The sequence below is a fragment of the Pecten maximus genome, chromosome 2 (genome assembly GCF_902652985.1).
Source record: "Pecten maximus chromosome 2, xPecMax1.1, whole genome shotgun sequence".
NCBI classification, from domain to species: Eukaryota; Metazoa; Mollusca; class Bivalvia; order Pectinida; family Pectinidae; genus Pecten; species Pecten maximus.
The window spans coordinates 53,798,635-53,850,541 of record NC_047016.1 but is presented as its reverse complement, the minus strand read 5'-3'; the positions used below and the strand labels follow the sequence as shown (position 1 = coordinate 53,850,541).

At 35.2% G+C, this 51,907-nt stretch overlaps 2 protein-coding genes and 1 long non-coding RNA gene across 4 annotated transcripts; 2 read left to right on the top strand and 1 right to left on the bottom strand.

Annotated features, from left to right (window-relative positions):
- Window positions 1-18,771: 18,771 nt before the first annotated feature.
- LOC117322505 (pro-neuropeptide Y-like) lies at window positions 18,772-23,828 on the bottom strand. 2 transcript variants are annotated; one of them, XM_033877464.1, is made up of 4 exons: window positions 23,591-23,828; window positions 21,609-21,791; window positions 20,846-20,916; window positions 18,772-18,956 (listed from the first exon to the last, which is right to left on the bottom strand). In XM_033877464.1, exons 2-4 carry the CDS (start codon window positions 21,785-21,787, stop codon window positions 18,916-18,918), a joined length of 291 nt encoding a protein of 96 aa, XP_033733355.1. In that variant the 5' UTR covers window positions 21,788-21,791; window positions 23,591-23,828; the 3' UTR covers window positions 18,772-18,915. The 2 variants fall into 2 exon arrangements, with proteins under 2 accessions (XP_033733355.1, XP_033733356.1); XM_033877465.1 differs by having other exon boundaries at window positions 18,772-18,961; window positions 23,591-23,722.
- Window positions 23,829-28,069: 4,241 nt separating this feature from the next.
- Window positions 28,070-32,396, top strand: LOC117322504 (neuronal acetylcholine receptor subunit beta-3-like). The gene is made up of 2 exons (XM_033877463.1): window positions 28,070-28,168; window positions 29,603-32,396. Exon 2 carries the CDS (start codon window positions 29,636-29,638, stop codon window positions 30,884-30,886), a length of 1,251 nt encoding a protein of 416 aa, XP_033733354.1. The 5' UTR covers window positions 28,070-28,168; window positions 29,603-29,635; the 3' UTR covers window positions 30,887-32,396.
- A 7,136-nt stretch (window positions 32,397-39,532) lies between these two features.
- On the top strand, window positions 39,533-41,576 carry LOC117341649. The gene is made up of 3 exons (XR_004535686.1): window positions 39,533-39,693; window positions 40,508-40,590; window positions 41,544-41,576. It is a non-coding gene; the product is annotated as an uncharacterized LOC117341649 (long non-coding RNA).
- Window positions 41,577-51,907: the final 10,331 nt, after the last annotated feature.

The window sequence follows — 51,907 nt, the reverse complement described above, 5'->3', positions numbered from 1 at the left end:
ATGCTGTCCCTCCCAAAAGTTAAAAGAGGCTTGTTCGACCCATGGGAATAAAGGGGCATGGCCCAAAAATGGGAACTTGGCTGAAATTTTGCACTAAGATTCTGCTCCTCCTTTAAGCCAAAATGGATAAAAACCAAATTTAATCTGAAACATAACTATCTGTGCATAGATAAGTTATAATAATGATGCTTGATTGAGGTGTTTGTCCCTGCTGCAAGTGTTGATCAGCTGATCGTTAAGGCCCATAGGCTGTTTGTGTATCAAAAGTCATTTTGAGAGATTTTGAATCGTCATCAATCTAACTATGATAAAATGGCTATTGAGAGTTCGAAGTATTAAGAATTTGTTATGAATTTTCATATATTTTGTATAGTGGTGTAATGCATCGATGTATTGGATCGCAGAGTGGTGCATTGATGCATTGTCTGTCCTTCATTTGTATAGCGATACTTGAAAATGTGTAGTTATCTCCCTTGGCAAACATTAGCTAATTACGTTTTGTAGTAAACAACATGGCCGACAAGGCCGTTCTAGCGGCTTATAAAGCTGCCTGTTGGAGTTCTTTCAAATCCAAATTATCTAAATTCAAGAACCCTTTGTGGGACTCTAATATTCCGGAAATACCACAAAAAAAAAAACATGATTACTGTATGATGGAATATCAGATATATCCTGATACGTATCGTATCGCTACCAACCATGCGATACACAGCTCTAATTTTGTATTTAATTATTCATCAGATTTAAGTTTGTCGATGTTTCTTTTATAATTTAAAATATCATGTTTGTGTATCAGATGCATCAATTTGGCATTGAGAATTTATATCCCAATAACTTAGTAGTGTAGTGTAAGCATTTTACAATGGTTGCTGACAGCGAGATTCACAATCATTGATTGCAATTGTCTTTCCTTGTTAATACTGATTTTGCTCTCTTTTGGGCCATGGTTGAAAAATCATAATTCTAATGGTGATGATCCTAGTACGTCAGCTACCTAAATATCTCTGGCTACACGGCGCCTGTCATAAGTTTCTCACCATGTTATCCTCTAACATTGTTGAAGTAGGATCCTAGGTGTTCTATCACTACCTGGAGAAATGTTTGTGGTTCTGAGGAAGCTATAGTGACGGACTGCATGTTGTCTTGGATGTTACATTGTGAGCTCTGGACACCATGCTTTGGGCAGGGCCGCGGTGGCCGAGTGGTTAAGGTGTTCCAACACTTTATCACTAGCCCTCCACCTCTGGGTTGCGAGTTCGAAACCTACGTGGGGCAGTTGCCAGGTACTGACCGTAGACCGGTGGTTTTTCTCCGGGTACTCCAGCTTTCCTCCACCTCCAAAACCTGGCACGTCCTTAAATGCCCCTGGCTGTTAATAGGAGTTAAAGAAAATAAACCAAACCATGCTTTGGGCGTCTCGTCTTTTGGCCTCCCGTGTCCTGTAATGAGTTAGCCTCCCGTGTCCTGTAATGAGGTAGCCTCCCGTGTCCTGTAATGAGGTAGTCACCCGTGTCCTGTAATGAGGTAGTCACCCGTGTCCTGTAATGAGGTAGTCACCCGTGTCCTGTAATGAGGTAGCCTCCCGTGTCCTGTAATGAGGTAGCCTCCCGTGTCCTGTAATGAGGTAGCCTCCCTTGTCCTGTAATGAGTTAGCCTCCCGTGTCCTGTAATGAGGTAGCCTCCCGTGTCCTGTAATGAGGTAGCCTCCCTTGTCCTGTAATGAGGTAGCCTCCCGTGTCCTGTAATGAGGTAGCCTCCCGTGTCCTGTAATGAGGTAGCCTCCCGTGTCCTGTAATGAGGTAGCCTCCCGTGTCCTGTAATGAGGTAGCCTCCCTTGTCCTGTAATGAGGTAGCCTCCCGTGTCCTGTAATGAGGTAGCCTCCCGTGTCCTGTAATGAGGTAGCCTTCCGTGTCCTTTAATGAGGTAGTCACCAGGGCCCAGTTGTTCAAAAGGTGATTAGGCTAGGCAGTTTAACAATAAATTTTATGTCAATTTTTGGGAAAAACTTTACTTTAAAATATCTTTTGAAACTCCATAGCACTCGCAGTCTCTTACTACCTGTCTATTTTAAGGAATCTTGTTATTCAGCAGGTTTATTGCGAAAAAATCTTTTATGCAGAAAGAACCGTTAATAGGTAAAATGTCGACAGGTTATACTGATAAAAACAAATCCCAGTTTCTAACTCAAAATCCACAAAACAATGGCAAAACACAAACAACAAGAAATATCTTTAAAAAAGATAAACGGCATAGTTTTAATGCTGGTGGTTATAATGTAAAACTGCTGGTGAAATAGTTTAACCAACTAATGCATTTCAGCACGGATAACAAAATTCGATCAGTTTGAATCATTTTTGGTGATAAAAAGACTGCATTTGTATCAGGGAATATAATTTTATCAATGTGTCATTTGAAAAGATACATCCACTTATTCAGCTTGCATTCTTAACTTTTTTCGTTTTTAAATGCATATCTGCATTTTGCATTTAGCGCTACATTGACCAATCACATACATCATCTTGACCAGTAACGCCACCTGTCGCGTCATATTCGGGGCCAAAAGTATCAATATAGATTTGCATGGAGGCCATTCTTCTGTGAGAATAAGATCCAGAACAAATACAAAATAAAAAAGGAAATAGACAAGATATGAAAGTATGATTATATACATAAATGAGATTTAGATATCAATAACTGTTAAAGTGATTACGAAATATATTTACTAAGTGATTATTGTACTATAGATTAATACAAGGTTACCGGGTCAGATTGATCTGGAGGTCGACACGACTTGACACCCTTCAATACTACCAGCCCGGGAAATACTATAGCTAGTATACATGTGTGTAGGGTGATAGACAAGCCTAAATACACTAAGTCTGTTGATTTTCATAGTTACGATTTTTACACACTTGATTTGTTGTAAACATTCTGTACAAGTAAAGGAAATGTAAAATTTTCAGAATATTTATAACAGGTTTCGAAAATATGAAATCAGTTCCAACCATACAAATTATGCACAAATTTTCAACACCACATTTAATGATTCTGACAAAAACTATATAAAGGTCAGCGTTATCGATGAAATATTAAATGAAGTGTATGGTAGAATCCTTGATACTTATAACATACACACATGTACTGTGTACGGTAGTCCATTGTGCCTTGTGGTTCCGACATGTATAAGAATGATGATGATTCAGACTGATTCAGACATCATATAAAATGTTATAAAGCCCCATACTCCCAAGGAAATATGTATAAATGTTTACAGTTTGACCTCTTTATAGTTTTTAGACATAATATAAATATATATGTACCTAACAAATTATCACGAATGAAAAACAGGAGGAAAATGTGTATTTATGAAAGTATACGGGGAATTTCCAAAAATAATAACTGGGTCCGACGGATTAAGTTTCTATGCAAATTAGTCCCACAATGCAACGGGCCATCGCCGAAAGCGTGGGCCTGCCAAAACGTAGACAGATTCTGCCAAAAGAAACGTAAAGGGACTGGAATATAGGCAAAAACTCAGAATTTTTTTAGTAAAAGAGAAGAAAAAGGAATAGACTTTAATTCCGATTTTGCCGGACGTCCTTTAGATTGCTGTTTAGCTGTTTCCGTATTCCTCCAGCATTGTCAACTTCACCGATCTGAATGTTATCGATGTTTTGTTGTATTCATATTGCTATTCAGGTATTTTAAAAGTTGTACGTTTGTTTATATTGATAAGTTATTTCGAGAATATTTTGCTAATGTGTTCAATTGAAAGCATTATTAGGCAAGTTTACGATATGTAAACAACGGCACGTTGTTGTAGCCTCGTTCTCGGCTCCGTGAGAAAATTCGCGATAGAAATAAATGCGACGAGTTATTTTTATACACTGATGTTGCAAGGATTCCAACGGTCAAGCGTCAAGTCCAATTTTTATTTTCATTGTTAGGATAGCGTGAATGAGCATCTTGGATTGCAATTAATACATACGCGCAACTAGACTTTCAGGTTATTTGTATGCGGGTTTAAGGTCCTGAGTCACACTCATGGTACTTGGATATCGAGTATCATCTTATATACGAAAAGCAATTAGTGCTGGGACGAGTCAAAGGTCAAAACTGACGCCAATGTTGGTATACAGTTCTATATTACACTAGCGCGCGCGTAATACGGCGTTTGTCTGCTGCAAAACTCTTGCATTTTAATCAGCTATATAACATACCAAAACAGGTTATTGCTCCAGTATACATGTACATTAATTTCTTCAGATGAATGACCCCGATGTAAAAACAAAGCCAACATGCTTAAATGTAAATGTTTATTATGGTTGTATTTGACGATTGGATTCACTACTGAGAATACAAGGTTTTCTTGTACATGTACTTTTATATACAAGCTAGACTAACCGTTGAGGGATTTTTTTTTCACCGGGTACGCGAGTGCATATAATAACATTATACCCACGATTTCATTCTACGGGTGTGGAATACAATGCAATCTGGTTTGGATTGATAATAACGGTTGAAACTGATACCTATATATGCTAGAAGACTTCGTTTTATACCTAAGAGAGAAAAGCCTGCATTTAAAAAACAAAAATCAAAGAAAGTTAATCAAGATTTAAAATTATTTGCAATAACGATACTTTTTATCAATAGTATTGAGATAGGCTAGCGTGAACCAAAGGTGTTGATATTACGTCATGATCGATCTTTGACTATTGAGCATGCTAAAGACCTATGGCTGATACAAAGGTCTATGACGTAATGTTTATTAACACCATTGGCAAATAAGATTCAGGATATTGGTGTTATCAGTTCCCAGGACGTCCTCCCAAAAGAGTTTTGTCTTTTTTCTTCTGGTGTGCCATACAGAGTCTGTAGCCCAAACAAGCGATTTTAGTTCCCAGTGCCAAGGAGGCAAACACCAGGAGACAAACCAGAAATACTGACAATGAAAATCTGAGGTGAAGGTCATACGAACGGTACAGCATTCCACACACGGTCACAATGTAGACGATGTACGGGGAGAATGTCCATTGTGTGTAAGGGTAAAACAAGACATTGTCCAAAAAGAAACAGGTGAACATTGCGGAGCCCAGTAGGGACAGCGCTATAAAACAAGACAACATGTGATCAACGTTCCATCTGAACGTCATGCACATGCAAAGGTTTAAAATTGTCGAAATGACCAGCAAGGCCCCATAGAATGCAAGACCTTCATGGATCAAGATCCGTATCAACCAGATGTCTTTTTGAAGCTCAAGTCTCCTCATCAGAATGTCCAGAGTATGGAGATGTATGTATGCCAGACACAAAGACACCGCCAATGTGACGAGTAGTATGATAGACAAAATCAGACATCCTTCTATAATGTATTGGTCAAACGCAATCAACCAACCGCCGTGAACGAACAGATTTACCGCCATCAATGATAACATGGTCGACGGATATACCGGAAGCTGATAGACGTAGGAGCACGTGGTTTTCCGGAAGATGCAGATGATGACGTACATTATCCACATCAGGTGCCAGATATACACCACCAGGTGGAACCACAGTTGAAGGATTACATCAATCGGGATTATCTCCAAACTAAAGGAACTGAACGTATCCAAGGTTCTTCTTTTCAGTATACCTAAAAACAGAAATCGTTAATGTCATATAAACTACATCTCATTCAGTATACCTACAGACATCGTTAATGTCATATAAACTACATCTCATTCAGTATACCTACAGACAGACATCGTTAATATGTCATATAAACTACATCTCATTCAGTATACCTACAGACAGACATCGTTAATATGTCATATAAACTACATCTCATTCAGTATACCTACAGACAGACATCGTTAATGTCATATAAACTACATCTCATTCAGTATACCTACAGACATGGTTAATATGTCATATAAACTACATCTCATTCAGTAAACCTACAGACAGACATCGTTAATATGTCATATAAACCACATCTCATTCAGTATACCTACAGACATCGTTAATATGTCATATAAACTACATCTCATTCAGTATACCTACAGACAGACATGGTTATATGTCATATAAACTACATCTCATTCAGTATACCTACAGACATCGTTAATATGTCATATAAACTACATCTCATTCTGTATACCTACAGACATCGTTAATATGTCATATTAACTACATCTCATTCAGTATACCTACAGACAAACATCGTTAATATGTCATAAACTACATCTCATTCAGTAAACCTACACACAGATATCGTTAATATGTCATATGAACTACATCTCATTCAGTATACCTACAGACATCGTTAATATGTCATATAAACTATATCTCATTCAGTATACCTACAGACATCGTTAATATGTCATATTAACTACATCTCATTCAGTATACCTACAGACACACATCGTTAATATGTCATATAAACTACATCTCATTCAGTATACCTACAGACAGACATCGTTAATATGTCATATAAATTACATCTCATTCAGTATACCTACAGACATCGTTAATATGTCATATTAACTACATCTCATTCAGTATACCTACAGACAGACATCGTTAATATGTCATATAAACTACATCTCATTCAGTATACCTACAGACATCGTTAATATGTCATATTAACTACATCTCATTCAGTATACCTACAGACAGACATCGTTAACATGTCATATTAACTACATCTCATTCAGTATACCTACAGACATCGTTAACATGTCATAAACTACATCTCATTCAGTATACCTACAGACATCGTTAATATGTTATATTAACTACATCTCATTCAGTATACCTACAGACAGACATCGTTAACATGTCATATTAACTACATCTCATTCAGTATACCTACAGACAGACATCGTTAATATGTCATATAAACTACATCTCATTCAGTATACCTACAGACAGACATCGTTAATATGTCATATAAACTACATCTCATTCAGTATACCTACAGACAGACATCGTTAATGTCATATAAACTACATCTCATTCAGTATACCTACAGACATGGTTAATATGTCATATAAACTACATCTCATTCAGTAAACCTACAGACAGACATCGTTAATATGTCATATAAACCACATCTCATTCAGTATACCTACAGACATCGTTAATATGTCATATAAACTACATCTCATTCAGTATACCTACAGACAGACATGGTTATATGTCATATAAACTACATCTCATTCAGTATACCTACAGACATCGTTAATATGTCATATAAACTACATCTCATTCAGTATACCTACAGACATCGTTAATATGTCATATTAACTACATCTCATTCAGTATACCTACAGACAGACATCGTTAATATGTCATAAACTACATCTCATTCAGTAAACCTACACACAGAAGTCGTTAATATGTCATATACACTACATCTCATTCAGTATACCTACAGACATCGTTAATATGTCATATAAACTACATCTCATTCAGTATACCTACAGACATCGTTAATATGTCATATAAACTACATCTCATTCAGTATACCTACAGACAGACATCGTTAATATGTCATATAAACTACATCTCATTCAGTATACCTACAGACAGACATCGTTAATATGTCATATAAATTACATCTCATTCAGTATACCTACAGACATCGTTAATATGTCATATTAACTACATCTCATTCAGTATACCTACAGACAGACATCGTTAATATGTCATATAAACTACATCTCATTCAGTATACCTACAGACATCGTTAATATGTCATATAACTACATCTCATTCAGTATACCTACAGACAGACATCGTTAATATGTCATATTAACTACATCTCATTCAGTATACCTACAGACATCGTTAATATGTCATATAAACTACATCTCATTCAGTATACCTACAGACATCGTTAATATGTTATATTAACTACATCTCATTCAGTATACCTACAGACAGACATCGTTAACATGTCATATTAACTACATCTCATTCAGTATACCTACAGACAGACATCGTTAATATGTCATATCAACTACATCTCATTCAGTATACCTACAGACAGACATGGTTTATACGTCATATAAACTACATCTCATTCAGTATACCTACAGACATCGTTAATATGTCATATAAACTACATCTCATTCAGTATACCTACAGACAGACATGGTTAATACGTCATATAAAATACATCTCATTCAGTATACCTACAGACAGACACCGTTAATATGTCATAAACTACATCTCATTCAGTATACCTACAGACATCGTTAATATGTAATATAAACTACATCTCATTCATTATACCTACAGACAGACATGGTTAATACGTCATATAAACTACATCTCATTCAGTATACCTACAGACAGACATCGTTAATATGTCATCAACTACATCTCATTCAGTATACCTACAGACATCGTTAATATGTCATCAACTACATCTCATTCAGTATACCTACAGACATCGTTAATATGTCATATTAACTACATCTCATTCAGTATACCTACAGACACACATCGTTAATATGTCATATAAACTACATCTCATTCAGTATACCTACAGACAGACATCGTTAATACACTGTATGTCATATAAACTACATCTCATTCAGTATACCTACAGACAGACATCGTTAATATGTCATATAAATTACATCTCATTCAGTATACCTACAGACATCGTTAATATGTCATATAAACTACATCTCATTCAGTATACCTACAAACATCGTTAATATGTCATATTAACTCCATCTCATTCAGTATACCTACAGACATCGTTAATATGTCATATAAACTACATCTCATTCAGTATACCTACAGACATCGTTAATATGTCATATTAACTACATCTCATTCAGTATACCTACAGACAGACATCGTTAACATGTCATATTAACTACATCTCATTCAGTATACCTACAGACATCGTTAACATGTCATAAACTACATCTCATTCAGTATACCTACAGACATCGTTAATATGTTATATTAACTACATCTCATTCAGTATACCTACAGACAGACATCGTTAACATGTCATATTAACTACATCTCATTCAGTATACCTACAGACAGACATCGTTAATATGTCATATAAACTACATCTCATTCAGTATACCTACAGACAGACATGGTTAATACGTCATATAAACTACATCTCATTCAGTATACCTACAGACATCGTTAATATGTCATATAAACTACATCTCATTCAGTATACCTACAGACAGACATGGTTAATACGTCATATAAAATACATCTCATTCAGTATACCTACAGACAGACACCGTTAATATGTCATAAACTACATCTCATTCAGTATACCTACAGACATCGTTAATATGTCATATAAACTACATCTCATTCATTATACCTACAGACAGACATGGTTAATACGTCATATAAACTACATCTCATTCAGTATACCTACAGACAGACATCGTTAATATGTCATCAACTACATCTCATTCAGTATACCTACAGACATCGTTAATATGTCATATAAACTACATCTCATTCATTATACCTACAGACAGACATGGTTAATACGTCATATAAACTACATCTCATTCAGTATACCTACAGACAGACATCGTTAATATGTCATCAACTACATCTCATTCAGTATACCTACAGACAGACATCGTTAATATGTCATCAACTACATCTCATTCAGTATACCTACAGACAGACATGGTTAATATGTCATATAAACTACATCTCATTCAGTATACCTACAGACAGACATGGTTAATATGTCATATAAACTACATCTCATTCAGTATACCTACAGACATCGTTAATATGTCATACTAACTACATCTCATTCAGTATACCTACAGACATGGTTAATATGTCATAAACTATATCTCATTCAGTATACCTACAGACAGACATGGTTAATATGTCATACTAACTACATCTCATTCAGTATACCTACAGACATCGTTAATATGTCATACTAACTACATCTCATTCAGTATACCTACAGACATCGTTAATATGTCATACTAACTACATCTCATTCAGTATACCTACAGACATCGTTAATATGTCATAAACTATATCTCATTCAGTATACCTACAGACAGACATGGTTAATATGTCATACTAACTACATCTCATTCAGTATACCTACAGACATCGTTAATATGTCATATAAACTACATCTCATTCAGTATACCTACAGACAGACATGGTTAATATGTCATATAAACTACATCTCATTCAGTATACCTACAGACATCGTTAATATGTCATATAAACTACATCTCATTCAGTATACCTACAGACAGACATTGTTAATATGTCATCAACTACATCTCATTCAGTATACCTACTGACATCGTTAATATGTCATATTAACTACATCTCATTCAGTATACCTACAGACATCGTTAATATGTCATATAAACTACAACTCATTCAGTATACCTACATACAGACATCGTTAACATGTCATATTAACTATATCTCATTCAGTATACCTACAGACATCGTTAATATGTCATATACACTACATCTCATTCAGTATACCTACAGACAGACATCGTTAATATGTCATTAACTATATCTCATTCAGTATACCTACAGACATCGTTAATATGTCATATAAAGTACATCTCATTCAGTATACCTACAGACACACATCGTTAATATGTCATATAAACTATATCTCATTCAGTATACCTACAGACAGACATCGTTAATATGTCATATAAACTACATCTCATTCAGTATACCTACAGACATCGTTAATATGTCATATAAACTACATCTCATTCATTATACCTACAGACAGACATGGTTAATATGTCATATAAAGTACAACTCATTCATTATACCTACAGACAGACATCGTTAATATGTCATATAAACTACATCTCATTCAGTATACCTACAGACAGACATTGTTAATATGTCATCAACTACATCTCATTCAGTATACCTACAGACATCGTTAATATGTCATATAAACTACATCTCATTCAGTATACCTACAGACATCGTTAATATGTCATATAAACTACATCTCATTCAGTATACCTACAGACAGACACCGTTAATATGTCATATTAACTACATCTCATTCAGTATACCTACAGACAGACACCGTTAATATGTCATATAAACTACATCTCATTCAGTATACCTACAGACATCGTTAATATGTCATATACACTACATCTCATTCAGTATACCTACAGACATCGTTAATATGTCATATAAACTACCTCTCATTCAGTAAACCTACAGACAGACATCGTTAATATGTCATATAAACTACATCTCATTCAGTAAACCTACAGACAGACATCGTTAATATGTCATATAATCTACATCTCATTCAGTATACCTACAGACATCGTTAATATGTCATATACACTACATCTCATTCAGTATACCTACAGACAGACATCGTTAATATGTCATATACACTACATCTCATTCAGTATACCTACAGACAGACATCGTTAATATGTCATATTAACTACATCTCATTCAGTATACCTACAGACATCGTTAATATGTCATATAAACTACATCTCACTCAGTATACCTACAGACATCGTTAATATGTCATATAAACTACATCTCATTCAGTATGCCTACAGACATCGTTAATATGTCATATAAACTACATCTCATTCATTATACCTACAGACATCGTTAATATGTCATAAACTACATCTCATTCAGTATACCTACAGACAGACATCGTTAATATGTCATATTAACTACATCTCATTCAGTATACCTACAGACACACATCGTTAATATGTCATATAAACTACATCTCATTCAGTAAACCTACAGACAGACATCGTTAATATGTCATATAAACTACATCTCATTCAGTATACCTACAGACAGACATCGTTAATACGTCATATAAACAACATCTCATTCAGTATACCTACAGACATCGTTAATATGTCATATAAACTACATCTCATTCAGTATACCTACAGACATCGTTAATATGTCATATACACTACATCTCATTCAGTATACCTACAGACAGACATCGTTAATATGTCATATTAACTACATCTCATTCAGTATACCTACAGACATCGTTAATATGTCATATAAACTACATCTCATTCAGTATACCTACAGACAGACATGGTTAATACGTCATATAAACTACATCTCATTCAGTATACCTACAGACACACATCGTTAATATGTCATATAAACTACATCTCATTCAGTATACCTACAGACAGACATCGTTAATATGTCATAAACTACATCTCATTCAGTATACCTACAGACATCGTCAATATGTCATAAACTACATCTCATTCAGTATACCTACAGCCATCGTTAATATGTCATAAACTACATCTCATTCAGTATACCTACAGACAGACATGGTTAATATGTCATATAAACTACATCTCATTCAGTATACCTACAGACATCGTTAATATGTCATATAAACTACATCTCATTCAGTATACCTACAGACAGACATCGTTAATATGTCATATTAACTACATCTCATTCAGTATACCTACAGACATCGTTAATATGTCATAAACTACATCTCATTCAGTATACCTACAGACATCGTTAATATGTCATATAAACTACATCTCATTCAGTATACCTACAGACATCGTTAATATGTCATATTAACTACATCTCATTCAGTATACCTACAGACATCGTTAATATGTCATATAAACTACATCTCATTCAGTATACCTACAGACATCGTTAATATGTCATATAAACTACATCTCATTCAGTATACCTACAGACATCGTTAATATGTCATACTAACTACATCTCATTCAGTATACCTACAGACATCGTTAATATGTCATATACACTACATCTCATTCAGTATACCTACAGACATCGTTAATATGTCATAAACTACATCTCATTCAGTATACCTACAGACAGACATGGTTAATATGTCATATAAACTACATCTCATTCAGTATACCTACAGACAGACATTGTTAATATGTCATATAAACTACATCTCATTCAGTATACCTACAGACAGACATGGTTAATACGTCATATAAACTACATCTCATTCAGTATACCTACCGACATCGTTAATATGTCATATAAACTACATCTCATTCAGTATACCTACAGACATCGTTAATATGTCATACTAACTACATCTCATTCAGTATACCTACAGACATCGTTAATATGTCATAAACTACATCTCATTCAGTATACCTACAGACATCGTTAATATGTCATATAAACTACATCTCATTCAGTATACCTACAGACAGACATGGTTAATATGTCATATAAACTACATCTCATTCAGTATACCTACAGACAGACATTGTTAATATGTCATATAAACTACATCTCATTCAGTATACCTACAGACAAACATCGTTAATATGTCATATAAGTACATCTCATTCAGTATACCTACAGACAGACATCGTTAATATGTCATATAAATTACATCTCATTCAGTATACCTACAGACAGACATGGTTAATATGTCATATAAACTACATCTCATTCAGTATGCCTAAAAACAGACATCGTTAACATGTCATAAACTACATCTCATTCAGTATACCTACAGACAGACATCGTTAATATGTCATATAAACTACATCTCATTCAGTATACCTACAGACAAACATCGTTAATATGTCATATGTTCCAACTCGAAACCTTTTATAAGATCTGAGGACGGTAGCATTATTTCAAATTAACGTAAAAACAGGTTGCTGGAGAAAATGCACTTGTATATGGAGAAAATAATGGATGCATTTCGCTGACAACCTTAAATGTTTGTTATGAGACAAACCAGGGGTTTTAGTTTTTCCCTGGTATAATAGGAATGGGTTTTTGATTAACCTTTTAAACCTAGACAGGCTTAATAATCTTGAGGTAGGTTTGCTTTTTTCAATCTATAGTTTATCCTATATTTTCACATAAGTATTTGGCTTGTCAAATAGCGACAAAGACGACAAGTAAATTGCGAATAGATAGACGGAACCCTTTCAACAAGTTATGATCACATTATTTCACTCACAAGTTGCTATATGCTGATGATACGTATCAATGGATTGACGTTATAACTATATATGAGAGGTGTTTATTGTAGGTTTGTGTCGGTCTATCATATATATATTCTGTTGATAGAAGTTTAACCTGTATGATAACAAATAGGCAATAAACATAATGGTGTAGTTAATGAAATTCCATGGACTTGTGTAAAGTTGATGACATCATAGCAGATACTAATATATATATACCCGATATGCCAAATAACAAATTTAAATTTGTATTATGCAGTTTAATTCATTCTTCTAGGAATTGTTAGAGATGCTAGGAGTCATAAGTGTGGATATTTAATACTTTACCAAAACAGACGTGAGGAAAATCAAAATGGACATAACAAATATAAAGATATGGACGGGATGGTGCACAAACTCTGTAATTTAATGAACTATATTTATTTTGATATTGGATTATCCTAAAAAAAAAACTAAAAAAAACCAACAAAACCATTAAATACGGGTGAACAATCTGACCCAGTTCCATTAATTAGGCATGCAAGGTAACGACAGACCTCGATGACTTAAAATGCCCACCAGTACAAAACACACAAACTCACCACTTATATCAAACTCAATGCAAAAAACAAACACCTACCTGTTTCGGTCCCGAACTGGCTGACGAGAATAGCAAATGCGATCGGAAAGAAGAGGAAGAAAATGAGAAACATTTTCAACCAGGTATGTCGTCTAAACGCCATCTTGTGTAGGTACTGACTCGGCGGACAATGCCCCTGTGTGTGACCGAACTATGTATGTGTTGTAATCCCCATCTATTGGAGGTATTGTTAACGTCTCTGGCATTTAAACAGTTTATAGAAACATGCATCTTTAATCCACTCTATATAAATTTGCAGTTGTTCAGAATTGTTGTGCCAGAATGTAGTTACTAGCATAGAATATATTAAGTCTGCATAAGTTTTGTTTATATCATGAATTTCACTATTACGAGATTTATAAATACCTGGTACGGTATGCTAAGAGGGATGTTCCTCGTATACAATACAGTCGACAGGGGCTTTACGGGAGGGCAAGCCTTAAAGAGAAAGTTTTAGTCGCTCACCAACACATAGCATACAGGTATATAATATATACTCTTTTAAAAGACATATTATACAGATTAAATATATAATATGTTTTTAACATCGCACATTCTATTTCGAAACCTCGTATATCAATTCAATTTACAGAAAAGTGAAAAATGCAATAAGAAGTAATTGAATTTGTGAGTGGCATTAAAGGTCATCTATATAGCAGAATAATGTTGAATTTCATTCACGAATTAATATCTAAATATTAGCACAAAAATAGTCATGTAACATGCCAAAATGTTTGTTTGGACATGTAGTTTCCTACAATCACCAGTAATTAGATGCTATCAGTTTCTTCTATAGAGTTACTTTGTGGTAAGATGTAGCATGGAATAGTTCTAAGTCACGCAAATAACCAGACATGAAAAGAAAAAAATAACCAAACTGTTATGCCCACAAGTGTTTATAGCACAGGGTAGGAACATTTATTTTACAGGATTTTACTTTATGTATGTATAAGCGCTTATTTTTTTTTGACCTTGAAATGCAAATGGCGACTGTGAATAATATTACACAAATATGTCATATTGGGAGGCATTTAAATCAATAAAAATGCTCCCGTATCATACTTTTAAGACATCTGATCATCGTAAGAAGTGCCTTTTAAAGTCAAACTGTTCAACTGGTGAGTTTGTGTCCTGTTTTCAGAAATAGACATATTTTACACCAAACTCAACGATTGAACTATTTTTTTTCTAAAATCAGTCTTCTTGTCATTTCTAGAGTTCTTTATATTAATTGTCTTATAAGAGCATTTTTGATGTATGAAATGTCTCCTTATATGCCGTATTTGGACCAACCGTCATTTGCATTTCAACAGTGTTTATACATATAATAAAGTCAAATCCGGTCAAACCAATGATTCTTATGTTGTGGTTTAGAAACCTGTAAGCAAAACGACATGGCCAGTTGTGCAATATATGTGAATCAAATGAGCTAATTATGTCCCCTGAAACATGCATTTTTCTCATGTTCTGTTGAAATTTACAAATAACTTGAATAAATTAAGTGTCAAGAGCAAGGTCCACAGTTTGACATAAATCATATCAAATGTTTATCAAGTTACTTCTGTTAAATTGCATTCTAGTAGGGATTTATAGCCTTGTAAATATCCCTGTTTTGTCTGGATTTTCCTGTTTAGAAGCCCCGTAAGAACTGGCGTGGTTTGGTTTTGTATTGGTTAACGTCCTATTAGCCCGAGTTTCCTCTGGCCCTGTCACCATGTCTGGTGTAGGGCCCCTACACCAGACATGGTGACAGGGCCAGAGGGAACTCCCTACACCAGACATGGTGACAGGGCCAGAGGAAACTCCCTACACCAGACATGGTGACAGGGCCAGAGGAAACTCGGGCTAACGTCCTACCAACAACAATGGTCATAGAGGACGGTCTCCAGATGAATGCTTGTTGTATGGAGACCGTCTTCATGTGACCTTGGTTAGGTCTCAAGGACGTAAAACTTCAGTTGAAAAGGGCTGACAACATGCTTTCTATGACGTAGAAAATCTCCCATGATGCACGTCCTTTTCCACGATGACTGCCATGATGGACCTGTACGTTGATCTTTGTGGCTAATATATTTATTTCTGTTTGTGGAATGCATTCCTGTTTTGTTACAATCCTCATTCTCTAAAGCTGTTGCTATCATGATCATTGCTTCTTGCTTCTATAGCATTCTGTAATCAGGTGTAATCAGCGAGACAGAACAGCGAAAAACACATTCATGTGGGCTACAATAGATATTTTGATTTTTAAAACAAGTGAAATGAGAAACTCTAGGCTCTGTGACGTAATTATTAGATTGCTTCTACTGTATGTGTACAGCCTGTATTTTTTTTTATATCCGTTTATACTTGTTTAACTGACTCTAGGCCTAATGCAATATTCACGGAGAGGTGTTAAAGGCATATCAGCGTTTCAATTCCTAACAAAGTAATGTTTTTTCTTCTTTTTTTCTTCTGTCCCCTTTTACTTTGTTACATGTAGTTACAAGTTTATCGTCTAAATGACTCCTCTTGCTGGGTTTCATCTCACGGTGTATCGCCGCGGTGGCCGAGTGGTTAAGGTGTCCGGACACTTTAACACTAGCCCTCCACCTATGGGTTGCGAGTTCGAAACCTACATGGGGCAGTTGCCAGGTGTTGACCGTAGGCCGGTGGTTTTCTCCGGGTAGTCCGGCTTTCCTCCACTTCCAAAACCGGGCACGTCCTTAAATGACCCTGGCTGTTAATAGGACGTTAAACAAAAACAAACCATAATCGCCTTAATGACTCCGCCTTTTGCTAGGTTTCATCTCACCGACTATATTGTCACTATTTTGTCAGCTTTAGCAAGTTACAAGTGTATCGCCTCCATGACTATTGCTAGGTTTACAGATGTATCGTCTCCATGACTCCGCCAAATGCTAGGTTTCGTCTTACCGACTAAAGTCTGTGCTCTATCAGCGTAAATAAATGTTCCCCTGAAGACCCCTATCCTAAAAGGTTCTAGTGAAGACCACTATCCTAAAAAGTTCCCCTGAAGACCCCTATCCTAACAATAGGTATACTTTCTATTTACCGAGCGACGTTTAACGTGTTTTATTGACATTCCTGACAGCCCGTTTTTAGTGTCATGGCGACCCTGTAATCCAGTCAGGCCAATGTATATCTGGAGACTGATGATATAAGTTAGATAACATTAATACATATGCCCATGTCATACTATATTCTAAATTATGTCTGTACTCTAACGCGCCGATCTAAACCCAGATTTGTTTTAATCTTCAATCACAAACACTGACAAAATAGCGGGGTACATTCAGCTTTCTCGTCAAGGTCAATTTTTAGTGTTGTAGGTCAATTTTAAGTGTTTGAAATATCGATGATGTTTCTCTACATACTGATCGGCAGCATCGTAGATTATTTGCATACCTTGATATGTTTCGGCATTGTATCCTCATGTTAATGATATCCTATTATCTTTCTGTGCCGCTATGTGAGGTGTATGTTTTTTATATTCAAGTTAACACGGAGACGTCGACCAATTATTGTCATCTATATTAATGTGGTACATATGCATCGCTCCTATTTTAAAACGTCGTTCCAAAGGATGTTGTCATTCAGCTCAGAACTGAACATACGAAAAAATATTGTTTTGCCCATGGACAACTATTGTTAAAGAGACCCAGCAACAGAAGCGATTTTCCTCGTGTGAAATGCACTGTAAGCTCAGTAAGTTACAGTTCGACTTGTAGTTTCATATTTGTCCTGTGATGACAATAAAGTGTACCATTGTCAATCAAAGTGATGAACGTTCGGCGTTGAAACAGCTGTGAAAAATATCTAACGGACAAAAATAAAAGTAAGCAACAAAAACGTACACAATGAGAAAAAAAATCCAAAGATGATTTAGATTTCTTCACATTTAGATAAAATCCAAAAATTAAAATGAAATTTTTTTGATATCTTTTGTGAAAAACATATATCTTGTCGAAAACGTGATAAGAACATTTTGAGCCTATGATTTGAATGTTGAAACGACTAACCATTTCGTAAATCCTGATTAGTAAAAGTAGATCGAGGTGAATCCTGACAAGACACATTTTAGCCTTTAATACGGACCGCACACTTCAAATAAATGACGACATGGCATATTCAGTTTCCTTTAAATTTTATTTATTTTCTTCGTACAACAACCGACGATTGTAACAAAACAATTACAAAGTGTCCCATGAATGATGAGAATGTAAACTTCACAGAAACGAGTTGTCTCCTCTTGATGTAGGGATTTCCGTGCGTCATATGTAGAGGTCGCGTTCGTCTTCAAATACAGGGTAGTCTATTCTAACAAAAACAGAAAATGAAAAGTATAAACACTGTATTTCTACTCCGGTATTATTCATCTTAGAATATAGATTAACATTTTAACTAATGATACAATGTACAGATACTATTTAATTTGTCGTAAGACACAACAGGAAAAGGCAATAACTTACGCATGGTACTTCTAGAGACATGTTGCTAGTCTAAATATCACAAATTCAAGACCGAGACGATTTGTCAAGGCTTTGCTTGTATTATCAGAAACAAATACAAAAGCAGTCATGAAAGGCATCCAGAACTTAACTGATCTTCATAAGTCTGGATTCATTGGAGTTTTGTTACTGCTCCTTATTGAAGTTTCTATTTAATAATCTTCTTTTATAAGATGAATTCTAAATTGAATGAAATTCTGCTTCTGCTCTAGGGAGTACCAGCATAATTCTTTGTGTTAAGCGTTTGATTTATCTATTTTACATTTAACTATGTTGTAGATCTAAACATCTTCTCTGACGACGAGGAGACTTAATCTTAACAAGAATGTCAGATCAAATTTTCTCACATTGTATTGCAGGACATTTTTAGATTAGTAACTGAATCCATTCTACATCAGCAAAACATATTCATTTTAATACATTAAACATTTCTTTTAAGTTCATTCGTATTTTTGCTCTTACTGCGTGAAGACCTTGCAGAAAAATTCCCAAATTCAACAATGCTATATTGAAAATGATCAAGCGTCTTCCCAATCCAAACTCATGAAAGATTGATGTATTTATAGACAAGGCAGTAGACCGGAGAATTTTTTTCCATTTAAGATATCTCCTTTTAAATTTTGCTTCAATATTTTTTTCATACCTGGATAAATTGTCAGCTGTTAACATTTCTAGAGATAATACCAGACACGAAACCGAGAACAAAAATGATTAAGAAGAACCTAGTTTTTTTTCTTGGTTGGTAAAGTTTCGATTAACAGTGAGTATTTGATATAAAATATAAATGTATTAAACACACATTGAGTAAAAATTATTTTTGATAGACTTTCCGAGATTATCATTCGTTTTGTTTATGGGTTTATTTCTTTTGAAAGCTAAATTAATGCAAAATGGTAGATTTTATCAACAACACCATAACCATATAAATGGTGATAACATTTGTTCTCGCCAATAACAATGATGTCTAAATCACGATTGAAACTGAAGGCCAAAGTTTAGTTCCTTTTGTGGAAACAATTTGGGTATTTCTGGCTGTTATGAATTAATTCAATCAGACGCCAAACTAGAGAGAATCCAATGATATGAAATGTTATCATACACTGCTAATTGATGTATTTACCTTACACTAGATATCTAGATGTAATACAGGGCATCCTAAAGAGAGATAATGTTAGCTTGTTGGGAACTCTTTAAGAAAACTTTAGGTGATATTTTCTCAATATTTGCCAGGAAAACAAAGCAAGAAATCTTTTGGTGCTATCCTTGATTTTATAGGAAGCCTAAATAATATTATGAATATAATGATAACAATTTAACTATATCACAGCAACACAGTCGTCTCAAAGCGGTTCACAAATCATCATCCGTGGTGATTGGCCTTTAGCAACCAGCCAATGCCCATAACAACTCCCTGGGGAGAAACAGCCGGAGCTCAACTTCGGCGTTAATAACTCACGCACAACATTTCTAACACTGCCCTACCACATACTCATTTTACAGCTGAGTTGACTGGAGCACAACGGGGTAAAGTATTTTGTTCAAGGATACAACACAGTGCCAGTGCCTGGACTCCAGCTAGCGACCCTTCGGTCAAGTAGCCTTGCCTCGTACCACCGTGCCTCCAATTAACTCATGATTATTTTGGTATACATTTCTTATTAAAATATTAATAGAGTTATGATTGGTAACTCACCTTCAGGGGTGAGGTCCTCTGTGTTAAATAGGCTACTCTCAAGAGACCGCTTGTTGACACTTCGTCCAAATCTACAAGATTCAATTTGAGGATTATACAGAAGGTACAAAAACACTTTTTAATACAAATTGAGAATTACGAACAGCCGAGCCAAAAAGGAATTAAACTATTAAATGATACAGCTATATTTCACCTTCTATGACTCGCCATTGATGATAAGTGAGTGTTGATACCTAGAAGGTAACAGCAATCAAAATACATCGAAAGAAATGTCAAAATGTGGACTGGAATGTAATGTTTCTAAGAATGTATGCTGAAAATTCACACCAAAGTAAAACTACTTATGACTCATTTTTATTTTCTGTGATCTGTATAACTAAGACCACTAGCTTTCGTCAGAAAACACCAGAAACTAAAGCGACGAAACAATTTGTTGAGCGATACATTTTTGCAAAAGCATAGATAAACTCGATCTTTGTAATAGTTGGGATATCTAATGGAAACATTCTGAAAACTATAACTTCTGGTGAAGAAAGATATATCTGATCACAATAGTTAGAACGTCTAATGGTAATTATGAAACTCGCATTAGATCTAATGACTCGTGCTAAAGAGCGATTACATAATCTTCGAAATCAAGACTGCTAGTGATGCTAACGGGTAATGATGTGTAGCTAATGCCTGGTCAGGTCTGTATTCAAACTCTGGACTCTCTAAACTTTGTAGGGACACTATTAATGTATTCATGGGTTATAATACATACCTTGGTCGGCCGACAATAGAATAATATTCGTTTAGGGCCCGAAGGTAGCTTCTAAGCTGGTCTGGAGTTCTGAAGCTGTGGGGCCTCTCAGGGGGCGCTAGCATTGCCTCCTGACATGTTACTTGGCTTATGAGTAGGGCACATGCGATCACAACTGTTGTAAGGACGAACTTTTGCATATTTCTAAAAAAAAAAAAAAAAAAAAATCATTAATGAAGTTAGTATAACGTATGCATCGAATAGTAACGTGCCAAAGTTGGCTGGGTGAACATGTTATTCAGTAATAATAAAAAAAAACAATGGACTCTTGTACTTATGTTATCAGTCGTCATTGGAGCAAATTGAGAAAACATTAGCAAAGAAATATCTTAATGATAAAATTTAGTTTGGAATTGAAATGTTTGGTAGTTTGGTTTGAACATCTTTAGATATACAACTTTTTACGTTGTTCTGCTACACCTGAAAAGGCGAGAATGGCACAAAATCACCGAATTTATGACATAATTGAAAAAAATAGTAACACAATATTCTGATCTAGTTAAACACAAATCTGTATTTCGAATCAAAGTTGGCCCATGACAACATTGAGAATTGAAAAAGATACTTTATCCTTGAATGCTAACCATCTTCTACATTAATAGCATTCGTTATATAAATCTAGGTAATGCCAAGTGCTCAAATTAAAAAATGGGGTAGCGACAATAAACCAACTATACTTTACCAAATAAAAATACCAGCCTAGATATCAAACAAGGAAACAGAGTTATTGTTAATGTGTCTTGTCTTAAAAAGATATAATACCGTCAACAAACCCCCAAACCCCCAAAACGTTGACAACAAAAATGATATTTTATGTTGTGAAAATAACTGTTTTCAAGTCAACACGTTTTCTGTAAATTATCTGAAAATCATACTGGTGGAAAGGTGAAGCGACAACTGGCGGTGTAGTTTTAGCAGAACAAGTTCCGAACTACTGAGTAAACACTACCGCACCACAGTAGTATGTAAACCTCACATTTATCACGCACTAATACCTTAAATATCGAGCTTGCGGATTTAGTACGCACATAAATCTCATGCGACTTGCAACGTTAAGCATCGACGCCGTCGACATCACCTCTAAAATGTTAACTATGATAGTCAATGAGACTAATATAACTGAGACTTGATCTTCCTTAGCAAATTTCATGGGAACATCTTGCTGCCATATCGACATTGAACTCACTGTTCATTGCTTACATGAACCACTACACAAATCTTCCGGCATCCATTATAATAAAGCTATGCTAAATGCTGAATATTAGTTGTAATAATATGGTGTAATATTACTACTGAATTCCGGCACAGTATTTTTTTATATTGATTTTTTATCAATATTCTATAATATCGTTATTTATCATAATATTATCTTAGATAATAAGATACTATTTCTAATATAATATGGTATAATACATGTATATGAATACTAGTTACGTAATCATTTGAAACATTTGATGCTCTGCTCTAGAAAACCCAAATCGTACATTTTCTAATAATTTATGCACACGTTTGGCAATGTTACTTCACCACAATGTACACTACCATAACCTGGCTGATTGTCCCAAAATTCATTAATCCTTACTTGTTCTCTGCATGTTAACATGTAAGTTTTACGACACTAATAACGAGACAGCCGAATTTGGTTTGTGTTTCCGTCTCTGTTGTATTGTGTTCTTTATTGTTAAAGGTGGAAATGTATCTAGAATATTATTTTACAAATAAAATATAACCTTGTATAAGTAAAACAAACACGGAATGAAGTAACCTCGCTAAACATTTAGATCACCAAATTATACACTGAAGACAAATGAAAATATTTACGAAATGATTAAATGAAAGTAAACATTTAAATAAATATTTTAAAAAGAGAAAATGAACCATAATGTTAAATTGTTTACTATGTTACATAATAGAAAAATAAATGAAACGTAAATCATTCTTACCTGAGTGGTGTAATGTCCAGTGCTAATTGTTCACTATGTCCTGTGTCCAAGCCCCTAGTGGTTGCGGAATCTTGGGCCCGGGGGATGTATATATACCCTGGACGGGTCTGCTCGAGACAGGTCAACAACTCGCGCCTCTAATATATGCATTAAGACAACAATTTTCTCCTCCTCTATTCTCCACGTTGACAGGCACGCCCAATACTGAACTTGTTAGGATGCACAAACCGTTCGTATTTCTATTAGTTAGCAGGGGAAGTGACAATGGCTCTGAATGGATTGTTTCAGTGTGTTATTGAATATGTTTGAAACACATGACGATTCCCCAACCACAATGCCGTCATACGAATATGGCTAGAACCACCCGCTGGGGATTGTTACAGTTCTTTGGCCGTCTGTCAAACGCACAAACGACTGTCCGGCGATGGTGCCGCCAGCGCTTGTAATTGTCTTTACGACAATTTCCTTTATTATCAGGCATTTACATATTAGTGTCTTTGTTTTCAAAATTAGCTAATCAACTCCTATGTTCTGTGTTGACCGTTATTTTTGAAAACATTTCAAAACACGTATGACGTATATTTCGGTTACAATGGCGAGAGAGATGGGGAAGGGATAAACAAAGTAAAGGAATGAATGACAGACAGAGTATAGAGATGTTAACTTGGGTGTGACGAATAGGTGGGCGTCTGATAGGAGGATTTGTAGTTAGGTAGTCTAATAGGAGGATTGGTAGTAAGGGGGCGTCTGATAGGATTGGTAGTTAGGTAGTCTAATATGAAGATTGGTAGTTTGGGAGTGTCTGATAGGAGGATTGGTAGTTTGGGAGTGTCTGATAGGACGATTGGTAGTTTGGGAGTGTCTGATAGGAGGATTGGTAGTTTGGGAGTGTCTGATAGGACGATTGGTAGTTTGGGAGTGTCTGATAGGACGAATGGTAGTTTGGGAGTGTCTGATATGACGATTGGTAGTTTGGGAGTGTCTGATAGGACGATTGGTAGTTTGGGAATGTCTGATAGGACGATTGGTAGTTTGGGAGTGTCTGATAGGACGATTGGTAGTTTGGGATGTCTGATAGGACGATTGGTAGTTTAGGAGTGTCTGATAGGACGATTGGTAGTTTAGGAGTGTCTGATAGGACGATTGGTAGTTTGGGAGTGTCTGATAGGACGATTGGTAGTTTGGGATGTCTGATAGGACGATTGGTAGTTTGGGAGTGTCTGATAGGACGATTGGTAGTTTGGGAGTGTCTGATATGACGATTGGTAGTTTGGGAGTGTCTGATAGGACGAATGGTAGTTTGGGAGTGTCTGATAGGACGATTGGTAGATTGGGAGTGTCTGATAGGAAGATTGGTAGTTTAGGAGTGTCTGATAGGACGATTGGTAGTTTGGAAATGTCTGATATGACGATTGGTAGTTTGGGAGTGTCTGATAGGACGATTGGTAGTTTGGGATGTCTGATAGGACGATTGGTAGTTTAGGGAGTGTCTGATAGGACGATTGGTAGTTTGGGAGTGTCTGATAGGACGATTGGTAGTTAGGGTGTCTGATAGGACGATTGGTAGTTAGGGATGTCTGATAGGACGATTGGTAGTTTGGGAGTGTCTAATAGGACGATTGGTAGCTTGGAAGTGTCTGATAGGACGATTGGTAGTTTGTGGTGTCTGATAGGACGATTGGTAGTTTGTGAGTGTCTGATAGGACGATTGGTAGTTAGGATGTCTGATAGGACGATTGGTAGTTTGGGAGTGTCTATTAGGACGATTGGTAGTTTGGGAGTGTCTGATAGGACGATTGGTAGTTAGGGTGTCTGATAGGACGATTGGTAGTTAGGGTGTCTGATAGGACGATTGGTAGTTTGGGAGTGTCTGATAGGACGATTGGTAGTTTGGGAGTGTCTGATAGGACGATTGGTAGTTTGGGAGTGTCTGATAGGACGATTGGTAGTTAGGATGTCTGATAGGACGATTGGTAGTTTGGGAGTGTCTGATAGGACGATTGGTAGTTTGGGAGTGTCTGATAGGACGATTGGTAGTTTGGGATGTCTGCTAGGACGATTGGTAGATTGAGATGTCTGATAGGACGATTGGTAGTTTGGGGATGTCTGATATGACGATTGGTAGTTTGGGGATGTCTGATAGGATGATTGGTAGTTTGGGATGTCTGATAGGACGATTGGTAGTTTGGGGATGTCTGATATGACGATTGGTAGTTTGGGGATGTCTGATATGACGATTGGTAGTTTGGGATGTCTGATAGGATGATTGGTAGTTTGGGATGTCTGATAGGATGATTGGTAGTTTGGGATGTCTGCTAGGACGATTGGTAGTTTGGGATAAGAGAAGGTGAACGGGTTTCACGATTGACAATTATTTTACATCCTTGTCCAATTGATGTTAGAAAATAAGCAAAATCGTTTACATTTGATGGACTGAATTACCAATTGAAAATTCGCTATCAAACCGTTCATATACGTTATAGAGTAATGTCTTTCGGACAAGTTTCATGTATTCCTTCAGGCAATATTGGTGATGGTCTTTCCTATTTTCACATATTCCCAGTCTCCGTAGTCATTGACCTACAGACATTCCTGAGCTTGACAGTTTACCTCAGGACGTCTGAAGTGTTGGACTGCTTAATTAGTCTTGACCATTCTTTGTAAGTTGGCAAGTGACACGCATCGAAATTTAATGCTTAGCTTAGTTTTACGTTTTATCAAGTTCATTTGATGACAAAATTAAAGAATTACGAATGACAGGAATTTTCGAAGAGTTGATACCGCTTCCCTTAATAGACATTTATGGATTATTGTAAGAATAATCGATTTGGTGAATTTAACAACATAACATGAATGATCTCTTCCGTCATGTATTAATGTCAAAGATAAAAAAAAGTAAGTAAAACATTTTACGCTCGTGTTAATGTGATATTGGGTTTATAAAACCCATTGAACTAATTCAATAATTAGATCATTTGGACAAGCTAAATATATTCAATATCACATGAAATTATAACATATATCGCCATATACTCGCAGTTATAGATAGGCAGTAGTGTAACCCTATATCTTCAGTATAAGATAAATTCCCTCACATGGAATTTAAAATGACGATCCTCAAATAAAACTGGTGTCCAATCAAATTCCTAAATTAGTTGATTTGGAAATTCAAAAAAATCCTTTCTTGTTTTAGAAATTTTAGAAAGTTTTGATTACTTTATTTTTGTTCCAGAGAAATTTTAATAGTTGATTACTTCCGTATAACATACCCTTATTTATGTACTGCTGAACTGGGGTCCAGAGAAGTAATGAATTGTACATGGGCACGCTTTCAGGATTTGTATTTCCATTTTCTATTGGCATTAGTAATTGTCTATATCAGTTTCCATCTGTATTGATTCCGGACCTTTGGTAAGGTCAATATAACGTATTCATAGTTCCAATGAACTATTGTTCATTTCCGGTTGACATTCGTATTGACTTTTGTTTATTTTCAGTTACTATTCGTATTGACTTTTGTTTATTTTCAGTTACTATTCGTATTGACCTCTGTTCATTTCCGGTTGACATTCGTATTGACCTCTGTTCATTTCATGTGACATTCGTATTGACCTCTGTTCATTTCATGTGACATTCGTATTGACTATTGTTTATTTTCAGTTGATATTCGTACTGATTATAATTTATTTTCAGTTTACATTCGTATCGACTATTGTCTATTTTTAGTTACTATTCTGATTGACTATTGTCTATTTTTAGTTACTATTCTGATTGACTATTGTCTATTTTTAGTTACTATTCTGATTGACTATTGTTTGTTTTCAAACACAATTAGAATGGGATGTTTATTTCTTTCGAATGATAGTCATATTGGACCATGTTCGCTGAAAACGACATTCATATTTACGGATGACATTCACATTGGATATTGCTTATTTCCAGATAAAACTCTCATTGTCAATTATCGATTTTCAGTTAAACTGACATTCGTAACGGCTTTTGTTTATTTCCAGTTGACATTCGTAACGGCTTTTGTTTATTTTCAGTCGACATTCGTATGCTCATTTTCAGATGATAATGTCCATGCTATAACTTTATCACGGTTATTCACGGTTTGTACTTGCAATTAGTTCATGTACCTGTGTCTTACACCTGGCGTAGTGATAAAAGTCAATAAACTACGATATCTACCAAATCACAATACCTGTATAATCAATGAAGTTTATTACCGGGACACGCATTATGATAGGTAATCTTGTAGTTATACATTATGTACTAGTAGGTTTTCAGGTCATTCATTCCCACTTCAACTTTGCCATAGCATAAATAACCAATGTATCATATTTCCCATATCGCCACAAGGTATACATTCTAGTGGGGTGAAATTAAGGCAACTGTGTAGATAAATAATTAAACGCCGAATATTTATTAAGAATGCATCGGGGAACATGACCGTTATTGTCAGTGCAGGATTTAAGAGTGATGTACAAACTCGGACATCGCCAGATTTTATTGTACGTTCTACAGGAGACGCCGGTATACATTGGACGATCCGTTGACAGCTTTTTGACAACAAAAGTAAGTTTGAATGTTTAGAAAACCTATGTTTGGTTTTGCTGTTTGTCAAACTCATTTGTGAATTCATATTCAGAGTGATCGATTTTACTTGAAAACTGATTTTTTTTCCAAATGAATTTTAATAGCATATAATAGCATATATATATATATTTTAAATGATGCATTAATTAACGTGTGTTATGTGGAATATGTGTAAAAAATGAAGTTTGCATACCAGTAAACGATAAAAAACAAGAATCATTCCTTGTTTAAACTGCGTTTTTGCAGATATTTTAAATGACGCACTAAGGTGCTTCATGTTGAAATATCTGTAAACAAAAATAATAAAAAAAAATAGTTTACACACCAGTAAACGAAAAATAGAAGAATCTCCTAATATTTACATTTTAACCAGTGTTTATCATGTAAGATTGTTGAGTATTAAATTGGCATTCTTTTTCTTGCTTTATACGAATAGACGTAACATCAGGACAATTAACGGAATCGCTAAACAGCTGATTCAAATTCGGCGGGAAAGGTTGTCAAATGCAAGAATAAACTAAATATAGTTCCCATGTTACATCGTTTTTTTTATTCAATTCCTGTAATATATTTCAAACATTTGCATCGGTTCGGCTTGTATTTCTACGCGTCAAGTTTGACATTTACACACTTGTAAACAATGTTTTCGTTAGTAAGGTTATGTAACGAACACACATCGGAAATGTAAATATTACTACTATACAGATGCACTGTATTTAAGTATCTACTTCGATAGTCTAAAAAGGATGCTCAATCTATATCTTTGTCATTATAACTTTTGTTAATTGCTCTCGGTAGAAAATGATATATGATGTATATGATGAAGAAGTTATGCGGCACCGTTTTCCTTTTTAATAATTAATTTAAAGCATTTATTCAGTGTTTGCTAAGTGATATTACTGAGACGTATAAGTGATATCGCGCTGAGACGTTTAAATGAAATCATTTGTTTGGTGACATCACCTAGCGTTTTGATGTAGGTAATTTCACATACATAACTTAAAGATAACTTTCACATAAACGACTTAGCGATATCCATTGAAAAAAGTAATATCACTTCGGAAAAATAAGGAATAATTTATCTGTGTTGTGTGAACACATTTAAAAGTGATATCATATAGTCATGACAGTGAGATCACTAAGATAAAAGTTACAGAGATAATCTATAGTTGATGTATGAACATATTCACATCACTTAAACGACCAAATGATATCACTTAAAAATTTTGAATGAGTGAAATCACCTATTCAAAATTTTAAATGATATCATTTTGTCACTTAAGTGATATCATTTAAACATCTAGATAATTCCACTAAATGGGAATTAACAATATAACTGCGCTCCGTAGAGATTATACACAGGTCACTCTCTGACATTTTGTCGTATTTACCTGCCTTTCACATACATTACAGGTACATCAGAAGAAGAAGTATTAGTTATTGAACATGACATCAGAGGGCACCCTGTTGGCCTTGTTCCTACTGGCATCAATGATAAATGTCACCATCTCGTCACATACACTACAAGATGTAAAGGATGTGTACACACACATTTTCAATGGTTACGACAAACGAGTCATCCCGCTTTTGAAACAAGGATATAGTTTACCTGTTTATATGGAATTCATATTGAGGTCGATAAACGAATTCGATGAAAAGTCGCAGAAACTTGCAATAGCAGGCATGTTTACTATAACATGGATAGACGAATCACTGAAGTGGAACATGTCAGACTTCGGTTATGTGTGGCATGTCCATGTTGACGCGAAATCAATATGGCTGCCAAACATTGTCCTTATCAACACCTATGATAAATTCACTATGCTAGCAGAGGCTGCTTCGACTGCGCTTGTATATTACGATGGGTATGTTGAGTGGTTATCGGGTGACAGTTACGTCGTCAGCTGTGAGGTCGATATCACTTATTATCCATTCGATACACAAAAGTGTTATTTGTTATTCGAAGTGTGGGATGCACCTGTTTCTGAAGTCGCTCTCATGAAATACTCAGAATCACTTAATATGTCTCTTTTACAGGAAAATGTCGAATGGGTTCTTTTAAAAACGGAGATTTTTGATTCGAAAACAGACAATGAATCATATGTGTCATATGTCACTTATGTCATGCATCTACAGAGAAGGCCAAAGTTCGTGATCTCGACTATCGTCGCCCCCGTAATCCTATTGGCGTTTCTAAATGTCTGCGTGTTCCTCATACCGTCGTCTTCAGGAGAGAAGAATTCATTTTGTGTGACGGTGTACCTGTCATACGCTGTGTTTCTAGGAATAATCAGCTCCGAACTTCCTCACAACTCACAAAATGTATCTTTCTTGGCCATGTATCTGCTCTCACTTCTGATTTTCAGTGTGATCATCGTCCTGATAACAGTCATACAAGTTCGTCTCTTTATCGAGTATGGAGAAACACCAGTACCGACCTCACTTTTGAAAGTGTGTTGCTTTTGTACACGTGGAACTCGATCTCAAGTAACTCCTCTGGATGATAATGATAGAGTGGAACACATCGGTATGGGCGGTGATGACAAGGAAGTTACTCACACATATAAGAATGAAACACTTGTTTGTTTTAAAGAGGTGTTGCCGAGACTCGATGTCCCCTTGTTCTTTTTCTTCTTGATAATTTTGATTTTGTTCACTTTAGTTATGGGCATGTATACCTATTCCAATGCATTGTGAACGGTCGTTTCTATTGTATGCGATGACGTTTCCTTTGATAGATGTCCTGACATGTTTCATGAGTCATTCCTATTGGATACTGTATACTAGTAGTTGTTTCTTTTCAAGGGGGTGATATTTCGCGGTTGTCAAAGTCATGTCGGATTGTAGTTCACGGGTTACAAATTCCTCGTAACACCTCCATTTGAACATATTGCAGTAAGCAGGCGAATGCATCTTTACATTGTCTGCGTTTAATGTATATTGATAATCACGTTATAGATATTAGCTGGTCGTTTATTATCTGGTTATATTTAATGACCCCGACTATAATGCAATGTCCCACAAATATTTCAAACAATATCCTTTATTTATATTTATGTATCCCTGGTAAATACTAGCCGCAATATACCGCTCGGCTAGAGAGATCTTCCCTTTAGCTCGATCGGTTGAGCGTAAAACTAGAAAGCCCGAGTTCGATCCCTAGCGGAAGGAGTGATTCAAATTTAATTGATCATGCGCTCTGTTAGATCGGCGCCCATGTAGGTACATATATGTACTCGGGAATGATACTCATCGCTGCTTGCGAAAGCATCGCTGTTACCCGAACAAGAGACTGTATTGTGTTTTTATTGATTACAGTAAGGCTTTCGATAGTGTTAATCATCAAAAATTATGGTATAAACTTTGGAGAAATGGTATTAGGGGGCGATTACTGAATGTTATTAAATCAATTTACGATAATGTACGTTCCTGTGTTAAACTAAATGGTAAATTATCCGCCATGTTCGATTTGGATGTCGGATTATTGCAAGGAGAATCTTTATCCTGAATGCTCTATTCTCTTTTTGTAAACGATATGGAAAGTCATTTTATAAATTCTAATTGTCAAAGTTACTCGTTACAGCTGATTAACCTCTTTATGTTAATGTACGCAGACGATACAGTCTTGTTTTCAGAGGACGTTACCGACCTCCAAAATATGCTTGATAGGTTACAGACTTATACTCTTAAATGGAACTTAAAAATAAACACAGATAAAACAAAAATTGTTGTTTTTAGGAAAAGAAAAAGAATGCTACCCTCTGAAAACTGGACTTTTAATGGAAACCCTATAGAAATTGTCGATAAGTTTTGTTACCTTGGCCTGATTTTTAACTTTAACGGTAGATTCACTGCAGCATTAGATACTTTGGCTTGCCAAGGAAGAAAAGCATATTATCATTTAAAAAGAAAAATGAAAGTGTTCACCCTTAATATTGAAACGAAAATGTCTTTATTTGACACTTATGTTGCATGTGTTTTGAATTACGGATGTGAAGTATGGGGACAAGCTGTTTCACCACAAATTGAAAAAAATCATCTTTTTCTCAAAGACTTACTTAATGTTAAGAAATCGGTAAATTCTTCTATGGTCTTCTTCGAAACTGGTAGATATTCATTGTATGTGCAACGTAAAATAGCAGTAATGAAATATTGGCTGAAATTACTAAAAACCAATAATTGTGTTTTAAAATCATGTTATGACGCACTTGTCGAATAAAATAATAAAAAACCTAATTGTAAAAGTAATTGGGTTTATCATATTAAAAATGAGCTTTGTAGTTTAGGTTTTGGTTATATTTGGAACAGCCAATACGTTTTAAATGAAAGTCATTTTATGCAAGTATATGTCCAGCGTGTTCATGATGTATTTATTCAAGAATTACGCAGTGCGTTTGATATATCGTCGAAATGTTATTAATACAAACATATTGTGGATACCTTCAATACTCAATTTTATCTTGTTAAGCCAATTAATTATAAATTTAAAAAGTTATTGAGTCAATTCCGTATGCAAGGACACAGTCTAAATATTGAATCTGGGCGCTACAATAAAATACTAGAAGTCAAAGAGTTTGCACAGTTTGTGACAAAAATGACGTCGAGGACGAAGTACATTTTGTGCTTCTTTGTCCTGCATATTCTGAACTAAGAAAAACATACATCAAAAAGTATTATTATTCTCGTCCAAGTGTTTATAAACTGATAGAATTATTTTCCAGTAAAAGTGTTAAAACTTTGAATAGATTGGGTAAATTTTTGTTACATGTCACTGCAGAAAGAAAAACTCTCCTTGTAAGTAATTAAATTAAATGCGTTTTGGAAATTATGATCACAGTTTTCATATATAGTGTTCTTGTATATATTTAGAAAGTATGTTATTTATATTGAATAGTACATGTTTAAATTATGTCGTCATACTGTCATGACGTCATAGGCATGCAATACGTAAACGCTGTAATTGTTATGCATCAGTTACAAGTTTTCAAAATCATTATGTTATTCATTATTATGTGTCGTAAGTATATTGCCTGTGTTGGGCCCTCCGCCATCTTGTCATTCAAGTTGCAATATGTATACATATATATGAATATTGTGTTATCCTATATGCTGTGTTGCATTTGGAATAAATAAATTGAATTGAATTACCCCTGGAAAACTCGAAGACGAGTTCTTGCCTGGAAGGGGATAATGCAACCCTGATAAATATTAGCCGCAATTTACCGCTCGGCTTCAAAGCTGTTCTCTTTAGTTCTATCGGTTGAGCGTAAGACTAGTAAGCCAGAGGTCCCGGGTCCGATCCCAAGCGGAGGCAGTGTTTTCAATTTAATTAATCATGCGCGTTATTAAATATAATTGACATCTGAGATGTTTTCTAACGTTTTATTCCTGATGGGCACTTGTGGCGGGTTATATGAACGCCGTTAAGTATTCACATACTCGACTTTATTGCATCCTATCAATGAAAGTGTAACGTACAACTAAAATTTATAATATTTTTAATACTGTAGCTTGTATTATAATGATCAGCCAATCAAAATTTGAACATGGATTATACAATTAGCGAGCTCTTTGATAATTCTCTAGTTTCTATTATCAAGTTTTATCAAGTATAGCAGTTACACTACTAATGTTATCTCAGTGTTCGTTACGTTAAAAGGGAAACTGGTCATGCTATCTAACCCGGTATTTTCATGACGTTTCGAAGATATTGATTATTGCACTTACAAAAAGTCTTTTAGCTTTGTAAGCTGATACAAAATTGTTGCTTGATATTTGTCCATGGCAGAAAATTGTATATAAACTGTAAATAGCTTCATAGTTCCAAATGGTGTTTGTTTGTACTTGTCAATAGGTAGTATGTTGGAACAAACCAAAAATGTTGTGAAATGTTTTATGTCGCTGTTACATATCTTGTAATTGTCTATTCGAGTCAATTATTTGCAGATGCATGCATGCCACACTTTGCTGGTGTTAGAATTGTGTGTGACGTTTCTTTGGACTTTGAACATCCTTATTGTTTTCCGAAACACAAATTTTTATGAATGCTAATAAAAAGAAATTGTCGAAGGTTTTTGTAAATAGTTTCAATCATGTTTTTTTCAACTTTAATTCGTAAATTATATTTGATGAAGGAACGTACACACGACATACAAGATATTAGCAGATATCGATGCAAACTGAGAGAAGATGAACTCGAGCCTTGTATTGAATCAAACTGTATCATACAGCTGTCTTTTCCCTCTTGGATTTTCAGTGATATTAGGGACATTATACAGCAGTTTCGAAAGGCATGTCAACGTCTACATGCCAACGTGCCATAACTAATAATCAATTTCATAGATGTCAATGTTGCATTTCAAGAAACATCATGTACGTGGCACTGTTCAGATGAACCGTGTCACTATTCCAATGAACTATATCACTATTTAAATGAACCGTATTACTATTCAAATGAACCGTGTCACTGATCAAATAAATTGTAACATTACATTCATGTTTGATGTGAATAATCCTATATTAAAAGATTTATGGACTAAAGGATGTATATTGATAGTGAGGTATTAATTATAGGCTCATGGCATAGGTTTCAGCTCGCTATTGTGTGGCGGTTAATTAAGTCTTATCTACAGACTTATCTGAATACGTATCTACAGAATAGAGCCAAATGAAACCAACTTAATTATATAAGAATACAAATCACCGTGATTTGTCATTAAAGTAAAATGGGTTTTTTTTTATCGTTTTTTTTTGTTGATGATGCAAATGACAAATTTACTATTAACACTTCGTAATAAATAAGGAAAAATTATTGTGGTGCAGACAATTTGTTATTCATTTGTTATCAACACACTTTTGGAATTTTACTTTTTAATGTCAATGTTGACTATGATGTATTCAAAGCTGGTATTAAATATTGATATTGACTCTTGTTATACTTTTAGGTGACATTAAAATTGCCTTATGCCCATTTTCATATTGAATTATATTGAGAAATATTCATTTCCATGAGGATACTCATCCGTGTTTCAATTTGTACCTATGATAAGGTCAAACGTGTATCATTACCCGTTATAATGACTACAGTACATTAAGGTTATCAACAATATGATCTAATTCATATGGGGAAGTCATTAAGACAGGTAAATCTAAGTGTTATATATTATGCATAAGAATCATTTCGGTTCGTTCATTCCTAATTAAACTATTTCCCATATCGTCACATACCGCTGCAGCATCCTACTATACTCTGTTCATACATAATTAAACGCCGAGTTTTAGTTTAGAATATATCGAGCTTTTATATTAATCGTGAATCAGATCCATGCTCTGGAATGCGACGTTTGTATGGTGTTATGATTGAGAGCCCCCCCCCCCCCCCCCCCCCCCCCCACCCGGATATAACTAACTCCCCAGAATACAATCGGAGAGCAGAGATCAGTTTTAATCTCACTGATTGCATGTGAGATTGCTGATGTAAGACTTTATGTCCAGGTCAATAGAATTCATATTCATTGAAATTACTAATACCACTAGACCATAACAAGAGCATAGACTTAGTTTGAGAACGATCTTATATTAAACGTCTTCCATTAAAATCTTATTTTAGCATCAATTTCTAGAAATAATTTTATAGCATTAATTTCAATTAAATAAAATTGTTATGAACTTCAGAAAATTCACCGACAACCAAACCGATAGCTGAATGTATAAGTTTTTTCCGAGTACGTCGTTCATATCTTAAATAGTATCCCATCATATAATGTGACTACACCTTTTAAACCAATCAAAAAGGTCATACTTTTATCGTCCTTATCAGATACATAATCATAGCCGGAGTTATCTCCCTTATGATACTATTTACCATGTTGAATTTTTAAACTCGTTTATATAACTATGCTGATAAGACAATAGATACAGACTGATCTCGTGTTCACTTGTCTTTCTAACACATTACAGGAACATCAGGAAAGGATACAGACGTTTTTGATGTGTTGTTAAGTATAGCATCAGAGGACACCCTGTTACACAGCTTCTTACTGGCATTAATAATGATTATCACCATCTCGTCACATACACTACAAAATGTGAAATATGTCTGCACACATATTTTCAATGGTTACGACAAACGAATCGTTCCTTTTTAAATCAAAGCAATAGGAATATGGAACGCCTAAGATGCCTTATTTGATAAATGTTGATTATATGATTTGATTTTACTATTATATGATATCATATCACCATTACATGATGCGATATTGTCATTATATGATATCACTTTGCTACTATATGATGCGATATTGTCATTATATGATGTGAGCGCTTCCTCCTTAGCATATCTTCCTATTATATAATGGTGAAATCGTATCATGGCGAAGTGTTGTCATATAATGGCGGAGTGCTGTTATATAATGATGAAGCTCTGTCATATAATTGTGAAGTGTTGTCATATAATGGTGAAATGCTGTCATATAATGGCGAAGTGTTGTCATAATGGTGTTTTTTCATCATATAACATCGATTTATTATAATGGTGAAACCACATCATATAGTGAAAAAATAATATGAAACTCGTATGGTCGAATGGCAGGTAATATGGTAAGATGTTCTATGTTTTGGATTTCAAAATAAATTGCGGACGATTTTGATTTTTTCATTTGTAGCGGAGGCCAAAGTTCATTATCTCGACTATCTCCGCCCCCGTAATCCTACTGGGGTTTCTAAATGTCTGCGTGTTTCTCATACCGGCGTCTTCAGGAGAGAAGAATTCATTTTGTGTGACGGTGTACCTGTCATACGCTGTGTTTCTAGGAATAATCAGCTCCGAACTTCCTCACAACTCCCCAAACGTTTCCTTCCTGGCCATGTATCTACTCACACTTACGGTTTTCAGTGTCATTATCGTTCCGGTAACAGTCATACAAGTTCGGCTTTATTTCGAGTATGGAGAAACACCAGTCCCGGTATCCATTTTGAAAGTGTGTGGCTTCTGCACACGTGGAACCCGATCTCAAGCTACCATTACTGATCCATATTGCGTTAAAGATGATGACGTGGAAACATTGGAGGAGAAGGAGGCCATGTGTTTATATGAAGGCCATGTTACGAATCCTTGACGTCACGCTGTTTTGTATATTCCTAGTTGTCTTGTGTGTCATGGCGTCAGCAATGAGACCGTGATGTATGTACGTCCCCTTGTAAAGAGTTGAAAAGATTGCTGTAAAACGTTACATATTACATATCCGTAATAGGTGATTTCCCCCCTTCTTGTTAGTATTTCATATTTATCGCATATAAACAGTCTGGCCATGGGTGATTTTTTTGTTAAGCAAAAACCTCCTATATAATATGCATACAATGAAAAATGAAATGTTTATTATAATTGGCATATCCATTATCAAGCAGCATGTACAGGCTTCACATTTGTTAAAGAATAAATAAATATATTTTTCCCAAATTTTAAATTTCCAGGTACACCGGAAATTTAGTTTTGACTACAGAGGAAAACGGTAGGTTACAAATAAGGTAAGAATAAACTTGATCATGAATATATGCCAAAACGATATTAATTCTGTCATTTGGATAGAGATATCTAATTTCAAATACGTTTCAGAAAACAAATTGTGTAGAGAATTGTGTCATTTTGGGTCAATATCATAATATTATGCTATTTAATGTTTTGGAAAGTGGTTACCATCGTATTTATAGGTCCGAAAAACATAGAAAAATAAGTATACTTATCCAAACCTGTATGAAAATAGCATATTCTTTCAGAATTGAGCAATTATATATACTGTTACCGTAGAGTGTGAGAAGAAATGACTACAGATGGTGTCGGGAATGGTGAGTTTTCCAAACAATTGTCAGGGCTTTTCAAATTTTCTATGTGTACTTACTACAATACACTGAAATGAACATGGGCCTTGGTTAAGGTAAAGAAGGCGCTATCGTAGACCACGGACAAAGTGAATTGGGGAAAATGTCTAATAAAGTTCTGTAATCTATTTATAATTATACTGAGATACACCAACATTAACTGTGTCACGCTCGCATAACTCGATGGGTAAATATGGTAAGTATTGTGTGGTGTTTTTATGTGGTACAATGTATGTATGTAGGGTTTGTATTTAGTGGTGCGCTACCTATAAGTCGGACCTCTCTGTCAGGTAAGTGTTTTAGATAAGGCGCGATAGATACCAGATGAGGGACGATCGGTAAGTATGGAACGGAATTCAAGTAAATATTACACTATCCGTTATTGCATTCTTGTGTGCAACATTAACATTGTGTTATGCGAATTATCGATATAAAACACCGCAGCGCCCCCATACTGCATAATGAGGAACTAAAGAATGAGATCGCCAACAATCAAAAAGTGAACGCGAATGCCGATAATGCAATACTGAATGTTGACCTAGCGAATACCGATTGCGCAATGCAAACTCGTAATGACAATGTTGACGACTGGAATAATCAAACTTATGGAAAGCCGGTGCGCAATGCTAATTGCTGATTGCTGATTGCTGATTGCGAATAGCTAATTGTTAATTGCGAATTGCTTATATACATGTATATATATATCCAATGTGAATTGCTGATATGCGAATTGCGCCAATACGACAGAACAACAACTATTGGAAACTATTTGATGCCGAACGTTCCTTGTAAGTAAGCTTTAAGCCTACAATCTCCAACCTCAAAATTGTCGACCCTGTGATCAATCGATTCTATAGCTTTTGCTGTAATAGGCAAGACAAAGGGTATATTCTGAATTCACAAACAAATGCACTGAAAGCCGTCAGGCAGTGGCCTGAATGTGTACTTGGCGTTGTGATTCATATAGGCCTACTGGCTTTAAGCTATAAAACGGGAAAAAGGCGACACTGTTTCAGTAACCAATATTTAACCTGCTTTAAATGAAAGAGAAACAAGCAGCACACTAAAGCTGGTTACACACAGAAGGCCACAGTTGTGGCAAAACTTCGCTTGTTGTAACATTTGCATGTGGCATGAACTGCACTCCATTCTTCCCCGCGAAAAAAACTCGTGACCGGATGCGCTTGCAAGAGAAACTACTGCAGAAGAAGCCCCTAAAACTGTGTTGCATATCAGCAATTGACATTGGAATATATATAAAAGCAATTCGCAATTAGCAATTCGCAATCAGCAATTCGTAATTAACAATTCGCAATCAGCAATTCGCAATTCGCAATTCGCAATCAGCAATTCGCAATTAGCAATTAGCATTGCGCACCGGCGTTCCATACAAACTGCAATATGCAATCTTAACACTGAATACATGATTGATAATAAAGGAAATGATAAGGTTCAGCTCGCATAACACAATGTCAATGTTGCACACAACAATACAAAAACGGATAGTGTAATATTTACTTGAATTCCGTTCCATAGGTAAGACACGCTCTGGACGGAGGATTGTTCGAGGTATTGGAGACGTTGTTATATTTGTCTCATATGAGTGAAAGCACAGAAAGCTGACTGTGGTAAGTGTTTGCCCCTTTTTTGGTTTATATTGCCCATGTATTTATCCGATTGGATTATAGTATTTACCTGTAGGAGACCGGTCAAGCATTTATAAATGGTGCGGTCCACTCGTGCGTGACTGAATTGTTTACGTGTATGTTTGAATTTCTATAACTAGTTATTGTTTTTATCTATATGTTATAATGGTAACTATAGTATCAATAAGCAAGATATTTGTATATCAGTCATGTATTAGTTGTATAGGTTTAATCCTGTTTCTCCCAAAACTTAAAATCTAGGTAAATTTTTTTTGGGAGAAACAGGATTTGTTTACACAGGGGTCTAATTATTAATTATTGCAAAATCCAGGTAAATACATGTAGATAGGTGATAGAACTACAAAAATGTCAATTAAATGTTATACTTTAATTACATATTATTTCATTGACAAAATCATATACATGTATATGTGAATATAAATGTCAAGCATATTCTAAACTTTAAAAAGTTAAAAATAATGTATTACACACATATATGTACTTTTTACTGGTGATATGATACTTATACAATGGATAACTAATAGGCACTATATTATCTTCAAAATACAATATAATAAGCACCATATATACATTCATACATATATCACAAATGAACACTATTTATATCATAACTAAACCAATAGTTTACTTTATCTGTATAATATTTGTACTGTATAACAAAAGTTGAATTTATAGCAAGGATGATACATTGTTAACAGAACTTTATGTAATTACATATATGTAGTATGTTTTATTTCACTCCATATGTAATAAATATGTTGCTCGCTCGCCATAGTTGATGTAGTCGATGTCGCCGTTGTAGTGGTCTGACAGCTGCCCAGTCCTGTAGTTTGGATACTTCTTCGTTGTAGATGGCGGGTATGTGTTGAGTTTCTTCCTATACCTCTTCATGATGCTGTTCATTATCTTCTGAACTTCCCCCTAGACATGGTTAGGTGGGTGGTTGTGTTGATGACCGAATTTTACAGGAATACCATTGGTAGTATTGATGGTTGCAGAGCAGTCTTTATCAGAGCATCTCCAGTAGCATATAGTGTCTCTGTAGTTGTTCTTCACCATGTCCTACCACCATACAGCCCCCCTCCCCACCCCCACCCCCACCCCCACATTGGTTTGGTTTACAACTCTTCTTAGATTGGACAGATAGCTTAATTGGTACAGATAGCAGATCTCCTGAAGATGAACATAGCCTAATTAGTGACACCTCTCCTGAAGTTGATAATTTATAATATGGGGGATACATATGAAAATAAGTCAATTATATGAAAAATGTTAAAGTATAAATAACTTTTATTAATTTATCATCTTATTAAATTGCACGTTTTATTTCTAAATTCAAACCATTTATGAATATATGGACAAATCTAAATGAAGTCATTTATAAATACTTCAATAAATTTATTATATTCATAATTTCTTATTTATTTATTTCTTAGTAAATTCCACGTTTATTTTAAATTCAGACCATCTATGAGTATATGGATAAATCTAAAAGAAGTCAATTATAATCACTTCTATAAATATATCATAAATATATTACATACATAACTTTTTATTTTTATCTATCTATTTCTTATTAAATTACACGTATTATTTTTAAATTCAACCATCTGTGAATATATGGATCAATCTATTATTTTTATTTATTTGTCAACTGGTACATTCAGTAATAGACACCTTAATTCTACCTGTACAGGTAACAGGAACGTTGATTTACCTGTACAGCTAGCAGTTAACTTAACTGTTAAAACAACACTCCCCCTATATTGTTTACATACGTTTTTGGGAGTAACAGGATATGTATTTTTCAGTTTTGGGAGAAACAGGATGACACCGTTGTATACGGGCGAGTTATTGTCATGCATTTAGTGTGAAGTAAGCGTATGCGTTTTCTATAGGTATGGAGGCCCATAGGTGATAGACTGTAGTTATTTATTGTACGCTGTGGACCCGCAGGGTTACCTAACTGGTAATTTTCATAAGTATGCTATATTATTCAGTAATTGTAGTAATATTTAAGTTTGTGTTATTTAATTATATAACCCATATATAGTTAAAATAAGGGAAATCAATCGCTAACAGAACTGAAAACATCAATCTCTGTATAACCAGTATAGAAGGAGGCACATCAATCCCTGTATAACCTTTACAGAAGGAGACACATTAATCTCTGTATAACATGCATAAAAGCAGACACATCAATCTCTGTATAACCTGTATAGAAGGAGACACATCAAGCTCTGTATAACCTATATAGGAGACACATCAATATCTGTATAACCTTTATAGAAGGAGACACACCAATCCCTGTATAACTTGTATAGAAGGAGACACATTAATCCCTGTATAACCTTTATAGAAGGAGACACATCAATCCCTGTATAACCTTTATAGAAGGCGACACATCAATATCTGCATAACCTTTATAGAAGGAGACACATCAATCCCTGTATAACCTTTATAGAAGACACATCAATCCCTGTATAACTTTATAGGAGACACATTAATCCCTGTATAACCTTTATAGAAGGAGACACATCAATATCTGTATAACCTTTATAGAAGGAGGCACATCAATCCCTGTATAACATGTATAGAAGGAGACACATCAATCTCTGTATAACCTTTATAGAAGGAGACACATCAATCTCTGTATAACCTTTATAGGAGACACACCAATCCCTGTATAACCTTTATAGAAGGAGACACATCAATCTCTGTATAACCTTTATAGAAGGAGACACATCAATCTCTGTATAACCTTTATAGAAGGAGACACATCAATCCCTGTATAACCTTTATAGAAGGAGACACATCAATCTCTGTATAACCTATATAGAAGGAGACACATCAATCTCTGTATAACATGTATAGAAGGAGACACATCAATCCCTGTATAACCTGTATAGAAGGAGACACATCAATCTCTGTATAACATGTATAGAAGGAGACACATCAATCCTTGTATAACCTTTTTATGAGACTCACCAATCCCTGTATAACCTTTATAGAAGGAGACACATCAATATCTGTATATCCTTTATAGAAGGAGACACATCAATCTCTGTATAACCTGTATAGAAGGAGACACATCAATCCCTGTATAACCTTTATAGGAGACACACCAATCCCTGTATAACCTTTATAGAAGGAGACACATCAATATCTGTATATCCTTTATAGGAGACACATCAATCTCTGTATAACATGTATAGAAGGAGACACATCAATCTGTATAACATGTATAGAAGGAGACACATCAATCTCTGTATAACATGTATAGAAGGAGACACATCAATCTCTGTAAAACCTTTTTAGAAGGAGACACATTAATCTCTGTATAACATGTATAGAAGGAGACACATCAATCCCTGTATAACATGTATAGAAGGAGACACATCAATCTCTGTATAACATGTATAGAAGGAGACACATCAATCCCTGTATAACATGTATAGAAGGAGACACATCAATATCTGTATAACCTTTATAGAAGGAGACACATCAATCCCTGTATAACCTTTATAGAAGGAGACACATCAATCTCTGTATAACATGTATAGAAGGAGACACATCAATCTCTGTATAACATGTATAGAAGGAGACACATCAATCTCTGTATAACCTTTATAGAAGGAGACACATCAATCCCTGTATAACCTATATAGAAGGAGACACATCAATCCCTGTATAACCTATATAGAAGGAGACACATCAATCCCTGTATAACCTTGATAAGAGACACACCAATCCCTGTATAACCTTTATAGAAGGAGACACATCAATCCCTGTATAACCTTTATAGAAGGAGACACATCAATCTCTGTATAAACTGTATAGATAGAGACGCAACAATCGGCGTATAGGGAACAACCAACCAATTGATAAAATACACTTTTGAAAAGTTTTTTTTATTACGTTTTATATGAGACCCTCAACTTTTGTTATAAACCATAATTGTCATATTGAATTCAATAATTTTAATGACGTACTCCAAAACGTTAACACTAAAGTCTATGGAAAAACAATTGATTGGTTGGTCCCTATAACCTGTATAGAGTTCGTCACTGGATGGTCATTTACATACACCGTAATTAAAAATATAGTTCGTCACCTGATGGCCATTTACATACACCATAATTAAAAATGTAGTTCGTCGCTAGATGTTCATTTACATACACCGTAATTAAAATATAGTTCGTCACTTGATGTTCATTTACATACACCATAATTAAAAACATAGTTCGTCACTTGATGGTCATTTACCTTACCCTAGACCATAATATTTACATAGACCATTATGAAAAATATCCTGTCATGAAATTTAAACACAGAATAAATTAGTTAGCGCGTCATGTTATAATATCTGTCAAAAAATGCTGTTCCTACACCAGTGAACAACAAAAAATAACAATTATTTCATATGTTTACATTTCAAAACTACTTTTCAACGTCATAAGAAACAGTATTCTACGTTCGTTATACGTAGTGACGAAACAGCTGATTGATCGATGTAACCGCATAACAGATAGTTCCAATTTGGCGGGAAAGGTAATCAAGTTCACAAGTACACAAAATATAGTTCCATACAAATTCATTATTTTAATCATCATAAAAGAAAAATATTGAAATGTTGTCTTCAATTTTACAATTATTAACAAGTTTTAATGTTGTAACACTTTTAAATGACTTTCGAAAGACTAATAGTCCGGAATTCCTTGAAAAGTACATCAATGCCAAAAAATCATATCAATCTATGTGCCAGAGTAAACGCAAAGACTACAATGCAACACTTGAAAGTGAGCTTATAACATCTGCAAGTAACAAAAACTCTTGTGTTTTCTGGAATAAAATAAAGTGTATTCTCAAACGAGGGGACTTTGTCACTAACAATATCAACCCAAGTGATTGGAGAAATTATTTTAAAGATCTTCTGAATCCAGTAGGTCAATCTGTTGAAGATGAATTCACCACGAGTGTGTCAGACTTTCTATGTGAGCATAATCAACACTGTGAGTCGTGTGTTGCCTCCAACTTAAATTCACCACTTAATGACAATATAACGGATGGTGAAGTAACGGCCGCAGTCAGAAGTCTGAAAAACAGTAAATCACCCGGTGAGGATGCCATTCCTGGAGAATTCTACAAAAGAACTCTACATATAGGTATGAGCAAATTACTTTGTAAACTTTTCAATCTTATCCTTAGTAATGGCAAAGTCCCAAAAGCTTGGTACACAGGTATCATTATTCCGTTATTTAAAAAAGGCGATGTCAATAACACTGGCAACTACAGAGGAATATCATTATTATCAGTGATGAGTAAAATATTTACAAAATTGTATGTGCTCGTCTAACTAACTGGACAGCAAGGAACAATATTCTACCGGAAGAGCAGGCCGGTTTCCGCAAAGGTTACTCAACAGTGGACCAAATATTCAATCTACAATCTTTAGTACAGAAATACCTTTCTAAAAAAGGAAATAAGTTTTATGTGCATTTGTAGATTTTGCCAAAGCATTTGACTGTGTCGACCAAAATAAATTATTCTATGCAATGATACACAACAATCTACATGGACGGATATTATCTGTGCTACATGACATGTACTCGAATGTTAAGGCTGAAGTTAAACTGTCTGACGGCTCGTTATCACATCCATTTGATTGTAGTTCTGGAGTGAGGCAAGGATGTATTTTAAGTCCACTACTATTTGCCATTTATATTAACGAACTTTCACACATGCTAAATGAGGAATTTGAGTATCGTACAGGGATCTGTGTATCAGAAGTGTTCCGAAACTTAACCCACCTGCTATTCGCAGATGACTTAGTACTGATAAGTGATACGGTTATTGGTCTACAGAGAAAACTTGACATTCTGGCAAAATACTGCAAGAAGTGGAATATGAAGGTCAACTTGGATAAAACCAATGTGATTGTGTTTAAAAATGGTGGACATCTCTCAGCATCTGAAAAGTGGTTTTATAATGGTAACACCATCACAAATGTTAGTTACTATAAATATCTAGGGCTTCTCTTCTCGTGTCGTCTGAAATGGAGTAAAGCATGTAAAACGCTTGCCCAACAAGCGTCCAAGGCATTAAATATGGTAAAAAGTTGTCTCGTGAAACTTGGTAGAAGAGATCCCAAGGTGGCATTCAAACTATTTGATTCCATGATTTCTCCGATCCTATTCTATGGAGCTGAAATATGGGGAACTGAATACCAAAAGGACATAGAAGCTGTCCATCAAAGATTCTGTAAATGGATCCTATGTACTGGTATCAACACCAATAATAATATAGCCATTGGAGAGTGTGGACGTCACGAGTTGTGTGTGAAGTACATGTGTAAACCTATTAAGTACTTATTGCGTCTATTCAAAATGGACCAAAATCGTCTCCCTAAACAATGTTATATGATGCTCCACAACCTGGATCAACATGGAAAAACTACATGGTGCACCAAAATCAAACACCTCCTTTTTAGCAATGGTTTTGGATTAGTGTGGCAATTCCAATATGTGGGTGATGTCAAGACATTTATGGAGTTGTTCAGGCGTCGACTCTGTGACATCAATTTACAAAAATGGTCAGAATACATTCATAACTCGTCAAAGTGTGATTTTTACTGCAAAATCAAACCATATATTATGACAGAGCAATATTTAAGTAACATGTCGTTCACCTTAAGGTATGCCCTTGCCAATCTTCGCTGCTCCACACACAGACTAGAAATCGATCTAGGTAGGAAAATAGGCATTCCACGTGAGGAGAGGCTGTGCAAAATCTGTAATTCTAAGGAGGTGGAGGATGAACTTCATTTTATGTTGAAGTGCCCAATACTGAGGGATATACGAGTTGCATTCATTCCCCGTTGGTGCTATGTAAACCCTTCCCTAGGTAACTTGGTGAAATTACTCGGGTCAGATGATAACTTAATATTGAGAAATGTTGCAATCTTTATTAAGAAGGCAAATGATGTTAAAAATGAAATATTAACCATGACATAATAGTCCTCAGACATTATGCCAGTAAAACAACTAATTCTGGAATTACTCATGATCAATTACAACAAACATTTAACTTAATATGACATTTTAAGAGACAGAAGTCAATATCCATTTGTGAAACCAGAATAGTCTATAGATAGCATGAATTAACTGAAGTACAGTGTAATTCCAAGATGAAATGAAATATTGAGCATTGGAAAATGTAATTATATCATATTACAATTGTATATATATTTTATGTGACGTCAAAAATTTATTGTATATTGAAATGGTACTGTGGGCTGGAGGCCTCTAATGTGCAAATAAAACCATTATTATTATTATTATTATTATTATTATTTTAATGTTGATAAAACATTATTTCATGTGTAATCAAACGCGAGTTTATAGTCACACTTGTCAACAATGTACTTTATGTATTCATACGCGGCAGGTTAATTGTTCACCTAGGAATGAACACTTATTTTGTTAGTACCTTCATATAGAGAACACACAGTGGAAATGTAAATATTTCTAATTAGCGATGTGTGTTATGCATATAAAACGAGAAACACGTTTTATAATTACAGAACGTACAGTGCTATACCTCTTTTAATAACTTATTGGCGGTATCGTATACAAATGTTATTTCCCATATCATGACGTCATTCCACATCAATTTGTCGTACTTTCCGCAGAGCGCGCGTCGTTTCAGTAAAAACAAACTTCATTAAAAAGGTTGGCACCTATCTCGCTGTTACAGCAAATCATTTCCTGTAAATCAATCGCATGTGATTGCACCAATACAAACCAAAAGACACGTTGTTTACGTTGTAATCAGGTGATATATCGAGTGACACATGAAGGTAAAGGAGATATTCCTGAATCGCTTTAAAAAAAAAAGACAATTATAATCTGTGACTTCACAATCAATTAAACGGTGTCGAAACTGACTGGTTTATACAAGTTATTACATATAATATTCCGTTGGTCGATACGGAGTATACACCGCCTCGTCTCTTGTTTCCAACTTAGACGCCATGGTATACATGTTGTTTTAAAATTCATCGAGTGTCAAGTCATGCCAAGTTTCACTTAGAAAAGGTAAGCTCAGAACTGGTAAACTTACAAACGCGACTATCTTTTTGATATTATTATATTCTGATGTTAACGTCTTAATTCAATTTCATTACAATGAAACATTACAGTTAATCATGTTACCATTATAGCGTTATAAACATGGTTTCAAGTATCCATATTGTCATATGCACATGGTGGCTAACGTTATTTAAACATGATCAGGACATCATAATAATGGACGATTTCTAATACATTAAAGTATCGCGGGATTGTGTCCTACCGACTATATATCCACCTTGGGTAAATGATCACCATAGTCGGAACCAAACAACCAACAGTTTTCACATAGGCTTCAGTGTTAATATTATATGTAAATTCAAATTTACATTTAGAGATATGAGGATACATTGCAGCTTCCCAGTATTAGATATATGAGAATAGATTTGGTTTATTTTTGTAAAACATGCTTTTTAACAGCCAGAGTCAATATGATATAAGATATAAGGAGATACAAGGTCTCATAGCAAGCAATAGAGATATTATAATACATAGCGAAGCTTTAAAGGCATGATGGTACATAGCAAGCTTTAGAGGCTTGATGGTACATAGCAAGATTTAGAGATATGGGAGTACATAGCAAGCTTTAGAGGTATGGGAGTACATAGCAAGCTTTAGAGATATGGGAGTACATAGCAAGCTTTAGAGATATGGGAGTACATAGCAAGATTTAGAGATATGGGAGTACATAGCAAGCAATAGAGATATTGTAATACATAACAAGCTTAAGAGGTATGGGAGTACATAGCAAGCTTTAGAGGTATGAGAATACATAGCAAGATTTAGAGATATGGGAGTACATAGCAAGATTTAGAGATATGGGAGTACATAGCAAGCAATAGAGATATGGGAGTACATAGCAAGCAATAGAGATATTGTAATACATAGCAAGCTTTAGAGGTATGGGAGTACATAGCAAGCTTTAGAGATATGGGAATACATAGCAAGCTTTAGAGATATGGGAGTACATAGCAAGCTTTAGAGATATGGGAGTACATAGCAAGCTTTAGAGATATGGGAATACATAGCAAGCTTTAGAGATATGGGAATACATAGCAAGCTTTAGAGGTATGGGAGTACATAGCAAGCTGTAGAGATATTGTAATACATAGCAAGCTTTAGAGATATGGGAGTACATAGCAAGCTTTAGAGATATGGGAGTACATAGCAAGCTTTAGAGATATGGGAGTACATAGCAAGCAATAGAGATATTGTAATACATAGCAAGCTTTAGAGGCATGGGAGTACATAGCAAGCTGTAGAGATATGGGAATACATAGCAAGCTTTAGAGATATGGGAGTAAATAGCAAGCTTTAGAGGTATGAGAATACATAGCAGGCTTTAGAGATATGGGAGTACATAGCAAGCTTTAGAGGCTTGATGGTACATAGCAAGCTTTAGAGATATGGGAATACATAGCAAGCTTTAGAGATATGGGAGTACATAGCAAGCAATAGAGATATTGTAATACATAGCAAGCTTTAGAGATATGGGAGTACATAGCAAGCTTTATAGATATGGAGTACATAGCAAGCTTTAGAGATATGGGAATACATAGCAAGCTTTAGAGATATGGGAGTACATAGCAAGCTTTAGAGATATGGGAGTACATAGCAAGCAATAGAGATATTGTAATACATAGCAAGCTTTAGAGGTATGGGAGTACATAGCAAGCTGTAGAGATATGGGAATACATAGCAAGCTTTAGAGATATAGGAGTACATAGCAAGCTTTAGAGATATGGGAATACATAGCAAGCTTTAGAGGTATTGGAGTACATAGCAAGATTTAGAGATATGGGAGTACATAGCAAGCAATAGAGATATTGTAATACATAGCAAGCTTTAGAGGCATGGGAGTACATAGCAAGCTGTAGAGATATGGGAATACATAGCAAGCTTTAGAGATATGGGAGTAAATAGCAAGCTTTAGAGGTATGAGAATACATAGCAGGCTTTAGAGATATGGGAGTACATAGCAAGCTTTAGAGGCTTGATGGTACATAGCAAGCTTTAGAGATATGGGAATACATAGCAAGCTTTAGAGATATGGGAGTACATAGCAAGCAATAGAGATATTGTAATACATAGCAAGCTTTAGAGATATGGGAGTACATAGCAAGCTTTATAGATATGGAGTACATAGCAAGCTTTAGAGATATGGGAATACATAGCAAGCTTTAGAGATATGGGAGTACATAGCAAGCTTTAGAGATATGGGAGTACATAGCAAGCAATAGAGATATTGTAATACATAGCAAGCTTTAGAGGTATGGGAGTACATAGCAAGCTGTAGAGATATGGGAATACATAGCAAGCTTTAGAGATATAGGAGTACATAGCAAGCTTTAGAGATATGGGAATACATAGCAAGCTTTAGAGGTATGGGAGTACATAGCAAGATTTAGAGATATGGGAGTACATAGCAAGCAATAGAGATATTGTAATACATAGCAAGCTTTAGAGATATGGGAGTACATAGCAAGCTTTATAGATATGGAGTACATAGCAAGCTTTAGAGATATGGGAATACATAGCAAGCTTTAGAGATATGGGAGTACATAGCAAGCTTTAGAGATATGGGAGTACATAGCAAGCTTTAGAGATATGGGAGTACATAGCAAGCAATAGAGATATTGTAATACATAGCAAGCTTTAGAGATATGGGAGTACGTAGCAAGCTTTATAGATATGGAGTACATAGCAAGCTTTAGAGATATGGGAGTACATAGCAAGCTTTAGAGATATGGGAGTACATAGCAAGCAATAGAGATATTGTAATACATAGCAAGCTTTAGAGGTATGGGAGTACATAGCAAGCTTTAGAGATATGGGAATACATAGCAAGCTTTAGAGATATGGGAGTACATAGCAAGCTTTAGAGATATGGGAGTACATAGCAAGCTTTAGAGATATGGGAGTACATAGCAAGCTTTAGAGATATGGGAATACATAGCAAGCTTTAGAGGTATGGGAGTACATAGCAAGCTTTAGAGATATGGGAGTACATAGCAAGCAATAGAGATATTGTAATACATAGCAAGCTTTAGAGGTATGGGAGTACATAGCAAGCTTTAGAGATATGGGAATACATAGCAAGCTTTAGAGATATGGGAGTACATAGCAAGCTTTAGAGATATGGGAATACATAGCAAGCTTTAGAGGTATGGGAGTACATAGCAAGCTTTCGAGATATGGGAGTACATAGCAAGCTTTAGAGATATGGGAGTACATAGCAAGCTTTAGAGATATGGGAGTACATAGCAAGCAATAGAGATATTGTAATACATAGCAAGCTTTAGAGGTATGGGAGTACATAGCAAGCTTTAGAGATATGGGAGTACATAGCAAGCTTTAGAGATATGGGAGTACATAGCAAGCTTTAGAGGTATGGGAGTACATAGCAAGTTTAAGAGATATGGGACTACATAGCAAGCTTTAGAGATATGGGAATACATAGCAAGCTTTAGAGATATGGGAGTACATAGCAAGATTTAGAGATATGGGAGTACATAGCAAGCTTTAGAGATATGGGAGTACATAGCAAGCTTGCGAGATATGGGAGTACATAGCAAGCTTCAGAGATATGGGAGTACATAGCAAGCAATAGAAATATTGTAATACATAGCAAGCTTTAGAGATATGGGAGTACATAGCAAGCTTTAGAGATATGGGAGTATATAGCAAGCTTTAGAGGTATGAGAATACATAGCAGGCTTTATAGATATGGGAGTACATAGCAAGCTTTAGAGATATGGGAATACATAGCAAGCTTTAGAGGTATGAGAATACATAGCAAGCTTTAGAGATATGGGAGTACATAGCAAGCTTCAGAGATATGGGAGTACATAGCAAGCAATAGAGATATTGTAATACATAGCAAGCTTTAGAGATATGGGAGTACATAGCAAGCTTTAGAGATATGGGAGTACATAGCAAGCTTTAGAGGCATGAGAATACATAGCAAGCTTTAGAGATATGGGAATACATAGCAGGCTTTATAGATATGGGAGTACATAGCAAGCTTTAGAGATATGGGAATACAT

What these genes read in the sequence shown, in the direction of transcription:
- LOC117322505 (XM_033877464.1), bottom strand. Translation starts at nt 21,787, where the DNA reads ATGCAAAAGTTCGTCCTTACAACAGTTGTGATCGCATGTGCCCTACTC. An exon ending in TCTATTGTCGGCCGACCAAG is followed by an intron (nt 20,917 to 21,608) that starts GTATGTATTATA and finishes TGAATCTTGTAG; the next exon opens with ATTTGGACGAAGTGTCAACA. An exon ending in AGAGGACCTCACCCCTGAAG is followed by an intron (nt 18,957 to 20,845) that starts GTGAGTTACCAA and finishes TTGTTAGAATAG; the next exon opens with ACTACCCTGTATTTGAAGAC.
- LOC117322504 (XM_033877463.1), top strand. Translation starts at nt 29,636, where the DNA reads ATGACATCAGAGGGCACCCTGTTGGCCTTGTTCCTACTGGCATCAATG.